Raw genomic sequence first — 72089 nt, 5'->3', positions numbered from 1 at the left:
CGGCGAGGAGAGGCCCCGGCGGTTAGGGTTGGGGAGGGGTCGGGAGAGGAGGGGATGGGGAATCTAATGATCTAATTTATCTACTCGTACATTGTTCCTGAAAATAGGGAGAATTTCACTTCCCGGCCTCTGCACCAACCAGGGATGCACACAGCCATTTGGCATGAGTACTAAGATTTTTAATTTTGGTTAAGATTAAAGCATAGTCCTCAAAATAAATTGCATGCGTACCAGGACCAACCTGGGCCTTAAGTATAAATAGGAACCTAAATCTGCATCCATGAGAATTGGACCTCAGGTGTTGGGTTCGTACATCCACTCCCCCAACCAGTTGAGCTAAGCTCACTTCCTGTGCAACCCATGCACAGCCAATTCATGTATTCTTTTTTTTCCTTAGATAATTTAGCCAATGTATCGTCCCTGTGCAACCCATGATGTGATCTTTTGTAGAAACTTGATACTTAGCGTTTAATATGGTAATAAAAATTACATGCATCAATCGATGCAAATAATGGGACTAAGAGCATCTCCAGCCGCGTCCCCCAAAGCGTTTTGGGGCGCGCCGGACAAAAAATGCGTTCCAGCCGCGTCCCCCAAAGCCCATTTTTGTCCGGCGCGGCCCGATATGGTGTCCGGCGCCCCGAGCCCATCCGCGTCCCACAGGGGACGCACCGGGGACGCCGGATACAACGAAAAGCGAGGCGGGCTCCCACATGTCGACGACTATTTGCATGAACCGTTGGTTCGCGCCTCTTTTCTCGTCGCTCCTTCGTTCCCGCGCCTCCCACCCCACCGCCGCCGCTGGATTTCCCGGACGGTTGGGCGTCTGATCTCTGCTGAGAGTCGGAACCGTTGTCGCGGCTGGGGCTCCCGTCGGTCGTGCCGCCGCCGCCGCGTCGCCAGCGCGTCCTAGAACGCGCCGTCAAATCTGCCCCACCTCCGCGCACAGAAGGTGCTCAACGACATGCCAGGTAGGCGCGATTGGCCGCTGTTTGTTGTGTCGTCTGCCTCGGCGCAACTTTAACCATTGATTTTGCTTCAGCCATGGACAGCGACGATGAGATGGTTGCCCTGCTGCTGGAGGACGAGCAAGCCTTCGACGACGACATGCGGGAGCATTTGCTGATCATCGTGTCCCTCCAGGAATTGCTCGACGCTGAGGCGGAGAAGAGGAAGAGGCCGCGCCGCGGAGGATCAAGGCCGGGAAGAAAGAAGTCGAAGCCCCGGCAGAGGATGGAGGGGCATGCCATGCTGCACAACGACTACTTCGCCGACGACGCAACACAGGCCGACAATTTTCGGCGCCGGTACAGGATGAGCAAGGGGCTGTTCATGAATATCCTCCACGGCGTTCGAGAGTTCGACCCCTACTTCAAGCTCAAGGTCGACGCTGTAGGCGTCCTCGGGTTCTCGTCGATTCAGAAGTGCACCGCCGCCATGAGGATGCTTGCATACGGAGCACCTGCCGATACACAGGACGACTACCTTCGCATGAGTGAGTCTACTGCCATTGAGTGAATGTACAAGTTTTGCCGAGCTGTGGTGGGAAAGTTTGGCAAATACTATTTGAGAGGGCCAACTGAGGAAGCGACTGCAAGGATCATGGCACAAAATGCTGCTAGAGGATTTCCTGGAATGCTTGGAAGCATCGATTGCATGCACTGGGCATGGAAGAACTGCCCGTTTGCTTGGCAAGGTATATACAAAGGCCGTCATGGATATTGCAGTGTGGTGATTGAAGCTGTGGCAGATTATGACCTGTGGATTTGGCATTCTTTTTTTGGCATGGCGGGATCACACAATGACATCAACGTGTTGCAGCAGTCTCCGGTGTTCAGCAAACTAGTGGAAGGGCATGCTCCACCATGCAACTATGAGATCAATGGCCACGAATATACCAAAGGCTATTATCTAGCCGATGGTATATATCCAAAATGGGCCACTTTTGTCAAAACAATCTCGAATCCATCAGGTCTGAAGAATTCTCACTTTGCTACGCGACAGGAGGCTTGCAGGAAGGATATCGAGCGGGCATTTGGTGTGCTTCAAGCACAATTTGCCATTGTCCGGTACCCTGCTCTAAGCTGGTCTCACGACCAAATGTGGGAGGTGATGCAGGCTTGTGTGATCATGCACAACATGATCATCGAGGATGACCGCAAGAATCATGCTAGGTCACATGTTGGTCCCTATGAGTGTCAAGGCCCTCTTGCGGAGGTTGATCATGAGTTGCCTGCAGATTTTGCTGATTTTCTCGCCATGCACGAAGAGATCCGTGACAGCAATGTGCATGAGCAACTTCAAGCTGATCTCGTTGAGCATTTGTGGAGGATCAAAGGAAATACCGTGGCACCTTGATGTAGCATCTACCCCTATTTATTATATTTGTTTACTTGTTTTATTATTTATTGTAATTTAATTTGAAAACAATCCTCGCAAACATTTTTATTCATATGCTATATTTGATGAATAGTTCTGTGTTAAAAAAAAGTAATTTAAATATTTGGGGGCGGCGTTTGGGGGACGCGGCTGGGGAGCGACGTCCCCCAAAGGCGGCACGAACAAAACATGTCTCCCAAACGCTCAATCCGGCGCGGTTTGGGGGACGCTTTGGGGGACGCGGCTGGAGATGCTCTAAGCCTCTTTATTTCTTATAAAAATATTCTATGAATACTTCTGTATTAGAACATAGCACGATTTAAAATCCTTTGAGGTATTTAGCTTTAGAAAGAATTGCGGTCTTACATACTTTGTTTTTTCACAAAATTGCCCTAATTTTCGGAAGCGGCATTTTGGCTGCCACGTTCATATACTTCCTTTATTTGAAATACATTTCAAACCTATTTCCAAATATTTTAAAAGTACAAAACAAAATGTCGAGTGCATATATTTACATCCTACGTGGTCATAAAGGTTTTTCATCGAAATGCAGTGTAAACAAGAAAATACTTTGGTGCTAAAATAAGACATATCTCGAGATATTTCTTGTGCCGTGCGTGTGCACATAGAATTTGGAGATATTCATGTGATTTTTTCCTGGATCTGTTGGAATTTTAAAATTTTCTTTTTAGATAAAGAGAGCATATGCGCATTAGATCAAAAGTGCATTTGTACTCCACTACTTCATGAAACGTGCTTTCGTCCCGCTGTATGAATATAGCAACACATCGTACAACCAACGCCAGAAAATGTTGGACCAATAACAAAACATGCCAAAAAGCAAAGAGAAGAAGCAAAATGGAGACTAAGACAGATTAACTAGGCGACTATGACACGCAATCACCGCGCCCTCCTAAGATATTCCACCATGCCCCAAGCAACGGATCGTCAAGTACCAAGAAGTACCTTCAAGAAGGGATACGATGCCGACGGCGTTAATTAATACACGGATCATAGATTAGTCTTAGGGTTTCCCAGGGAACACCGAAGGAAGTATACCAAGGGTAGTCACGATGCCCACCAGGAAGGAAAGGTCTTACCCGTAGGCTGCACCGCGTTGGTGTCGGACGAGCCGACAAGGATTTCTCCCAAAAAACTCCATGCACTACCATAGGATGGTTTGCATTGCATAGGAGCCCTGCAATAACGAAGCCTCACCACCACTAAACTTGCCTCCCACCAGCACACGCCACCTTGGTCGAGATGACACCATCGTTATCTCCCTGATGCAACCTTCCCAAGGCTTGCGAGATATAGGGGGAAAAGGCACAACTTGAAACCGGTACAACAACCCCGTAGTCGCACGGGAGGGAACAACCTCCATTACCGAAGGTGGTAGCCAACTGGACGCGACAGCACGCATACCAGTATCAGATGAGTCCGGTCGGGGGCAGTGAACCCGTAAAGCCTCTGCGGAGGCACACTAGTCCCAAGAGGGTCCGGATGGGCCTCGTGCGGGCATGTAAAGCCCATTGTCGTCCTGCCGCAGGCCAACCATTGGCGTCGGAATCCGCAGCGTCAACCTCGCCAGGGCCACCATCTCGCAAGGGAGCACCTCGTAGACGAGGATGTGAGGCACGCCCCCCCTCCACCCCTGTAGGGCCTAGATATGGGGCGAGCGGGCGCTGCCCCACCACTCACGCACTGCCCTGCCGCTGCTGGATCCACAACATCCCACGATGATGCCGCAACTAGGCCGCCGTCAAACCCAAACCTTCTGATGAGCACCACCACTAGACCGAGAGCCACCGCTATCAGTTCCTCCTACATGGGTGAGGTCCTTTGATGGCACCGCGCGGGCTTTGCCCGTCATCGGGTGAGGAGGGGCTCGAGGCACCCAGTCTCCCGCGGGGAGGCAACAGGAGCGAGAGCTTATCAGTAGGTACTGCTCCCGCTCTTTCATCACTCACAAGTCTTGTACTCGCTTCGATCACTAGTGGAAAATCGCTCATCAATACCGGTTCCTAAGGGCCATTCATACCGGTTTTGAAACCGGTATAAAAAATCCGGTACAAAAGCCCCCCCTTTCATACCGGTTGCTTACGAACCGGTATTGAATAGCCTCCATGTGGGCACGCAGGAGAGCTCAGGGCCAGAGAGCTTTGGTACCGGTTTGTAATACGAACCGGTACAAAGGTTGTCTGCCGCGGCAGAGAAAATGCAGAAATCTCTGCCGCGGCAGAGAATTCAGGGTTTAGGGTTTTAGGAGGGGTTTAGGGGTATCGGACCGTTTCATATCGCGTCGATGCGCCTGCGACGCGTTTGGGTTTAGGTAGTACATGAAGATAAAGGTGATGCATAGAAACTTGGTGCATATAATATAACACATGTAATTGCATAAGATCGCAAACTAAGTAGTATGCATGAAGATCGATCTTCATGCATATATAGTGGTACTCTCCGAGGCATACTATCTATTACATGTAGCATAGTGGTACTCTCCGAGTCAAACTAGATGTTACATGTACATCTTCATTCATAGTGGAACTCTCCGAATGGCGGTATGACGTCCCGAAGGAAAAATCCCGCCAATTCATCTCCAATTGCTTTGAAGCGTTCCTCGATTGAGATCCTGTCCCGCTTTCTTGCCAACTGTAAATGAATGAGATACAAATGAACAGATGAGCTATGTGTGTGTATATATATATCAAATCACAAACAAACAATTATTACCGAAACTAAGCACAACTTATGGTAATAAAATAAATTTGTGAATATTTTTTCGTACCTCTTTATTTATTTCATTATTCGTTCTCTCGCTGACAATTCTGTGGATGAACTCACAAACGTAGTATCCACATAGATTAGTCCCCTCTGGTTGTTGCGGACATTTCTGTACAAGAATATAATTCAATGAAACAATAATCAAGTATGATAAAAGGTGTGTGGACCTAGGTAGTACAACTTACTTTGGCCGCACGCCATGTCAGCTTCGGTTTCCATTCATGGGACCGATCTTCCTTGATGAACCTTTCCCATACACTGTCCGATAAAAGAAAATGCATAAAAGTTTTATCATTTAGTTGATATGAGGAAATTACCGAAAAGATCGATAAGAATTAAAATTACTTTTTGAGCATAAAAAACACGTCTTGTATAGTATGACCTCTTTGGTTTGTGAGTCAAAGACTTCAACCTCTCCTTCATACATTGTAATGAAGATAAGAATAAAGTGGAACATGCACACGTTTAAATATCCAGTGTCATATATATTAGCCATCACTTAAAATTTGAACTTCTCGTGAGCAAAATAGAATGTGTTATAAGAAAGTAACACTCACTTGAAGTTGTAAGGCCAAAGTATTATCCTTTTTTCACGTTGTCGCTTCAAAAACCTTAGCAAAGTCCCCGGTGTACCCCTGTTATAGATGGGATCCTCTATGGATATTTCATGCATTGTATCCGGGTCAATGAACCCAATGTGCTTGATTTCATCTCTTTTGCATTCGAGCATCTTCGATCTGCATAATATAGCGCACAAAAGATTATAATTTGTAGACAATATAATGAACGAGCTGAGCTAAAGACTTCTCAAATTACATAAATAAATCACTTACAGACAATAGCAACTGATGATTAATTTGTCGAGAGCCCAGAGATTGTATAACTGAAAGAGTTCGGCGAAGTCAACGCTCATAGAGTATTCTTGGAAGTAGTGCTCTCCCTTAACTCGCACCATGATAGACTCGATCCCTTTCTTTGTTGCATCACTATACCACGAATGCAAATTACGCATACTTGTTGGTAGCTTCCTGAGATTCTTTACCAAATGTTTCCCTTGAACAAATTTATATTGTACTTTAGCTAAGGGGTAATCAGTGTATTGTCAAGAACTTTGAACGGCCTTCTCATCAAACACCATGAGATGGGGGGCCGATTGAACGGGTTGTAGTCCGAGCTGGTAGACTTGGTGTATCCCTTTTATCTCCTTGACACCCGATTGATTGCGTTGTTTCGCCTCCACCATCGCGTCATACGATCTTTCAATAGAACGCCTATAGTCAGATGGCGGCGATGGTACAGGGTCATACAGATTCTCAACAGTACGCACAACTTTCACTGGATCTAGTGTCTTCTCAAAAGGTATCTCTGGCGCTTTCTTAGCAAAAAAGGCTTTCAGCTAGGACTGACATCTTTCCTCATTTTCCTCGACACTCATTTCCCAAGGTAACTTCTCCATAGGCGGCAGTGGTTTCTCCATTCTAGATCTCTTCCTAGGCGGAGTACCGTTCCGCTTAAAAGGATGATGTCTTACGCGGAGGATCTCGAGATGGTGGACTAACGCTGGGGTCTCTCTCAGGTAGGTGTGGAATTTGCTGCTCCTGTGGACTGCTACCAGGAGGATTCGATGGCCTTTGCTGCTCATGCGGACCGCTACCAAGAGGAGTCGGTGGCCTTTCCTGCTCATGTGGACCGCTACTAGGAGTCGGTGGCCTTTGCGAAAGGATGATGTATTTCTTCGGCCATATGGTGAAACCGTGCTTGACATCGGCGATTTTCCTCTCATCGTCACCTCTAGGAAAATCAAGCTCCACTGTTTCAAAACCCGGAACAACTTCATCCACCCCGACACGAACACAGCCAGGTGGAATGGGCATATGATGGTGCGTTGCTCCATCTTCATTCGGGTAAACATAGCCGACCGCCACCTTAACAGACGCGGTCCTGAATAACATATATAGCTCGCAATCTGTCTTCTCCGTGAAATAATCCACGGGGTAGCTTCCTCCACATCCGTCAAGATGCGTGGAACCCACACTGCTTCTTCGCTGAGATGGGGCGGCATCGGCTTGACGTTCCCGTAGAAACATTCGCTGATCAGGTGCCCTCTGATTTTTCTCAAGAGCATCCACCCTATTTAACAATTCCGTTACAATGTCCGCCTCTTTCTTCTTCTTTCGCGAACGGCTTCTATAAGTGTCAGCGCTGTCCGGCCACGCTTCCTTCATGGTGAGACCTGGGCGAGCTCGTACCCGTCCAACGTGTTCAGGATTCCCCAGAGCGAGTGTCAGCTCGTCATTCTCTCTATAGGGAATGTACTCTCCCATTCTGACATTTTCATTTGCATCTACAAGTTTCGGTACGATTGCCTCAATTTTTTCCTTCCATTTTCCCTTCGCAACAATCAGCCATGTCTTTGGGTCCAAACCTGCCCCATGTGCGAACAACCAGAACTTGGACCGTTCGGACCAGTCCCATGTCTGTGGAGTGATTCCTATATCCATCAGTTTATTTTCAAACGCTGTCCACTTCGGAATGGCAGTCTTGTAGCCACCTGACCCCAAATGATGCCAAAGTTTCTTCTTTGAAGCATTTTTCGTATTTGTGACCGATCGGGACACAAAAGTAGACGATTGCTTTTACATCTTAAATGTGGGCTAGTGATCTTTTATCTTCACTAGATTATCATCGAATACTGGATCTTCATTCTTATATTTGTCCCATAAATTTTTCTTCCAGGTCTGGAATTGTATGGCCATCTTCTTCTATGTCCATTCCCTGACTTTATTCTTCTGGCCTTCCGTCATGTCTTCCGGTAGGCTGAATCGTGTCAGTAGACTGTCCCAAAGAAAAAATTTCATCATGTCGTTGACATAACTAGCTTCAGTCCCCGCTTTCTTCGGCTTATTCCACTCATGAATGTTGATCGGTACATGGTCCCTAACAAGAACTCCGGCTTGATTTGTAAATTTGCGGCAGTACTCTTTGGGATGCTCCGGTTCACCATTAGCCTTAAATGCCGCGAGGGCTAACCTGCCCTCGCCCTTTAACACTCTCGTCGGGCCTCGTTTTGTTTTAACAGACTTGCTCGATGATGCAGAAGGCTAAAAGAAAACATTAGTCGTTAATAAGTGCAATACAAATAAATGAATGCATCTAGGGATGAACATAGACTAATTGATACATAAATATACACCTCGCCCGAGTTTGTTATGGACACTTCGTTGTCTGTTCGAACTTGTTCAGACTCAAGTCCCTCGCCGAAATGATTCAGAAAGTCTTCGAACTCGTTCTCATCTCCATCGGGTTCCGTACGACGGGCACTCTCATAGATCAATTTCCCCCTCCTCGTCTCGGACGAAGGTGCCGTCCGCCATACCTCAATGTCACTACAAAATTAAGAAAGCAATTATTTCATTCATCCAATGAGTCATTTAGCTAGCAATTCATTATTTGAAATAAATAAGTTGTGACAAGTTAATAACATAATCCTGTGAAATACAAACACATAACACTCGGTGTTCCCCCTCCTCCTCTCGCTATTCTCTCTTTTTCTCGACCCTAACCCTAACACTCGGCGCTCCTCCTCTCGCTCTTCTCTCTATGTCGCAGCGGCACCGCCATAGACTCAGCGCTAAGGACTCGGCCACGGCCACGGACTCGGTGCCGCCATAGACTCGGCTGCAGCCATGGTCTCAGCGTGACCCCTCCTCCTCTCGCGCTCTCTCTCTTCTACTTTTCTTCATCCCGCACCTGTGTTTTGATCACAAGATTTAATATCGTGCGCTTTCGTGCGCTACAGCTCGCGTTTGATGCGTGTTTGCATCCGGATGGTGCAAGAATATCGTGGGTATATAATGGGACGCCTTGCCGCGCAAACTAGATTGTATTCGATCGGGAGCTAGGAACATTAGCTTGATCGTAAGCATGAAGCAAGCGTTGGTAGCGCTAGCCTTGCCGCTGCTCCTCGCGGAGTCGCTCTACGCTTCCGCGCCGCCGGACAGTACCGCGGCCTTCGCCGGAGACGTCTGCGTCGACCTCACGCACGTGGACGCCGGGAAGCAGATGTCGAGGCACGAGCTGATCAGGCGCGCCATGCGGCGCAGCAAGGCGAGGGCAGCGGCGCTCTCCGTGGCGAGGAGCGGAAAAAACGGGCGCCACGCCGGCAAGAGCGCGGACGAGCAGCAGCAGCCTGGCGTGGCCGTGCGCCCGTCGGGCGACCTCGAGTACCTCGTCGACCTCGCCTTGCTGGTGGAAAAAGGGCCTTTGGTCGCGGTTCGCAACTGCCATTAGTCGCGGTTGAGCAACCGCGACCAAATGAGCACGACTAAAGGCCCCCCCTTTAGTCGCGGTTGCTTACGAACCGCGACTAAAGGCCCGTCCACGTGGGCGCCAGGCGACCGTCGGGGCGGAGGACCTTTAGTCGCGGTTCTTCTGGCCAACCGCGACTAAAGGCCGCCGCAGGTTTAGGGTTTTAGGCCCCCCCTAAACCTGCCCCCCTAAACCTGTTTTCTGTTTAATTTGTATTGTTTTATTTCTTTTGTGCTTTATTGTAATTTTGAAGGAGTTTCACATATTCTACGGTACTACATACATGCATATGAATGTACAATTTCAAACAAATTTGAAATTAGAACCAAAAAGAATTCAAGAGAAATATACAATATATATTCAATATCATCGGATGACCATATACAAGTTTGAACAAGTTTCCATACATAATTTAATGCATGTATAGTTCTACGTCCTCGCAATGGTGTTCTCCTTTAGGATCGAGGACTTCCCTCCTGAACCATCCAGCTAGTTCCTCTTGAAGTGGTCGGAAACGAGCTTCTGGACAAAGCATCATCCGGAGGTTATTCCTCTGAGCATTGAGATCACTCGGAACGCGCTCAGAGGTGTATCTCCGGATCACCTCACAGACATAGTATCCACACAGATTGGTTCCCGGTGGCTGAATATCGCCACCATTCTTAGCCTTTGACCGCATGAAATTTAGCTCTTTTTTGAATTCACCGACCTTTGTATCTGAGAACCGTCTCCAAACCCTACGAGGCAAAGAAAATTAAATGAACAAGAGAGTTATTAGTTAATTACTTGAAGCTTAATTAGGAAATGAACGAAATAGGCCGATCGATATAGAGCGCAAATGAATGAAAACAATTACTTTTGAATCATTTGTCTCATGTCGGCCCACTCCGCCTTATCCATATTCAGAGAGTCGTGGACGAGACATTCTGATTTGTCAACTTTAATTACTAGCAGAATCCAGTGGAACCTGCGGACACGATACATGCACAGTACGTCATGCATAACTCATCGATTAGCCGGCCACATACCATGCATGGAGTAAACAAAAGAGAATATGCTCAAGACATAAACACTCACCCAAAATGGTAAGGAAATAGAATATCACTTTTGAGTTCCTGCTTTTCAAGAAACCGCCACAGGTCTTCCTCCACGTCGGCGGGGTGATGCTGTAACGTATATCCATTAACGATGTGTGGGTCAATGAACCCAACATCATGGATGTTCCTTACTCTGCATTCTTTAATCTTCAATCTGCATGTATAATAGCGGACACAACAATATAGTTAGGACATATATATATAGTGCAGGCAATATGAACGAGATGGGGTAGAAATAAATCACTTACAGAACGTAGCAACTGATGATAGATTTGTCGAGCTCGCGCAGATTGAAAAGCTGGAACAATTCACTCAGATGAATTTGTAGAGAGTATTGTTTGAAGTGATGCTCATATCCAACTTCCACATAAATATAATCTTTGGCGTTTTTATGTTTTATGTAACCCTTGTACCAGTTCAGCAGACCTTTCATTTGTGGAGGTAGATCCTCTTCCTGCGTAGGCTCGACGAGAGGCCCATTCTTCACATATGAAAGTACTACCTCCTTCACTGGCGCCTCATCAAGGCCTAACAGTTCACGAAGAGTAATACCTAAGTTGGCCGCTTGTTCTCTGGCACTCGTTACAGTCAATCCTTGTGCTGCCGCAGCTTCTATGATTTCGGGGGCATCCGGACCGGCGGATGTCACTATAAGCGGGGCAATCGATTGTTTACTTTGTTCCCCGAGCTGGGCAACAACTCGTTTCCCGCTTTGTGCACTTTGTAATTCCGCTTTCTCGGCCTCCTCTTTCTTCTTCTTGAACATGCGTGCCTGATTCTTTAGTTCACGTGCATAGTCGTCAGGCAGATTCTTCGCGGCTTGGGACGGTGTGTTCAAAAATGACTTAGCCCACTTCTTTTGCTCATCGTAAAATGCGCTTGGGCTCGGGCTCTCTTTTCTTCTTGCAGCCCGCCTTCCATTTCTCTAATTCAGCAGTCGCGGCCGCCTCGACTTCCTCGGCACTACGTTCCCAAGGCCTCGTGGGGAGAGGCTTCAGTGATGGCTCCGGTACCTTTGTTTTCTTAGGTACATAAGGGTCCGGGTTAATAATCCAGGACTGCTGCTTCTGCTTCTTCGCCGGAGGTGGATTGGGGGGCGGCGTCTGCTTACCTGCCCGAGGCGGACTAGGGGGCGGCGGCTGCTTACCCGCCGGAGGTGAATTGGGGGGCGGCGTCGGCTGACGTGAAGGAGGTGTAGGTGAAGCACCACCACCACCACCGCCACCGCCGCCATCACCACCACCGTAGGGGGGTGGACTTGTTGGCGCCTCGCCTGGAAACTTGATAAACTTCTTCTGCCATAGAATGAACTGGCGCTTGACATCTCCAAGTCTTGTCGCCCCTTCAGGTGTAGCAATGTCAATGTCCAGGTCCTCAAACCCTTGGACTATGTCCTCCACCGTGACACGAGCATAGCCATCTTGAATGGGGTTGTTGTGGTGGAGTGCTCCAGGTGGTAAAGCACTGCCGATGGCTACCTTCATGGAAATGTTCCCGATAGGATAATACAAATGACATGCTTTCATCTCCTTTATATCGTCCACGGGGTAGCGAGGAGGCTCCGGTGCAGTAATTTCGACCACCAGAGGCTCCGGTGCAGTAATTTCGATCGTCGGTGCACCAGCCGGTGGGGCCTCCGTGGAAGCCACGCTGCTTCTCCGCTGCTGGCTTCCGAGATCCAATGGATGATCTTCATGCTGCGCCCGAGCTGCATCTCTTTTCGCTACTAGTACACTCACGGTTTTCTTCAGCACATCCATTTCCGATGCCAACCGCGCCACAACATCTGCTTCCCGATCCATCTTTCTCTTACGGCTTCTGTAACCGTACGGGTCATCGTTCTGGGGGAACCCTACTTTCCACGGAATGTGCCCCATGCCTCGTACACGTCCTCCGTGTTCAGGATTCCCGAGGGCTTTTGTCAGGGCGCCGTTCTCTCTGTTGAACTTGATCCTCCCCTCTTGAGCATCCCTCATTGCCTCAATAAGCTTTTGGGTGGGTTTAATTATTTTGCCCTGGTAAACACACTCCCCTGTCTCCGGGTTCAGCGATCCCCCATGCCCGTACCACCAGCTTTTGGCCCTTGGGTCCCATCCCTCTGTACCTGGATGGATTCCTCGCGCCCTCAGCTCGTTCTCCATCTTCTCCCACCTAGGCACCCAAAGGCGATACCCTCCTGGCCCCATAATATGATTGTACTCCTTCTTAGCCGCATTTTCCTTATTTTTTTCAATATTTGAAGGAACTGCTCCGATTTCTTTTGCTTCACAAATTCTGGCCAATCATGTTGCAGTTTCTCATATTGTCCTTTGAAATCCGGAGTCTTGCCCTGCTTGACAAAGTCATGGGCTAGATTTTGCTTGTATTTCCGGAATGCGTCGGACATCTTATGAAGAGCGAACTGTTTGACTAGCCTCCTCCTCTCCTTGTTTTCCTCAATCTTGTTACCCTCCTCATCGTATTTGTGGTATTCCGGAGGTAGAACGAAATGTTCCATAAGCTTGTTGAAGCAATCTTTTTTTGTTCTCTTATCGACAAAAGTGAAACTAAGACGTGCCTTCTTTGGCTGATTCCACTCCTGGATGGTGATCGAGACGTTGTCTCTAACAACGGCTCCGCATTGGCTGATAAACTTGGTGGCGTTCTTGCGGGGCTCCAGCGGCCTGCCGGTTGCTTCCTCGACAACCTCGATGGTGCATGTTTCTCCTGGTTTCATCGTCTTGGTTGCACCATGCTTTGACGACGTACTCGATTGTTTCGACGATCCGGCCGAGGGCTAAAATAAGAAAGAGAGTCGCGCGCGTTAGTACACACATATTTATTCAAATCAGTTAGTTTGTATCACCAGATCTCAATGTATATATATACCTCGGCGCCGGAGGTGGTTTCTACTTCCAATTGAAGAGCGTCGTTTATCGACGTTTCTTCGGCATCATCTTGCTGACGGCGCCCTTCATCTTCACCCTCAAGGTTCAGATAAGAAGAGATATCATCTTCTTCTTGTCCGGTCGGCACATATACAATATCGCCGTTTATGATGCCGAACATATGGTCTTCAGCGTCCGGATTATAGTTGTCCATAATCGGGTCAGCTCTATCGTCCGCCATATGTCAGTCCTGAAAACATGTAGTAAAAACAAATTAATTGTGTATATGCATTATCACATCTCTTCTACATATAAACAGAGAGGGCGACGAGGGAGGCGAGAGGGGGACGCAGTGACCGCGTGACCGAGAGACCGGTGGCGGTGGCGAAAGGGGGGACGCAGTGACCGCGCGCGTGACCGAGAGACCGGTGGCGGTGACCGAGAGGGCGGTGGCGGTGCCGAGGACACATAACCCTCGCCGCCCCCTCTCGATCCCAAAATAAAATAATTCTTGTTAATTAAGTTAAAAAATTTGTTAAGTTAAAATTTTGTTAAGTCTAAATTTTGTTAAGTAAAATTTTTCTTAAGTCAAAATTTTGTTAAGTAAAATTTTTGTTAAGTTAAATTTTTGTTATGTCAAAATTTTGTTAAGTCAAGATTTTGTTAAGTATACAAAATTTTGTTAGTATACAAAATTTTAGTTACAAAATTTTGTTAAGTCTAGATTTTGTTAAGTATACAAAATTTTGGTAGTATACAAAATTTTAGTTACAAATTTTTGTTAAGTATACAAAATTTTAGTTACAAATTTTTGTTAAGTATACAAAATTTTAGTTACAAATTATCAAGTTTTACTTTTTTTTGTTAATTTACCGTTTTTGTTAAACTAATTAACTAGTTAAAATTAAAAAGAACAAAAAACACAAAAAAAGAAAAAAATCCTGCCTGGCCTCTCTCCTTTCTGGCGCGCGGGCGGCGTCCTGGCGGCGTCTGGCGGGCGGCGTCTGGCGCGTGCGTGCGGGCGGCGGCGGCGGCGGCGTCTGGCGGCACGGCGGCGCGTGCGGAGGCGCGTGCGGGAGGCGCGTATGGCGGCGTCTGGCGGCGGTGGGGAAGAACACGGCGCCGGCGGCCGCGCGCGCGACAAGACGGTAGGGGCGAAGCGGCGACATACGGGAGATGGCGTGACGAGAGGGCGGCAGCGACGGCGAGAGTGCGGCGACGACGGCGTCTGCGGCGACGGCGAGGCGCGGAGAAGACGGAGGCGACGGGAGAGAGACGGAGGCGACGGGGTTCGCGCGGAGAAGACGATGCGGAGAAGACGATGTGGAGGCGACGGTTCGCGCGGAGTATTTATAGCCCCCCCCTTTAGTCGCGGTTGGGGAGGCGACCCGCGACTAAAGGGTACCCTTTAGTCGCGGTTGGCCAGACCAACCGCGACTAAAGGCTTTTTTCGCCGGGTTTTTCTTTCCCGCGCGCACAGACCTTTAGTCGCGGTTGGCGAGGACAACCGCGACTAAAGGTATTTTTCAAATTACTTTTTGTTTTTCAAAATGTTAAAAATACAGAAAAATAAAACTAATTCATTTCAAAATCATAAAATACAAATAATATATCAAAAAATTCAGAAAAATAAAACTAATTCAATTCAAAATGTTTAAAATACATATAATATATCAATAAATTCAGAAAAATAAAACTAATTCATTTCAAAATCATAAAATACAAATAATATATCAAAAAATTCAGAAAAATAAAACTAATTAAATTCAAAATGTTAAAAATACAAATAATATATCAATAAATTCCAAAAAATAAAACTAATTCATTTCAAAATCATAAAATACAAATAATATATCCAAAAATTCAGAAAAATAAAACTAATTCAATTCAAAATGTTAAAAATACAAATAATATATCAAAAAAAATTAGAAAAATAAAACTTATTCAATTAAAAATGTTAAAAATACAAATAGTATATCAAAAAATTAAGAAAAGTAAAACCAATTCAATTAAAAATGTTAAAAATACAAATAGTATATCAAAAAATTAAGAAAAGTAAAACTAATTCAATTCAAAATGTTAAAAATACAAATAACATATCAAAAAAACAGAAAAATAAAACTAATTCAATTCAAAATGTTAAAAATACAAATAGTATAACAAAAAAATCAGAAAAACTGCCCCCCCGCTTCCCACCAGTTCTTCTCGGCCACCTTTGTCTTCCCATAAGTTCTCCCCGGCCTGTCTTCCCGCCAGTTCTTTCCCGCCTCTTTCTTCCCGCCTCTTTCTTCCCGCCACTTTCTTCCCGCCACTTTCTTCCCGCCACTTTCTTCCCGCCTCCTGTCTTCCCGCTCCCATTTTTCCCGCCATTTGTCACTCCATATATGTAGCCCGGCTTGGCCAGCATTATCACATCTCTACAATCTCTCATCACTCTCTCATGGCTTCCACCGCACCCACTCTAACCTACCAGCAGGTGGAGGAGCTTTGCGCCTCGAACTACCCTTGCCCACCGGGCTACCGCGTTCCCGCCGGCTGGAGCCTAAGCGCCGGCGGCGTGCCGGTCTCTCCCGTCCCTCAGGGTACTGCGCGCCGGGCGGCCATCACGAACCACTACTACCTCGATCTCACGTCGGAGCAGCGGATGAATCCCCGCTGGCATCCCGATAACCAGCATACTTGGGACGCATTCTTCATCAATCGGCGTGAGAGGGCGCTCGCCAGGTATGAGGAGGATGGTCTGCCTCCTGGGAACTTCCACGAGGCCGGCCGTCGGCTATGGTGGTACGGCCGGACTCTGCAGAGCGTCATGGACTACATCACGGCCGGCGATATCCCCCGCCTGCGCTACCCTCAGTTCGAGCCACGAGCGCCGCCCGACGACAGCGACGACAGCAGCGACGACGACGGCGGCAACTTAGAAGGCGACGACTACCAGTACAACGGCGGCGACTATGAAGACTATGAGTATGCATATTATACGCCTAGGCAGGAGTATGACTGAATCACTCCAAATTTCATGTATCATCAGTGCTATCTCGAGTCAATTGAATCATTCGAAAATGGACACCAAACACATCACGGGTAATATAATTCACATGATCCATTCAACAAAGTTTGGTACAATAAATTATTACACATCATTTCTTTCCTTGTGTCCCTGCTTGCTTACGATTGTGCCGTATCCATGGAGCATCCTCATCATTTAACTTAATGCTTGGGTCGGTGTTCACTTTGAAGGGCGGAATTTCAGCAAACATATTATAATCTTCTGACATGTCTGTCTTGTCCTCCACTCCCACGATGTTTCTTTTCCCTGAAAGAACAATGTGGCGCTTTGGATCATCGCATGATGTACTGATCGTTTTCTTATCTTTCCGTTTCCTCGGTTTGCTACTCATGTCCTTCACATAGAAAACCTGAGCGACATCTTTCGCTAGGACGAATGGTTCGTCAAGGTAACCAAGATTGTTGAAATCCACCATTGTCATTCCGTATTGCTGGTCCACCTTTACCCCACCTCCTGTTAGCTTGAACCATTTGCACCGGAACAAAGGGACCCTAAAGGAGGGTCCATAGTCAAGTTCCCATATCTCCTCTATGTAACCACAATATGTGACCTTTTGCCCATTCTCGGTTGCTGCATCAAAGCGGACACCACTATTTTGGTTGGTGCTCTTTTTATCTTGGGCGATCGTGTAAAATGTATTCCCATTTATCTCGTACCCTTGCAAAGTCGTTATAGTCGAAGATGGTGTCTTGGCCAACATGTACAGCTGATCTACAACATGATCGTCATTCATTAAATGTTTTCTCAACCAACTGCCGAAAGTCTCCATGTGGGCCTTCCTAATCCAGGATTCAGGCTTCCCAGGGTTGTCCGAGCGTAAAATATTCTTGTGTTTCTCAAAGTACGGAGCCACCAAGCTGGAATTGGTCAGAACTGTGTGGTGTGCTTCAGTCAGAGAATGGCCGTCCATACATATCGTTGATTTCCTTCCGATCGTGCCTTTTCCACTTAGTCTCCCCTCGTGCCGCGATCGAGGAAGACCAACCGGCTTAAGGTCAGGAACAAAGTCAACACAAAACTCAATTACCTCCTCATTTCCATAGCTCTTGGCGATGCTTCCTTCTCGCCTAGCACGGTTATGAACATATTTCTTTAATATTCCCATGAACCTCTCGAAGGGGAACATATTGTGTAGAAATACAGGACCGAGAATGGAAATCTCATCGACTAGGTGAACCAGGAGGTGCGTCATAATATTGAAGAACGATGGCGGGAACACCAACTCGAAACTGACAAGACATTGGATCACATCGTTCTGTAACCGTGGTAGAACTTCTGGATTGATTACCTTCTGAGAGATTGCATTGAGGAATGCACATAGCTTCACAATGGCTACTCGAACATTTTCTGGCAGGAGCCCCCTCAAAGCAATCGGAAGCAATTGCATCATAATCACGTGGCAGTCGTGAGACTTCAGGTTTTGGAACTTTTTCTCCGCCATGTTTATTATTCCCTTTATATTGGACGAGAATCCAGACGGGACCTTCATACTGCTCAGGCATTCAAAAAAGATGACCTTCTCTTCTTTGGTCAGAGCGTAGCTGGCATGACCTTGAAACCGTTCCGGATGCCGGTCATCAGGGTCTTTCAAATGTTGCTGGTCCTGCCGTGCTTCCTTTGTATCATTTGTCTTCCCATACACGCCCAAGAAGCTTAGGAGGCTCACGCAAATATTCTTCGTAACGTGCATCATGTCGATTGCAGAGTGGACTTCTAGGACTTTCCAATATTCTAGCTCCCAGAATATAGATTTCTTCTTCCACATGGCTGCGTGCCCGTCAGCTCCCTTCGGAACTGATTGTCCGCCAGGACCCTTTCCAAAGATGACTTTCAAATCCTTGACCATATCAAATACCTCAGCACCAGTGTGTTCCGCAGGCTTCGGCCGGTGATCTGCCTTGCCGTTGTAATGCTTGCCTTTCTTTCTTACTGGATGAATTTTCGGAAGAAATCGACGATGCCCAAGGTACACGTTCTTCTTACAATTTGGCAAATGTACACTTTCAGTCTCATGTAAGCAGTGCGTGCATGCATTGTATCCCTTATTTGACAGTCCCGAAAGGTTACTAAGAGCAGGCCAATCGTTGATGGTTACGAAAAGCAACGCTCGTAGGTCAAATTCCTCTTCTTTGTGCTCATCCCACACACGGACACCAGGTCTGCCCCACAGCTGTAAAAGTTCATCAACTAATGGCCTTAGGTACACATCGATGTCGTTGCCGGGTTGCTTCGGACCTTGGATGAGCACTGGCATCATAATGAACTTCCGCTTCATGCACAACCAAGGAGGAAGGTTGTAGATGCATAGAGTCACGGGCCAGGTGCTATGGCTGGAGCTCTGCTCGCCAAAAGGATTCATGCCATCCGTACTTAGACCAAATCTTATGTTCCTTGCGTCAGCTGCAAAATCTTTGAACTCTCTGTCGATCTTTCTCCATTGCATTCCATCTGCGGGGTGTCTCAACTCCCCGTCCGACTTACGGTCCTCTTTGTGCCATCGCAACAACTTGGCATGCTCTTTGTTCCTGAACAGACGTTTCAACCGTGGTATTATAGGAGCATACCAAATCACCTTGGCGGGAACCCTCTTCCTGGGTTTCTGGCCCTCAACATCGTCACCAGGGTCATCGCCTCTGATCTTATAACGCAATGCAGTGCATACCGGGCATTCATTCAAATTCTCGTATTCACCGCGGTAGAGGATGCAGTCGTTGATGCATGCATGTATCTTCAGAACCTCTAAACCTAGAGGGCAGACAACCTTCTTTGCTTCGTACGTACTGGCGGGCAACTCGTTATTCTTTGGAAACATATTCTTCAACATTTTCAGCAAGTTTTCAAATGCCGAGTCAGCTACACCTGCCTGTGCCTTCCATTTAAGCAAATCCAGTGTGCAGCCCAGATTTTTCAGACCATCATCGCATCCGGGGTACAACGCCTTTCTGTGATGCTCTAACATGCGATCCAAATTCTCCCTCTCCTTTTCAGTTTCGCAGCGTCTCCGTGCATCAGCAATGGTCCGACCAAGATCATCAACGGGATCATCACGTGCCTCTTCTTCACCTTCCCCTTCACCTTCCCCTTCACCTTCAGCATCCTCCATGAAAGTATCACCGAAATGAGCAAGATAGCTTTCATCGATGAAATCATCCCCTTCTTCATCTTCTTCCATTATAACCCCTCTTTCTCCATGCTTGGTCCAACAATTATAGCTTGGCATGAAACCGTGCCGAAGCAGGTGCATGTGAACATCTCTTGAGGAAGAGTAACCCTTCTGATTCTTACAGTTAACACATGGACAGATAACAAAACCCCCATGCTTGTTCGCATTATCCACTACGAGGAAATCTTTCAAACCCGTAGTGAACTCGCCGGAGAGTCGGTTACCGTACATCCATTGCCGAACAACCCAAGTTGAATATTTAGAACAAACTCCCCCATAATATATGCATGTGTGAATGAACTTGAATTTCATTGCATATACCGGCAATTAAAGCCTAGTGGAGTGTCCTCTAAATATTCAACCATGCAAAGCAACACATGCAAGGAATCGAAACCCTCCAAACTTCTCCCCCATTGGCATAGGTTGCCAAAATGGACGAAAGGTTTGAAAGGCCAATATAGTGAGCGTTCCTCCATAAGTTGTGCATTTCTCATAATTGTGAGTGAAATCAAATGCACATATTCAATGACGAATATTCGGAGTAAATCAAACTATATTGAGGATCAAAGATTGCAAGAGGATATGAAGGTGAGACACTATGAAGCAAGCAATCAATGAACCAACACTATGCTCTAAGTAATTATGTGAAAGCTCGCCAAAGTTTGTGCACAAGATAAACAATTTGCATTGAAGAATAAGGTGCACAAGCATGGCATCATTACTCCCACAAGACCACTCAAAGCATGTGCCAAAATCAACTATGAGTGCTTGAAGATGCAAATGATATAAAATGAGCACTCATAGCCAAGTTCTTTGTGAAGTCATTAAAGAGTGAAATAAGAATGAAGGAATAGACTCCAACAAAGAGGGATATCAAAAGATATGCACCATCTCTTATGTGTATAAGTTTCTCTAAGTGGACAACATCACGGAGACGTTTATTCACAAAGAAACATGCACACACAAGATAGGTACAAGAGAGAGAGAGCAAGATATCCAAACAAGTATGCTCAAGGACTTATCTCATGTTAAGAATCTAAACCAAATATAAGAAATGAGATAACCCACTCCCAAAGAAAGCAAGGTTCGAATAAACCAAACCCTCAACACTTTTCATGATGGCACAAAAGTACCGAAAAGGAAAGGTTTGTCTTCCAAGGTCAAAATCTTGAAACAAGGAAGTGTTCTAGCAAACATAGGAGAGCTCCCCCAAAATTAGTGCACCATTTAGAATTTTGCATTTGAATACAAAATGAACAAATGTGGGATTTGCTCAATCATGTTTGTCAAAACACCAACAAGGTTCAAGTGAAATAAGGAGATCCAAAAGACGCGAGGAAGACAAATGGGAGTCTAACCCACAAGGACAAATTCTTGGCAAGAAATGAAGCAATTGAGCACAAGAGCCAAGTGTGAGGATGATCCGGAACAATACTACACAATTTATTACCAATTGTCAAAGGACAAGAGGTGTACAGGAAATATTCATATGGTAGTTTGTGAGTATGTCCAAGACCATATTTACAACTAAGAAAGCAAATGGCAAAGTGGGATTTGTTTGAGCACACATGTCACATAGGAACAAGATAATCTCTAATATCAACTCTATGTGACACAACCTCAAATGTTCACATTTTCTAGGCTTGTAAAATGCACATGGCACAATACTCCCCCATAATGTGATAAAGACATTTTCCATGCAAGAGGCAAATAAGAACCAAGTGAGATAATTAATGGAAATTATAGGATTTTAATTCATCATGTCACACATTTTAGGATGGTGAAATGCACGGAGCATATCACTCCCCCAAAATGGGATAGTCCATTAATTTCTCACATTAGCCAACAACTAAGATATGAACAAGATGCAATAGGCTCAACAAAGAACAATTGTACATGGTGTGCCACCCAACATAAAAAAGAAACAAGATAAGCAAGTAGGAAGCACAACATACACAATCACATGCAAGGCACAAAACCAACACATGTAAAAGGGGAGCGAGTAACTTTCAATGTAAAGGAGTTGAGGACTCGTTACCGCAAGGAGGAGCATGGGTAAAGAATGAACGGAATAGTACTTGACTTGAGGAAGTGAAAATGATGAAGATCCCCTAAGTCTTCATGAGCTAGTCAAACCTCCATGCCCTCCACTTGTACCTATTGATCAAGTTTTGGCTTGTTGGTCCCCAACTAAGTTGGGTCCTAAGAAGTTAGTCACAATAGGCTTGGCAACCCAAATGGTTCTTTGTGCGAAACCACTTTGAGTGCCAACATATTTGGCAAACACATCGCCAACCTTATCCTTATGTAGAGAGTAAGCACCATGGATCAAGATAGGGTTGGATGAGTTACCACTAGTGCAAAAAGAGGAGATGTGGCCCTTCTCACGGCATATGTAGCATCTTCTTTTCCTCCCCTTCTTCTCACTTGATTTCTCCGCAACGGGAGCCTTGGCTTGATCCTTCTCGGGTAGCGGCCCTTCTTCAAGTTGAGGTAGACCTTGAGCTTGGCCTTGAGGTAGACCATGAGCTCCATCTTGAGGCCGCTTCCCTTGTTTCTTCATGCCAAGTGGCTTCTTCTTCAAGGGGCACAATCTAACATGATGCCCTTCAATCTTGCACTTGAAGCACACAATCTTGGCGGGGTCCTTCACATGCCCTTGGCCCTTCTTCCGCTTGTGTGAGGTGGGCTTGTTCTTGTTGTTGGAGTTGAATCCAAGTCCACTCTTGTCATTGGGGAATTGCTTCCCTTCATGACCCTTTACCAAGTCCTTCTTTAAAGAAGAGACTTGGGCCTCGAGCTCTTTGATTTCCCCTACATGGTTAGTAACAACACAAGTACTAGAGGAAGTGGAAGCTTTATTGTTAGAGCAACAAGGCAAGGTGTGTAATTCACCACAAGATATAGCAATAGCATGGGTGGGTGAATTATTAGCACTAGCACATGGCAAAATAGCATTTTGAGAGGTAGTGCTAGTACTCACATGAGGCACACAAGATTTTACCTTTGACATGATAGCCTCATGAGCTAACTTTAGCAAATCATGAGAGACTAGAAGATCATCATTGGACCTAGAAAGCTTTCCATGACTTTCTTCAAATTTCTCATAATTGCTTGTTAGCAAAGCAAGTTGAGCCCTTAGCTCAAAATTCTCCTTCAAGATGGAAGCTTCACAAGAGGTAGAGTTAGTAGCACAAGCATTATCAATTATAGCACAACGAGAAGGCAACTTAGCAAGCTCTATTTGGTTGAGAGCCTTAAATTGCTCAAGTGACTCGGTGAGTTTGATGAGCTCACTCTCCATGGTCCTTGAACCATTTTTGAGAGGCTCAAAATCCTCAAGGAGTTTACCATGAACAATTACTAGCTCATCATTTTTAATTTGAAAATCATGTGCCACCTCTAAAGCTCTATCACGAGATTCCTTTACCCTATGTATCTTTAGAGCAAAGTTCTCTTCAAGAGTTTCATTGGTGGTTTGTTGTTCTTTAAAAACTTCTTTAAGAGTTGCAATCTCAATTGCATCCTCACACTCATACTCTTCTTTTTTCTCAATAAGTTTTGTGCTCTTAATGGCAAAATTGAAGATTTTCATGAAGCTAGAGTGAGCAAGTTTCTTCTTAGGAAGAGCATGATAAACCGACTCTCCCAACTTGTTTAAGGAAGCAACATTAAGTCTTTCCATATCATCATCCTCATCATCACTAGATAGATAGGGTTCCAAGGAAGGATCTACCTTAGAAGCCTTAGCCATAAGGCAAGTGTAGGAACCGTGCGATGATGAAGAAGATGAACTCCTTGAAGCTCCATCCAAGATCTTGTCTTGGCCCATAGTATCTTCGGTTTCCTCTACATTGTTAGTCACACAAGTACTAGAGGAAAGCAAAGTATCTTCATTATGGCAACAAGACAAGAGAAGCATATCATCATGGGATGAAGATATGCAAGGACTATCAACACTAGCATGTAAATCATTTATCGTGCTACGAGTGTTAAAGTCCAAAGATGAGACATTGCAATGGGATAGAGATGAAGAATCATCAAGAGAGCGCTCACCATCAACAATGCAATGTTCATCACCACTCACCATACCATTACCTTGTGTCTTACCACACGTTGGTGAAGTGGAAGGAGCGTGATCATCCTCAATGGTCTTGGATCCACCATATGTATCTCGAAGCTTTGTCCAAACCTCATGAGCACTCCGGAAAGGCGCAATGGAGGAAATCACTACATGACTCACAACACGGCAAAGGACTTTAGTAGCTTGAGCATCTAGATAAGAGTTTTTCTTCTCGTAAAAAATTGGATTTTGTGGATCCTTAGGAGGAGGAAAACCCATATCAAGAATTTGCTCCACATGTGGGTGCATGTCCCTAAAATAATCAAGCATGTAGAATTTCCAAGCATCATAATTAGTGCCATCAAATGTATAGGAAGAAATGTGCACTAATCCTCTAGCCGACGTCATACTCTCTAGGCGGTGAAGCCCAAAAAGATAAGAGAGCCCTAGCTCTGATACCAATTGAATGTTCTAGGACGTCGCCTAGAGGGGGGGTGAATAGGCGGTGTGGCAAGTTTTAGCCTTTTCCAATTTTAGCGCAACGGAAGGTAAATGTGATAGCTTTAGCAAAGGTGATGATCCTACAATGATAATAGGACAAGTGCAACAAGTAAAGGAATCAACAAGATAGTAAGAGTAAGGTGCGAGATAACCGGAGGACGCGGAGGCGAGGCGAGGTGAGGTTTGTTTACCGCAGTTCCTTCCACAACAGGAAGTACGTCTGCGTTGAGGAGGTGCTAGTCTCACACAAGAGACTAGACGGCCACACCACGAAGGAAGGCCTCACCTTCTTCCTTGAGAGAGCTCCACGGAGGTGCTCTCCCTCTTCCACTAAGGCACCGGTCGAGGCGGTGATTCCTTAACAAGGTTGGGGAGAGCTCCACACACACAAGGATGCTCCCAACACCCTATGGAGCTAGTACATCACCAAGCTAGCATCCATAGGTGCACATCTCCAATGTCCCACTATAGGAACTCATCCAATGCTCCACAAAAGGAACCCTTCCAATGCTCCACCAAAGGAACGCTACCAATGCCCCACGAAGGAACCCGTCCAATGCCCCACGAAGGAACCCTTCCAATGCCCCACCAAGGAACCCTTCCAATGCCCCACAAGAGGAACTCTATCACCAAGATCCACTAAGGAAGAATACACACACCCTACGAGATCAAAACCCCGGAGAGAGCACAACCGATGCACCTAATGCAATGGCTAAGAACACCACTAGGATGTCCAAGTTCTTCTCTCCCAAATTCCAACAAAGCTAGAAGAAGCTATTGGGGGAATAAGGGAGGAAGAACAAAGTGAGGAGAAACACCAAGAAACTCCAAGATCTAGATCTAGCAAGATCCTCTCACTTAGAGAAGGATTCAATTGGTGAAGCTCTAGATCTAGATCTCCTCTCTCCTCTCCCCCAAAAATATGCAACAAATAGTGGGGGATCAAGAGGAGGAAGAAAGAACCCAAGGTCAACAATGGAGGAGAGAGAGTGGAGGTGCAGGGTTGGTTTGGGCGGAGGTGGAAGAGAGGTATATATAGGGGACCCAGAAATATAGCTGTTGGGGCTGAAAAACGGTCAGATCCGCGCCCAAAGCGGTACTACCGCTTGTCGGAGCGGTACTACCGCTCGCGCGCGATCTGCGCAGAAAACAACTGGAAAACGCCCCAAACCGGTAGTACCGCTGGGCGGAGCGGTACTACCGCTTGTGTTTAGATCTGAGCAAAACTGAAATCACAGAGAGAGAGAGAGAGAGAGAGAGAGAGAGCTGGCGGCGCGGTGGGCAGAGCAGCAGTGCAGCAGCATACGGTAGGAGTGGCAGCATGCGGCATGAGCGGGAGAGCGAGGCATGCGCGCGTGGATCGAGGGCGAGCAGCGAGCGAGCGGCAGCGTGGGTGTTGAGGCGCGTGCGGGTCAACGCGCTTGCGTCTTCGCGCGAGAGCGTGCGAGCGAGGCCTGGCTGCAGCGAGCGGGCAGCGGCAGCAGTGCGGTGGTGGGCCAATGAGCTGCGGCGGCCCACGCGGGGATGGAGGCGCGGCCAGCTGGGCAGGAGATGGGGCCGACCGGATGGAGCTGGGCCGGTACTGCCGGCCACGGTACCGGGCCGGTACCGTAACAAATACGGTAGTACCGGGCTGGTACCGGCCTGGTACCGCACCGGGTCCAGTAAGCAAATACCGCTCGGGCGGTACTTGGGCCGGTATCGCCAGCGGTAGTACCGCCCGGCCCAAAACGCTTTTTCTTTTTCTTTTTCAAATATGATGCAGTCTAAAAATCATATCTTGAGCTAGGAAACTCGGAATGACATGAAACCAATTTTATTGGAAAGAGGGCGACAAGAGCTACACCTTTACAAGGTGAAATCATGCAAATGAGTGAGTGATGATTTTCTCATGGTCATAGAGGTGTAACCTCTCAATACGGTATATCGGGAAAATCATCACTCTCGCATATGCAACATGCGATGCAACCGAAATCCGTTTCATGCATAAGAACCAAGAAGAACCAAGAACGCAATGCAATGCATGCAAGGATTGAGCTCTCTCCGATGATACGACCCACTATCCTATCGAGCACAAACCTAGTCCTTGTGCGTTCTTCTCGAGTCGGCAAGCTCCGTCTTCACCCTCTTCATCTTTTCCATGCCACCGTCTTCTTCCATCTTCAGCGCCGTCTTTTCTTTTCATCTTCTACGCCATCTTCTCTCTTCATCTTCTACGCCGTCTTTGTCTCTCTTCAACACCATCTTCATCATTGTACTCCGTCTTCTCCATCTTACAACCTTGAGTCCAACATGACTATGGACTTGACCTAAGATTGATTCTCAATGCAACCGTTAGTCCATAGGGATTGTCATCAATTACCAAAACCACACATGGGGTAAAGGACATGTTATTACAGCAACCAACCGCCGAAATTCTTCATGTGTTCTCCATTAATCCAATCTTCATGTTGCTCCGGGTATTTAGAGCGTAAGATATCCTTGTGTTCCTCTTTGTACGGAGCCACCAAGATGGAATTATGTAGAACTGTGTAGTGTGCTTGAGTGAAAGAATATCTGTCCATACACGGTGTTGCTTTCTTTCCTAGCGTGCCTTTTCCACGCAGTCTCCCCTCATAGCGCGATTCAGGAACACCGATCGGCTTAAGGTCAGGAATAAAGTCAACACAAAACTTAATGACCTCCTCTGTTCCATAGCCCTTGGAGATGCTTCCTTCTGGCCTAGCACGGTTATGAACGTACTTCTTTAAGACTCCCATGAATCTCTCAAAGGGGAACATGTTGTGTAGAAATACAGGACCGAGAACGCCAATCTCTTCGACCAGGTGATACGTCTCCGACGTATCGATAATTTCTTATGTTCCATGCCACATTATTGATGATATCTACATGTTTTATGCATACTTTATGTCATATTTATGCATTTTCTGGAACTAACCTATTAACGAGATGCCGAAGAGCCGATTCTTTGTTTTCTGCTGTTTTTGGTTTCAGAAATCCTAGTAAGGAAATATTCTCGGAATTGGACGAAATCAACGCCCAGGGGCCTATTTTCACACGAAGCTTCCAGAAGACCGGAGAGTCAATGAAGTGGGGCCACGAGGTGGCGACGCCATAGGGCGGCGCGGCCCAAGCCCTGGTCGCGCCGAACTATGGTGTGGGCCCCTCGTGATGCCCCTTGACCTGCCCTTCCGCCTACAAATAGCCTTCATCGTGAAACCCCCAGTACCGAGAGCCACGATACGGAAAACCTTCCAGAGACGCCGCCGCCAATCCCATCTTGGGGGATTCAGGAGATCGCCTCTGGCACCCTGCCGGAGAGGGGAATCATCTCCCGGAGGACTCTACACCGCCATGGTTGCCTCCGGAGTGATGAGTGAGTAGTCTACCCCTGGACTATGGGTCCATAGCAGTAGCTAGATGGTTGTCTTCTCCTCATTATGCTTCATTGTCGGATCTTGTGAGCTGCTTAACATGATCAAGATCATCTATCTGTAATGCCATATATTGTGTTTGTTGGGATCCGATGAATAGTGACTACTATGTTATGTTGATTATCAATCTATCTATGTGTTGTTTATGATCTTGCATGCTCTCCGTTATTAGTAGAGGCTCTGGCCAAGTTTTTACTCTTAACTCCAAGAGGGAGTATTTATGCTCGATAGTGGGTTCATGTCTCCGTGAATCTGGGGGAGTGAGAGAAACCTCTAAGATTATGGATGTGCTGTTGCCACTAGGGATAAAACATTGATACTATGTCCGAGGATGTAGTTATTGATTATATTACGCACCATACTTAATGCAATTGTCTGTTGTTAGCAACTTAATACTGGAAGGGGTTCGGATGATAACCTGAAGGTGGACTTTTTAGGCATAGATGCATGCTGGATAGCGGTCTATGTACTTTGTCGTAATGCCCAATTAAATCTCACAATACTCATCATATCATGTATGTGCATGGTCATGCCCTCTCTATTTGTCAATTGCCCAACTGTAATTTGTTCACCCAACATGCTATTTATCTTATGGGAGAGACACCTCTAGTGAACTGTGGACCCCGGTCCATTCTTTACATCTGAAATACAATCTACTGCAATTGTTCTACTGTTCTCTGCAAACAATCATCATCCACACTATACATCTAATCCTTTGTTACAGCAAGCCAGTGAGATTGACAACCTCACTGTTTCGTTGGGGCAAAGTACTTTGGTTATGTTGTGCAGGTTCCACGTTGGCGCCGGAATCCCTGGTGTTGCGCCGCACTACATCTCGCCGCCATCAACCTTCAACGTGCTTCTTGGCTCCTACTGGTTCGATTAAACCTTGGTTTCATACTGAGGGAAAACTTGCCGCTGTACGCATCACACCTTCCTCTTGGGGTTCCCAACGGACGCGTGCTGTACGCGTATCAAGCTCTTTTTCTGGCGCCGTTGCCGGGGAGATCAAGACACGCTGCAAGGGGAGTCTCCACAATCCAATCTCTTTACTTTGTTTTTGTCTTGCTTTATTTTATTTACTACTTTGTTTGCTGCATTATATCAAAACACAAAAAAAATTAGTTGCTAGTTTTACTTTATTTGCTATCTTGTTTGCTATATGAAAAACACAAAAAAATTTAGTTACTTATATTTGCTTTACTTATTTCAACATGTTTCCTTTTAATTTTACCGTAAAAGACATACCGGTAGGACGTGGGTCTATAATTGGGAGAAATAATATAGAAGAATTTTTCAATCATGTTAGTACCGTTGAAGATTTTGAAGATAGACACTTGGCAGAACTTGCTCCTACTTATGAAATTGCTGCTGCTTCTTTAGTTCGCATGTTGGAAACTAAATTTGTTAATCTCAATCCTATAATCCAACACATGTTTCTTACACTCGGTGATATGGAAGAAGGAGAAAAGAAAGATTTTGTATTAGAAACCCTTCTTAAAGAATTTGGGGGAATAGCAAGAGAAGCTAGAAAAGTCTTCACTAAATATAATATGCTAGGCTCTTATACCAACTTTGCCAGTACCCTTGAGAAGATGGAAAAAGATAGACAAAAGTACACTAATGAAGTTAATTATGAGGGGGATATTAAAACATCAATACCTTGCAAGCTCTTGGGAATGTGCGAGGAACTAGAAAAGAATTTTGATTGGATTGTTCCTGAAGATTTGTTTGATGAGAGTAGCAAGCCTAAGGGTAATGAAAAGGGAGCCTCTGAAACTTACATAGATAAGATACAATGCATAGTTGAGAAAACTCCACACCCCGCTGTAGATGCTCCATCGTTTGATAACACTTGATATACACTTTCTGCGCCTAGCTGAAAGGCGTTAAAGAAAAGCGCTTATGGGAGACAACCCATGTTTTTACTACAGTAATTTTATTTTATATTTGTGTCTTGGAAGTTGTTTACTACTGTAGCAACCTCTCCTTATCTTAGTTTTGTGCATTGTTGTGCCAAATAAAGTCGTTGATAGTAAGGTTCATACTAGATTTGGATTACTGCGCAGAAACAGATTTCTTTGCTGTCACGAATCTGGGCAAAATTCTCTGTAGGTAACTCAGAAAATTATGCCAATTTACGTGAGTGATCCTCAGATATGTACGCAACTTTCATTAAATTTGAGCATTTTCATTTGAGCAATTCTGGTGCCTCAATAAAATTCGTCTTTACGAACTGTTCTGTTTTGACAGATTCTGCCTTTTATTTCGCATTGCCTGTTTTGATATGCTTGATGGATTTTTCGATTCCATTGACTTTCAGTAGCTTTGTGCAATGTCCAGAAGTGTTAAGAATGATTATGTCACCTCTAAACATGTATATTTTGATTGTGCACTAACCCTCTAATGAGTTGTTTTGAGTTTGGTGTGGAGGAAGTTTTCAAGGATCAAGAGAGGGAGATGATACAACATGATCAAGGAGAGTGAAAGCTCTAGGCTTGGGGATGCCCCGGTGGTTCAGCCCTGCATATATCAAGAAGACTCAAGCGTCTAAGCTTGGGGATGCCCAAGGCATCCCCTTCTTCATCGACAACATTATCAGGTTCCTCCCCTGAATAAATATTTTTATTCCGTCACATCTTATGTGCTTTGCTTGGAGCGTCGGTTTGTTTTTGTTTTTGTTTTTGTTTGAATAAAATGGATCCTAGCATTCATTGTGTGGGAGAGAGACACGCTCCGCTGTTGCATATGGACAAATATGTCCTTAGGCTTTACTCATAGTATTCATGGCGAAGTTTCTTCTTCGTTAAATTGTTGTATGGTTGGAAACGGGAAATGTTGCATGTGGTAGTGTATAATAAAATACTTGTAGAACATTGAGCTTTGATAACTTAATTCATTGCAAATGTTTTGAGGTATTTAGATGGTAAGGCTTGCTGGATAAGTAAGTTAAAATTAGTAGTGGATTGTTGTCTTTAAGTGTGGTGACCCGGCATACCACTGCATGGTGTAGTATGCAAGTCTGATACAACACCAATGAAACACCGTTCCACTAGTATTATATCGCTCAGAGTGGTACAACAGAAACATATGCGGGTCCAAGGCATGTCTATAGAATTACAACATCGACTCTTTACAAAAGATCCACACAGCCTCCTACTTTACAATGAGGTAAAACTGCAAATAAACTCCAGAAGAACGACTCGTGGTCTAATCCTACTACGAACTCTATTTGTAGAGTATTTAACTAGCTATAGAGGCTAAGAATAGATTCTAGCTAAGTAGGAGCCAAGTTTAGGAAACTAGTTCCCTTCTATGGCTAAACTAGGTTTTCTCCTTGATGTATGTGGTATCTAACTCCTCTGACAGGGTCCTGTCTCTTGAAGTAGTTGTTGACTCCTCGGCCTTCGAGTTGCACTGTAGATCCTCCTTCGATGCCTTCATATCTAAGCAGGGGATTTAAGAGTGGGATGAGTACGAGCGTACTCAACAAGTTCATTATAGGAAAGAGGTGTTTAATGCACTAGCTACGGCATTAGACCAGAAAGTCTAATACCAATGCAAGTTTTCATAACCATTTCTTCAAAAGGTTGCTTTTATTCAGAAGAACTATGTCCGTCAGCCTTCACCGGTTTACTAGAACTTCATGGAGCTCCTTTCCGGCAGCGTTCGCAGTTCCATATCCCGGAACAGGGAGTGACAGGTCACGGTTCTTTACACTCTGCAGAGGTGTGTTGCTTTACCCATAAGAGATCTTAACCTTGGTGCCAACCAAGCTGCAGGCTTGTCCACACTTCCTATGGTGTGAGGCCCGGTATAAGGTCTAGCCAATCATGTTCCTCCGCTACCTCGAACACCCACCCTTTGTTGCATGCCCCGACCCTGGGTCCTCGCCGGTCCCATTATTCCCACTCACGGGTGGACCCCGACCACGATGACAGTTTGGGATCGAACCAAACTCCTTCGCCGGTAGCTGCACCCCATCATAGACCGCAATACCGTGGGGACTTAAGGCTTCCCCAGCCAACCGCTTGCACTTCGAGCGACAAGTGTCTACGGACTATGCCGTGGGGACTTAAGGCTTCCCCAGCCAACCGCTTGCCCTGACAGATACAAGTGTCTACGGTAAAGCGCATCCGTTGATGAACGAGAGGTGGAAACACTTTTGACTACTCCGTCCCACTCCGGATCTTATGGTTAACACGGGTATTACGGCACAAGAATCACTGGCGACATTTGTTGTTTAATCCTAGATGAATATAAGCCCGTGCAATGGAACCTCCACCATATCAACACAATCCATGGTTCCATTGCCCACCACATAGTCATATTCATAGTTATGAAAGTAGTGGTTTTGATTTTTATGCAATAGTGGTAACCATAATACTTTGCAAGTAATTTGATAGAAATACACAAATGACATGAGCAAGTGATGAACTTGCCTTTCTTGACTGCAAGATTATGCAGACAAGGTCTTCGATACGCAATAACTCCAAATTCTGAAATAGCATCATCGTCCGGTAAGGACGATGTTTAAAAGATTGGCAAGGATGCAATAATGCATAAGTATGAGATGCAATCGCTCTAAGCGTGATCTAACCCCGATGATTTAGGATTAGTGAGTGGTAATAATTGGTTTAGGGTGTGTTGCACTTTTAAGAGTGATTCACATACAAGGTTCTTATTCAGGTGTGATTACTTGGTATTATAAATAGGTAGGTAATAAAGCATAGTAATCAATTGAGCACACAAAGAATGATCATTGGCATAATGTTAACAAGTAAAGAACAGTGGTTAGTTTTAGTACTATATGGCATGGTTAATGATTGATTATCTTATACTTCAAAAGAATAACTTTTGAAGAACATGTTCTTTGATAAAGAACAAGTATAATAATTAGGTTTGTGGGGTTCTATGGTTTTCTATGATTCTAATTGGTTTCTGGAGTAAGTAGTAGATGGATCACAACAATGTTGGATTCATCAATACCTAGGGCTGGTAAGTCTGAGTTAAGCCTAGGCATCCTAAGCAAGTATTTATACATGGTTGCTATCAAGGTTGATTCATCTGGTTGGTGATTGTTAGCTAGGGTTTATAGGTTCTTATAAGCAGGGTTGGCGATGATTTCTTATTTTTTTCAAAAGAATAACTTTCGAAGAACATACTTCTTAATTAATAAGAAGTATAACAATTAGGGTTGAGGTTGTCTAGGTTTTGCTACTGGATCCACTAAGTAAGGAATGATTGGCTCCTGAATAGGATGGTTCATAATCATGAAGTATTTGTAGGGTTCAGTGGACTATGGTTATGTAATGATAAATATTGGACCTAGATGCTATTTGAGTTCATCACAATGGTGTGATGCTAAGCATGGATGAATAAGGATGATGATTTTGACAGTAGAAGCTAGGGTTTAAACTTGGTTGATCCTACCTGATCAACTAGGTTTAGTGATATGCATACATAGAATACTAAATTGCTAGTGATATGGTTCTACATTTTATGTGGGCATAGATATGTCTTTTAGTTGCTAATGGTGGCTCTATGATTTGAATTAAAGTACCATGATCACCTATTCTAACCTTGGGTTTAGGTTAGAAGCAAATTAGGGTTCACATGTAATAATAGAACTAGGGTTCCTAATTAATTTAGGGTTTTAGGAGTCATATGAAATGATAGGGTTATAATATCATTCCATGTGGAATTTAAGGTTTGCTATTTACAATTTAATTCTATGATTAATAACTTCATGTTAAAGTTGAAGTTATTAATAACTTTGAAATAAAATTAATATTCAATTTGGCTTTTTATTATTTTTAAATAATTTACTAATTAGGGTAATTATTATTCAGGGTTTAATTCTCTCTAATAATGATTTACCAAATTAATAAAATAAAGAAAATTAGTTTTAATGTTTTCTTTATTTATTTACTGGTTTTTATTTAATTTGGAAAGTTTTCCTAATTATAGAATTTTAATTGAATTTAGAATTAATGAACAAGGCTTAAATAACAAGTATTAAATAATTAAATTTTTATTAAAAATAAAAATTTGATTTTATATTTTTATTGGATAGATTTTTCTTTTCTAAGAATTTTGATATCTTATTTGTATTTTTCCGAGTTAATATGAATTTTACATAAATTCTCAAAGTTGCAGCAAATTATGAATTTGAAATTAAACAATCGAAATACTAAACCTACCCGGTTTTCTACCCACAGAGACACTGACCCGTGGGCCAGAGGTCCACGTGGACTGCCACGTGAGCAGCGACCGGTCAAAATTGACCAGGGCGTTTGACCCACCGGCGGTTAAACGCCGGCGTCTCTGCGCGCGGCGGCGCCGTCGATTTTTGGCTCCCCCGGACGCGCGGCTAGCACTAATCGACTCCCCCCGACGTGGTGAGTACGATGGTGGTGGTGGTTTTCGCAGGGGATCACCGGAATGTCGCCGGCGGTCACCATCTGCGGCGGCGGGTTCCGGCCAACTACGAAAATTGAGCTACGGGATGCATACAGATGCAACAGTTTGCTCAGGAGGTGCGCAAGACTACTAGGATGCTAACCGGATGCTCGTCGAGGTCGTAGTTGGTCGGAGATGATGGCACGGTCGAGGTTTCCGGCGAACTGCTGCGGATGAAATCGACGGAATTCGCCGAGCTGAGCTCACCCCGGGCCAATTGGCGTAACTTGTCGATGACGGCGGTCACGATGGTAAGCTTCGCTTGGCTCGGGAAGGCCTCTCTCACCGGCGGTAATGGAGACTGGGGCGGCCAGGGTTTCGGTTTGGAGCGGAGTTGGAGCAGAGGGGGAAAAATCTGCAGCTGATGTTCGTCGTGGGGTTTTTATACCGCGCCAATTCGTGCCTCGTCATGAATTCGGAGCAAGGGGAGGTCGACAGCACGAAGGGGAAGAGGAGCATGGCGTCGCCGTGGCCTCCAGTGCTCGGAGGGGATGAGGACGAGTTCCTCCCATTTTTTTTAACGAACGGTTATTCAGACTGCTCATGGGCTGGTGCTTGGGCCGCGTGGGTGGGCTTGTCTTTGGGCTGCTTAGGAGGTGAATTTTGTGGCGGCCAGGTGAGTCTCTTCTCCCTTTTCTTTTCTGTTTTATTTTCTGTTTTCAATTTCATTTATTGAATTCATATTTTGAATTCAATTTGGTTTCCAGATATTTCAATTATGTTGTTTAAATCAAGATTTAGTTTCCTAACTACTATTTCCTCAATTCTATTTGGGACAATTCATTTTAGATGAGATTCTATTACATATCTATGAATTTATTCAAAATAACAATTGATCATGAATTTTATATGTTCCCTTTAATTCTCTTTTTAATATGCAATCAATTCTGTTTAGAATTATGAGAGTGGGTACTTTCATTTCAAAGTTTTTTAGAGATTGTTATTATGTCTTGGTTTCTATTTGAGTAAGTAATCACTGGCATATTATTTCATGTGAGCAACATTTTTCTTTAAAGGTTTTATAGGTTTGATGATAATCCATATTAAAACTAACATTAGTATTATGGTCTCTTAATCCTTTGAAACACCTAGAGTAATTATTACTCTCCTTAAGGTGGGGTCTTAACTATCTAGGTAAGTGGTTGATAATCACACTTATGGTCTTATTTATAGGATTTAGTATTGGGTGGCTCTTTGTTTTATAATTGAAACATTGTATTTAATTAATGAACCATTAGGGTTCCAATGATATTTACCTAATGGCATTTGGTTTGAATCTCAATTATAGCATGGGTTTATATCATGATCACCATGGTGATACATAAACTAGAGTTGAGATATAATTCTAGTTTATAGAGTTGAGATGACACCATATTGCATTTGCTAGGTTTTAATCTCCCCTAACCAAGGTAATATGGTTAGTTGTTTAATTGTTTCTGTTCTCCCTTTAATTACTAAGGACTTGAGAATTGGTTTTATCTTATACCAATAGTTTGCTATCATATCCTTGCTCTATTGTTAAAGTAACTAAAGTTATTATAGTTCTTTTTATAGTTAACTTTGGTCATATGAATGGATGATTTCTCACCATATTCAGTATGGAGTTTTACACTAAGGTTTTCTTATGTTTCTTAGGTGAAGAATAAGTGGAATGCAGATGTGGTAGAATACTACTTATGATCACCAAGTGATTCACAAGTAAAGGTTGGGATATAACCTAGGGTTGCTTACTAATGATCTCCTTATAATTTCATGTGGTGAATAATATCTTCTAATCATATAAGTGTTAGCACTTGGATTATTCTCCTATTTCTCCAAAGCATGGTCATGGATTAGGCATGATCCACTTGTTCTTAATATCCTTACCTCAAGTTCTTAGGGTTTATGATCATTACTCAATTTATGATGGTCAAGGTTTGGCTTGCTAAGGTATCTCTGATGAATTTGGTTTCTCACTCCCAAGATCAAGTGTTGTCTTGATCAACTAAACATAGACTTTCTTTTATAGTTTCTTGAATGGGCATGGTTATGGTTGTCTCAATTATCTTGAGTATAACACCATAGGTTGAGCTCTCTCATTTAAGAACAGTTATTCTAGGTTATGGTGTACTCCTAATACTCTAGTTCAATTGTTGTCCTTGATTCTTAAGTAGGTAAAGCTAAGATTAGTATAAATGGTCTCTCTCATTTGGGAAGGAATTCAATGATAACCTAAGGTTAGGCTCCCTAGAAGTTGATGTGATCATCAATATCTAGGTTTAACATAATTAGGTTCTCTCTCTAGGAATTGTCTTGAATAATATCCTGATGTTCCTCTTAAAGATGATGATCTGATTACTTGGATATTTATCCAAGGTTTTAGCTTAAGGTTTTCCATTGCTTCTCTTATAAATACTATAGAACTCTCTCATCTCTCTAGGTTTGATGTGTATTAACTTGGAACGTAGAAGAATATATACTTCTTGAGTGGATCTCCTTGTTATAGTTCCAATGTTGCAGTGGAATGAATACCATGAGGTTCATGATAGGATTAAGGATTAGTTTAAAACATGGAGAATATAAGTGAAGAATGGTTTCTCCATTTTATTCTTACTTGGTTTGTAATTGAATTGGTGTTCATATGTTATGACAAGGATTGCCATATTATAATATTTTATAAGATCAAGTAATTGATCATTGAGTAAAGTGTTATTGTGTTGATTATTAGTTCCATTTGATCTAACCCTTTAGATCAAATTATCTCTACCCAAAACAAGGTTTGAACAAAGTCACATTGAGGTTTATAGCGCTTGACTTGATGAGCTACTTCAATTCCACCAAGGTCAAGTGAAACTTCAGTTACTGTGACTGTTTTACTTTAAAGCGCGAAAATTCCCCAGATTTTCTATGCATGAATGCAATGCACACATCTATTTCCTCTATATTTGTAACCCCATTACCTGGGATATTACAGTCTCTACCCCTTAAACTAAACTTCGTCCTCGAAGTTTGATATCTCTCACGTTTCGGAGTGTGGATCTGTCTTGTGCAGACTACATCTTTTCTCAAACTCCTTGGTGATCTCACTGGATATAATTGAATATATCCCTTGTCTAGATTCTTCCTGGAATCCATTAAGGTTTGTCTCTGAACCATGGTTCTTACTTTGATTCATTGATTTCTTCCAATTCTATAAGCTTGTTTCCTTTCTCATTGAAGAATCAATGATGGGACTTTTTCTGGTGCTGCTAGTCTTAACTGAGGACTAATTTAATAATAAACTCCTAATTGATAAATAGGTCTTTGTTTTCCCTTACTACCAAAACTGCAATAATGGTACTTGGTAAGGTACTGACCATGGCAATGGTCGTGATGGTGTATTTCCTTAAGAATGGATTAGACTCATTTAGTCCATCCAACCATGGTTTATAGTTGATACCTATAACTATTTTGTGTTCTTTAGGTTCCATGAAAGGAATCATTCTATTAGTCCTTGATATTAGTATGTTCAATCTTCTTCATTCTTTGACCATCTTGGGCTTTATTGGTCTACGGTATTTCCTTCGTCCAACTTCATTATCCTTAGCTTACTTGAGCTTCTATACTTCTGAGTAAATTTTACTCACTTTCTCAAGTTATAGTCCACTTCTTACTTCCTCGAGGTATAAATCTCGGCTTCTGGTCTGACATCCTCCTGAAAGTAGTGTTCAACAATCTTATGAAAATAAGATCGAACTTCCTCTCAGTTCAGACCTTCTGCTTCTATCTAGCTTAAAGTATTGAGTAATTGTATATCTAACTCAATCTTTACTCTACCCCTTAGAGTTTTCTTATGGTCTTCACTCCTTTTTCTTCCAGCCATTGGATTTATGGTTAGAATATTGGTCTGGTTCTAGCTTATGGTTGTACTTCTTCTAAGGTCTCACGAAGAATGTTTGTGGTGTATCCACTCAATTGTGGACATCCAATGTGAATCCTTTGACTAAATGATTATAAGTCATTGTTATTTGGCTAGCAAAATTTTATTTGTTCACAACTTCTTGGTATAAATAATCCAATGGTGGACTACTTGATACCCATTGTGGCTATTAGTTATCTAAAAATGGATTCTATTATAGGTTCTGATTAACTGGACGAGACATCCTCTACTTTATCTCGCAGTATTGATACTATACCAATTGTGGTCTTCTGATATCAACTATGGTCTTCTTATATCTACTATGGTTTCATAGGTCATCTTCCTTTTTCGAGGGTTTATTGTTGCAAGAAAACCACTAGCTGACACTATGATTATAGTATCCTAAGTGATTTTCCATGCATTCCCTCTTCTATAATGACTATGGATCTGCTTGAGCTTCACCATAATCACCAGATTTCTCACCTTCATGCTTCTTATGTACTAAAGTACTCCTCTGTTGAGGCAAAGCATAAGTTTTGATTGGTACTATCTTCAGAGTATTGTGGTTACTTCCCACAACTTTGCTTCCTTTCTTTGATGATCCTTCATCTTGTATTCAGAATCTTCCGAATTCGTCACTTCCTCACACGAATACCGTTACCCTCTAGATCTATAGCATCAAGTAAGAACTTGATATTGCAACATGCATTTGCATATCAAAGTCAAACTTCATGTATGGTTCTAGTCAAACAATGAAAATCCAATAAAATCCAAGAAGATTCAGCTTTGTGCTTATAATACACATCATCATAAGCCTGAATATATTAGTTGAGTATGACATCTCTAAACATCAGACTGAGATGTGTAGTATATAACACCACATAAGATAGGTTTATATCGTGATACTTAGCACGAATATATGGAATTCTACTATTTGTCTCAACATTTACCTTAATTGCACAATTGCAATGAGATAAACTTGATACAAATGGGTCTGGAATAGTTGAGGTTAACCTAATTTTCTTTGGAAGTACTAACTTATCTTCCATTTTGTTGAGGACTACTTTACATGCTATCTCTAGATTCTAATATAGCTACTCTAAATTACTCCTAACTATTAGAGCATAGTTCCTATACTTCCAAGTGTTTCTATCCTAAGACTATGGTCATGATGTGCTTAGCACACTTCCCATATTTTTGGAACACAGTTCTTGCACTATTGTCTGGCTTCTCATTGTTCTCCTCCTAAATGTTTATGATGTTCTATTCCATCACATAATGATTCTCAGGTGAATCATATATGATTAACAACTCTACCATGTAAGTAGACAAATTTCATTTCTATCACTCTTCCTTTCCTCCCATGATTGACTCATCATGGTCTTTACTTCATCATATGACTCATAGTTGTCACTTACTATCAATTGTTTCACCTGTCTAGATAATTTTACTAACTCATTACTTAACTTGGCCTACATCTTCTATTAGGATATTTTAATTATCTTTGTCACTTAATATTACTCCTATTACAGTTCTGGATAACTCTTACTTAACCATAACATGTGTTGGTACACATCTTCCAATAGGATAGCTTCCTTATGGTTGTATCCTCTCTTTGGACTACCATGTATTGTATACCAACTGGGGTCTACTCATCTATTGTTTAAGGACTTCATGGTGTACTACATGTTTGGGATTAGCTAACTAACTTTATTGTATTTTTGGTAAGCTAGATAAGAAACGTTGACTCAAGTGTGTCAGGATTATTCTCAAGTGAATATCCATCTCAAGTCATAAAAAGTATTTGGTTTAACTAAGACAACTCCCTATAGACACTACCAATCCTATAGGTCTCATTTAAAGAGTTTTAATCCTAGGGTCAAAGCATTTGCTCTGATACCAACTGTGGTGACCCGGCATACCACTGCATGGTGTAGTATGCAAGTCTGATACAACACCAATGAAACACCGTTCCACTAGTATTATATCGCTCAGAGTGGTACAACAGAAACATATGCGGGTCCAAGGCATGTCTATAGAATTACAACATCGACTCTTTACAAAAGATCCACACAGCCTCCTACTTTACAATGAGGTAAAACTGCAAATAAACTCCAGAAGAACGACTCGTGGTCTAATCCTACTACGAACTCTATTTGTAGAGTATTTAACTAGCTATAGAGGCTAAGAATAGATTCTAGCTAAGTAGGAGCTAAGTTTAGGAAACTAGTTCCCTTCTATGGCTAAACTAGGTTTTCTCCTTGATGTATGTGGTATCTAACTCCTCTGACAGGGTCCTGTCTCTTGAAGTAGTTGTTGACTCCTCGGCCTTCGAGTTGCACTGTAGATCCTCCTTCGATGCCTTCATATCTAAGCAGGGGATTTAAGAGTGGGATGAGTACGAGCGTACTCAACAAGTTCATTATAGGAAAGAGGTGTTTAATGCACTAGCTATGGCATTAGACCAGAAAGTCTAATACCAATGCAAGTTTTCATAACCATTTCTTCAAAAGGTTGCTTTTATTCAGAAGAACTATGCCCGTCAGCCTTCACCGGTTTACTAGAACTTCATGGAGCTCCTTTCCGGCAGCGTTCGCAGTTCCATACCCCGAAACAGGGAGTGACAGGTCACGGTTCTTTACACTCTGCAGAGGTGTGTTGCTTTACCCATAAGAGATCTTAACCTTGGTGCCAACCAAGCTGCAGGCTTGTCCACACTTCCTATGGTGTGAGGCCCGGTATAAGGTCTAGCCAATCATGTTCCTCCGCTACCTCGAACACCCACCCTTTGTTGCATGCCCCGACCCTGGGTCCTCGCCGGTCCCATTATTCCCACTCACGGGTGGACCCCGACCACGACGACAGTTTGGGATCGAACCAAACTCCTTCGCCGGTAGCTGCAACCCATCATAGACCGCAATACCGTGGGGACTTAAGGCTTCCCCAGCCAACCGCTTGCCCTGACAGATACAAGTGTCTACGGTAAAGCGCATCCGTTGATGAACGAGAGGTGGAAACACTTTTGACTACTCCGTCCCACTCTGGATCTTATGGTTAACACGGGTATTACGGCACAAGAATCACTGGCGACATTTGTTGTTTAATCCTAGATGGATATAAGCCCGTGCAATGGAACCTCCACCATATCAACACAATCCATGGTTCCATTGCCCACCACATAGTCATATTCATAGTTATGAAAGTAGTGGTTTTGATTTTTATGCAATAGTGGTAACCATAATACTTTGCAAGTAATTTGATAGAAATACACAAATGACATGAGCAAGTGATGAACTTGCCTTTCTTGACTGCAAGATTATGCAGACAAGGTCTTCGATACGCAATAACTCCAAATTCTGAAATAGCATCATCGTCCGATAAGGACGATGTTTAAAAGATTGGCAAGGATGCAATAATGCATAAGTATGAGATGCAATCGCTCTAAGCGTGATCTAACCCCGATGATTTAGGATTAGTGAGTGGTAATAATTGGTTTAGGGTGTGTTGCACTTTTAAGAGTGATTCACATACAAGGTTCTTATTCAGGTGTGATTACTTGGTATTATAAATAGGTAGGTAATAAAGCATAGTAATCAATTGAGCACACAAAGAATGATCATTGGCATAATGTTAACAAGTAAAGAACAGTGGTTAGTTTTAGTACTATATGGCATGGTTAATGATTGATTATCTTATACTTCAAAAGAATAACTTTTGAAGAACATGTTCTTTGATAAAGAACAAGTATAATAATTAGGTTTGTGGGGTTCTATGGTTTTCTATGATTCTAATTGGTTTCTGGAGTAAGTAGTAGATGGATCACAACAATGTTGGATTCATCAATACCTAGGGCTGGTAAGTCTGAGTTAAGCCTAGGCATCCTAAGCAAGTATTTATACATGGTTGCTATCAAGGTTGATTCATCTGGTTGGTGATTGTTAGCTAGGGTTTATAGGTTCTTATAAGCAGGGTTGGTGATGATTTCTTATTTTTTTCAAAAGAATAACTTTCGAAGAACATACTTCTTAATTAATAAGAAGTATAACAATTAGGGTTGAGGTTGTCTATGTTTTGCTACTAGATCCACTAAGTAAGGAATGATTGGCTCCTGAATAGGATGGTTCATAATCATGAAGTATTTGTAGGGTTCAGTGGACTATGGTTATGTAATGATAAATATTGGACCTAGATGCTATTTGAGTTCATCACAATGGTGTGATGCTAAGCATGGATGAATAAGGATGATGATTTTGACAGTAGAAGCTAGGGTTTAAACTTGGTTGATCCTACCTGATCAACTAGGTTTAGTGATATGCATACATAGAATACTAAATTGCTAGTGATATGGTTCTACATTTTATGTGGGCATAGATATGTCTTTTAGTTGCTAATGGTGGCTCTATGATTTGAATTAAAGTACCATGATCACCTGTTCTAACCTTGGGTTTAGGTTAGAAGCAAATTAGGGTTCACATGTAATAATAGAACTAGGGTTCCTAATTAATTTAGGGTTTTAGGAGTCATATGAAATGATAGGGTTATAATATCATTCCATGTGGAATTTAAGGTTTGCTATTTACAATTTAATTCTATGATTAATAACTTCATGTTAAAGTTGAAGTTATTAATAACTTTAAAATAAAATTAATATTCAATTTGGCTTTTTATTATTTTTAAATAATTTACTAATTAGGGTAATTATTATTCAGGGTTTAATTCTCTCTAATAATGATTTACCAAATTAATAAAATAAAGAAAATTAGTTTTAATGTTTTCTTTATTTATTTACTGGTTTTTATTTAATTTGGAAAGTTTTCCTAATTATAGAATTTTAATTGAATTTAGAATTAATGAACAAGGCTTAAATAACAAGTATTAAATAATTAAATTTTTATTAAAAATAAAAATTTGATTTTATATTTTTATTGGATAGATTTTTCTTTTCTAAGAATTTTGATATCTTATTTGTATTTTTCCGAGTTAATATGAATTTTATATAAATTCTCAAAGTTGCAGCAAATTATGAATTTGAAATTAAACAATCGAAATACTAAACCTACCCGGTTTTCTACCCACAGAGACACTGACCCGTGGGCCAGAGGTCCACGTGGACTGCCACGTGAGCAGCGACCGGTCAAAATTGACCAGGGCGTTTGACCCACCGGCGGTTAAACGCCGGCGTCTCTGCGCGCGGCGGCGCCGTCGATTTTTGGCTCCCCCGGACGCGCGGCTAGCACTAATCGACTCCCCCCGACGTGGTGAGTACGATGGTGGTGGTGGTTTTCGCAGGGGATCACCGGAATGTCGCCGGCGGTCACCATCTGCGGCGGCGGGTTCCGGCCAACTCCGAAAATTGAGCTACGGGATGCATACAGATGCAATAGTTTGCTCAGGAGGTGCGCAAGACTACTAGGATGCTAACCGGATGCTCATCGAGGTCGTAGTTGGTCGGAGATGATGGCACGGTCGAGGTTTCCGGCGAACTGCTGCGGATGAAATCGACGGAATTCGCCGAGCTGAGCTCACCCCGGGCCAATTCCTTTCGTGGGCGTAACTTGTCGATGACGGCGGTCACGATGGTAAGCTTCGCTTGGCTCGGGAAGGCCTCTCTCACCGGCGGTAATGGAGACTGGGGCGGCCAGGGTTTCGGTTTGGAGCGGAGTTGGAGTAGAGGGGGAAAAATCTGCAGCTGATGTTCGTCGTGGGGTTTTTATACCGCGCCAATTCGTGCCTCGTCATGAATTCGGAGCAAGGGGAGGTCGACAGCACGAAGGGGAAGAGGAGCACGGCGTCGCCGTGGCCTCCAGTGCTCGGAGGGGATGAGGACGAGTTCCTCCCATTTTTTTTAACGAACGGTTATTCAGACTGCTCATGGGCTGGTGCTTGGGCCGCGTGGGTGGGCTTGTGCTGGGCTGCCGAGGTGGGCTGTGGCGGCCAGGTGAGTCTCTTCTCCCTTTTCTTTTCTGTTTTTATTTTCTGTTTTCAATTTCATTTATTGAATTCATATTTTGAATTCAATTTGGTTTCCAGATATTTCAATTATGTTGTTTAAATCAAGATTTAGTTTCCTAACTACTATTTCCTCAATTCTATTTGGGACAATTCATTTTAGATGAGATTCTATTACATATCTATGAATTTATTCAAAATAACAATTGATCATGAATTTTATATGTTCCCTTTAATTCTCTTTTTAATATGCAATCAATTCTGTTTAGAATTATGAGAGTGGGTACTTTCATTTCAAAGTTTTTCAGAGATTGTTATTATGTCTTGGTTTCTATTTGAGGAAGTAATCACTGGCATATTATTTCATGTGAGCAACATTTTTCTTTAAAGGTTTTATAGGTTTGATGATAATCCATATTAAAACTAACATTAGTATTATGGTCTCTTAATCCTTTGAAACACCTAGAGTAATTATTATTCTCCTTAAGGTGGGGTCTTAACTATCTAGGTAAGTGGTTGATAATCACACTTATGGTCTTATTTATAGGATTTAGTAATTGGTGGCTCTTTGTTTTATAATTGAAACATTGTATTTAATTAATGAACCATTAGGGTTCCAATGATATTTACCTAATGGCATTTGGTTTGAATCTCAATTATAGCATGGGTTTATATCATGATCACCATGGTGATACATAAACTAGAGTTGAGATATAATTCTAGTTTATAGAGTTGAGATGACACCATATTGCATTTGCTAGGTTTTAATCTCCCCTAACCAAGGTAATATGGTTAGTTGTTTAATTGTTTCTGTTCTCCCTTTAATTACTAAGGACTTGAGAATTGGTTTTATCTTATACCAATAGTTTGCTATCATATCCTTGCTCTATTGTTAAAGTAACTAAAGTTATTATAGTTCTTTTTATAGTTAACTTTGGTCATATGAATGGATGATTTCTCACCATATTCAGTATGGAGTTTTACACTAAGGTTTTCTTATGTTTCTTAGGTGAAGAATAAGTGGAATGCAGATGTGGTAGAATACTACTTATGATCACCAAGTGATTCACAAGTAAAGGTTGGGATATAACCTAGGGTTGCTTACTAATGATCTCCTTATAATTTCATGTGGTGAATAATATCTTCTAATCATATAAGTGTTAGCACTTGGATTATTCTCCTATTTCTCCAAAGCATGGTCATGGATTAGGCATGATCCACTTGTTCTTAATATCCTTACCTCAAGTTCTTAGGGTTTATGATCATTACTCAATTTATGATGGTCAAGGTTTGGCTTGCTAAGGTATCTCTGATGAATTTGGTTTCTCACTCCCAAGATCAAGTGTTGTCTTGATCAACTAAACATAGACTTTCTTTTATAGTTTCTTGAATGGGCATGGTTATGGTTGTCTCAATTATCTTGAGTATAACACCATAGGTTGAGCTCTCTCATTTAAGAACAGTTATTCTAGGTTATGGTGTACTCCTAATACTCTAGTTCAATTGTTGTCCTTGATTCTTAAGTAGGTAAAGCTAAGGTTAGTATAAATGGTCTCTCTCATTTGGGAAGGAATTGTTATCACCATATTTTGGACAAATCCAGAGGTGGGCCGTAAGAGAGATGGGCTTAGAGGACTACACTTGGAAGATCTCTGAAGCGGCCTTGCGCGGAGAGTTTGGGCTAGTTTGCCCGTGTATCTTTAATTATAGTAGGTCATATCTTAGTTAAAAGTTAGAGTTTTACTCGTGCACGGTTAGGTGCACGTCCGAATTAGAAAGTCCGCCGGACTATAAATATGTATCTAGGGTTTATGGAATAAACAACAACACAACGTTCACCCCAAAACAAACCAATCTCGGCGCATCGCCAACTCCTTCGTCTCGAGGGTTTCAATCAGGTAAGCGACATGCTGCCTAGATCGCATCTTGCGATCTAGGCAGCACAAGCCCCACGTTGTTCATGCGTTGCCCGTACTGAAGCGTCTTTGATGGCGGGCAACGTAGTTATCATAGATGTGTTAGGGTTAGCATAGCTCTTCGTATAAACATGTTTACGTAGTGCAACCCTCGCATGTCTAGCCGCCCTCACGCCTATCTCAGGCGTGGGGGCGGCACCCTGCTTGTTCATCATCTAGTAGATCTGATCCGTTACGATTGCTCCTTGCTCTGCAAGGATTAGTTTAATATCTGCAATAGTTAGGCCTTACGAAGGGGGGGAGGATCCAGCGGCACGTAGGGTGGCGTTCGCAAGTCCTAAACAGGATGTTCCGATGATCAACGTCACGTTGGTTGTGTGGCCTTGTTTAGGATCGGCTTACGAGCACCGTGCGTGGCCGCGAGGCCCAACCTGGAGTAGGATGATCCGATTATGCGGTGAAAACCCTAAATCGTCGTAGATCTCATTAGCTTTATCTTGATCAAGCAGGATCACCAAGTATTCGTGCACCCCGTACGGATCATGGGTGGATCGGCTCTTTGAGCCGATTCACGAGATAACTGAGAGCCGATCGAGGCTCTGATTTAATGTTTACGTGTATGCCATGCGAGGGAACTAAGCGAGGCATCCCCATCACCTTCCCGACCAGGTATAGGTCAGGTGGCACGCCCTTGCACTTCGCATCGCCGCGTGTGACCAGAAGAGCATTGCGGGCCGTCGCTCGGAGGGGTCTCAGCCAGCCGCAGCTCTAGGCTCTTCCCGGCTCTACCGTGTTGACAGGCCGCTGCCCGCCGGTGGGTTTTGGCGATCAACACATTCTGGCACGCCGGTGGGACCATCATCTACATCAACCACATCGCCATCTACATCTGAGATGGCGGCGGACGCACGCCGTCACCTACGAGGAGCTGCACTGCTGAGCTCAAGAAGAAACATGACGAGATCAAGGCCACCCTCGAAGCCGACCTCATCGGCTCTTTTCGGAGAACCCGTACCCATGGCATCGGATGGAAGGGGTTCTCACCACAAGGTGCACTCGATGGGATAGATCTCTCTGCCCCGTCGGAGGAACGCACCGGGGCCCTTCGGCGGAGATCAACTACTTGGTGGCTCACTCGCTACACCGCCACTCGAAAACTTGGTCAACGTGTTGGAGCGTCTCGCTCTGCGCGTGATCCAGGAGATCATGAGCCACCGGTACTCGCCGTCGGGACCAGCTCTCGGGACGCACCAAGGAGAGTTGCCACTCCGGTCCGTCCACCGCTGCCATACGCGTTGGCAGCACCAGCTGAAGTGCCGGCTACACCGGCATTCGTCGTTTACAAGATCGGTGGTGACCCTAGTGACTACCGGTTCTTGGCTGAGGCGCCCAAGGAGATCCCTCAAGGATACGCGTGCACGTACGTGCCGGATTGTGGCAATCGGCCACTCTCAAACCAGGCCACAAAGTCGGGGACTCCGCGCAAACAGGAGGAACGTCGACAACAGAGCTTGAGAAGCGAGACGTGGCTAAATAAGTACGCCACCCCGACGAAACTCCCGAGCCCAGCTCCTGCGGTTGGCTCGAGCTGGAAAAGCAAACATGGCTGGCTAAGTACGCCACCCGGCGAATCTTCGTAATACATCTCCTGCAGCCCGGCACGGTGGATCAGATCAGTACCATACCGAGAGACCAGTTCGGCATTATGCCGAAAGGAGGGCAATCGGCTATTCCAAGCCGTACCCGACGAGTACGAGATGATCCCGCTGCCACCTAAATATCGGCTCCCCGACTTCTCCAAATTCGGTGGATCGGATGGCTCCAGCTCCATCGAGCACATCGGCCGATATTTGGCGCAACTAGGACCGGCCGATGTCGGATCAGCTACGCGTGAGGCTCTTTTCACAGTCCCTCACAGATCGGCTTTTGGATGGTATACCTCTTTGCCGACAAATTCCATCAAGTCTTGGAAGCAATTGGAAGAAAAGTACCATAAGAAATACCATTCAGAAGCTTCCGAGTCTAGCATTGCCGATCTAGCACAACTACGTCGAAGCGCGGAGAAACGGTGACGAGTACATCCGGCGCTTCGGGAATCTTAGGAACCGATGTTATTCGGTTCGTATAACTGAAAAGGAAGCGATCGAATTGGCGTAGCTGGCCTTGCAACACAGCTCAAGGACATGGCCTCCCAAGCAGATTATCCCTGTTGGCGCACATGGTTCAGAAACTATCGGCATATGAACAGCGCCACCCGGACCTGTACCAAGACAAGTTCAAGCGTGCAAGAGTCATGGTCGATACGAGAGGAAGGTGAAGTGCTGCGGGAGACCAAGAAATAGCGATGGCTGAGTGGACTCGGGAGGAACCCCGTATCCTGCAAATGGGTAAAGCCACCGGGGCCGCCAGGGATTTGATTTTGACGTGACCAAGACTGAACAAATCTTCGACCTCCTGCAAGGAGAAACAGTTGACGATTCCTGAAGGTCTCAAGTTCCCTACGGCGCAAGAGCTAAACGGAAAGCCGTCTTGCAAATTCCACAACTCGCTTTCCCATGCCACCAACGACTGCAGGGTGTGGCGTCAGCACATCCAAGCGGCGATAGAGAAGGGGCGTTTAATTTTCAACCAATACGCCATGAAGGTAGACACCCAGCCCTTCCCCGCCGTTAATATGGTAGAAGTCATCTACCCCGAGGGCTGTCAGCCAGGTCCCACGTTCAGCATCAACATGGTGGGGCCTGGGAACCACTCTGGCAAAGATGGAGATGAGGGCAGCTGCTCTCATAGCAAGGACACAGAAGAGGCCGCTCCACGCGATCGGCTCCATCATGATGGCAAGCGCTACGTCACGTAGGGAGAAGTGAAGAACATAAGATATCAGCGACCTCTCTCGATCACCTCCTCAACAAATATGTGAGTCGGTATGACCAACGCCGACGGTCCAACTATGATGATGAAGGAGATCGTCGGCTAGAGAAGCCGGAAGACATCGTCGGCGGGATCGCGATGTGGAGGAGCACGAGCGCCGTGCCGCGGACAGGCCAAGGGAGCAAGATGACAACGCCGGACATCGGGATTGCCCTTTCTTCAGACACTGCTGGGATTCAGGAATGAGCCGATTGCCCACAATCGGCAATTGCCCAGAATGCAACAAGAAGAAGAAGGAGGCAGCCAACGTGTCTGTGTTTGAGCGCTTAGGGCCTTTCCCACCACCAAGCAAACGCGCTGAGTCACCTCGTTGGGCAGATCTTGAGGATTCAGAAGACGAGGGACTAGAAGAAGAAGAAGACAGGTACCACCGTCCAAGGTGGTGCCCTGACGGACTCAGCCGTTCACAGAAACGCAGGGTTCAGCGGTTGCGCGGCCTGGAGGAAGCCGAAAGGTTATACTTGCATACGCTAAGGAAGGCACGGCCTGATCTGGCTGCAAAGGTTCAGCGAGCCCTGAATGAAGAGGGTCGCCCACGGAGGATGGAGTGGCGTCCCAAGCAAAAGAAAGCCGATGATGAAACATCGGCTGGCACAAACATGGTGCTCGTCTTGCCGACAGAGCTTAGTGCTCCACGATTATACGATGCACTCAAGGTGGATGACAGCAGGCGCATCAAGTCAGAGGTTGGGTTGGTTTTATCCAGCCTAACCGAGTAGCAAGATTAAACCAATGAGCAAACCGTGCGAGGCTGATCCTTGTGATCGGCCCCAAAAATTTTATGGAGGAACATTACAAAACCTTCATCGAGCAAGCAATGTGGAGGCCGATTCCCGCAATCGGCCAAAATTATCTTCTGCACATATTCTGTTTATGGTCAGCAACGATCTACTGGGCAGCGGCCACGTCGGCAGATGGAAGTCAGCATGAATCTTTGCAAAGACGACGTGCAAGTGCGGTGCCACAGCTTACCAAGAAAGCCGATATCTGCAATCATTTGGCAGATTCGGCTCGGGGGGCATATAATCAGATAAACATGTGCAGACTTGTGTGCAGTAGAACATTGGGGGCCGATTAAGGAGAAAAATCGGCCAAATAAAAAAAAATTTCGCACGAAGCAAAGCCGATGCGCGGCCATCGACTCTAGTTTTCGCACGAAGCAAAGCCGATGCGCGGCCATCGACTCTAGTACAGTTGCACGGGACCAAGACCTACTGGCTATGTGTTCAAGGATTTACAGCGACGTCGATGTTCAGTAGAAGAAAGCTGATCAACGACTTATGCATCCTCGCCGGTATTCTTGCCTTGATGAAGGCTCGGGGGGCAGCTCGCCCTAGAGGTTCTTTAGAGAGCCGATTTTGATGGAATCGGCTGGCATTACGATTCGGAGGCTGATGGTGACACATGTGGTTAGCTCACGACTGTCCTCGCCTTGATAAAGACTCGGGGGGCAACGGACTACATCGAGATTGCATCGATTGATCCTGCGTTGTGATCCTCTCTGGAAGCAGTTCTGTTCGCAAAAGAAGATTGCTGAAGCTATGGAGAGGAATCAGGAAGGGAGGCCGTCGGCTTGTACAGGTTTTGGACTGTCCTGTCGCTGCACAGGGATTGGATTCTCAAAATAGCCGATGAATAGTCATCGGCTAAGGGATTGGGATTGCGAAAAAATATGGTCAGATACCAAATCGCAGCCTGAAATTGAGAAGTTCTTGGCCTTCGAGCTAATCGACATAAGAATCCAGCTTCATGGGCGGCCAAAAGGAGGGAAAAAATCGATACGTTGCTATCGGTCTTGACATGGCAGGAGGAAGGAATGAAATTGGGGCAGTTGAAAGATGAATCAAAAGAACAATTTCATTAAGTCAGAGGAGGGGCTTTACAAGAAAGAGCCGATAGCTCTCAAAAGAGGGATCTAGTGCCTAGCGCACTGCTACTGCTAGTCCTATTTCTACTAATCGTCGCTGTCCTCGTCGTCACCGCCGTCGATGTCGTCGGCGCTGCTCCCGGGGAACTCTTCGTCGCTGCTACCCCAGCCTGTGGCCGGGGCCTCTTCCTCCTCGTCATCATCATCGTCCTCGCTGTCCGCCCAGGAGCGGAAGCGCTTGGTTGGCGGGTACCCGGCGGAAGAGGAAGATTCATCTTCTTCCTCCTCTTCTTCTTCGTCGTCGTCATCCTCGCTGTCCGCCCACATGCGGGAGCGCTTCTTCGGCGGAAGCTTGATGGAGGGGAAGGCCTTGGCCTTCGCTGCTTCTCCTTCTTTCTTCTCATCATCGGAGGGGAGGGGGTTCACTTCGGAAGAAGGTTTGTCCTCATTTTTCTTCGGCGAGAATGGGGGGAAAAGGTTTGAAAAAGAGGAGGAGGAGGAAGACATTGCTGAGGGAGAAGAGGGTTTTTTGGGTGCCGATGGCTGGAACAGAGGAAGGAGATGAAGAAAGCTAATCGATCGGCACAGTTAAATAATGAGGAGCCTGGTGGAAATTTACTGTCATTACAGTTTCCAAGGAGATGACGCCAGAGCTATCGAATTTTGCAGAGAAGCTGAGAAGACAGGGCATAATGATAACGGATACTGCAGCAGCTCTGCTCTGCCACGACATGACCCTTCGAAAGGAAAGCTTAATGATTTTGGAAAAATTATTTCCAAAACCAGGGGGGCATGTGTTATCACCATATTTTGGACAAATCCAGAGGTGGGCCGTAAGAGAGATGGGCTTAGAGGACTACACTTGGAAGATCTCTGAAGCGGCCTTGCGCGGAGAGTTTGGGCTAGTTTGCCCGTGTATCTTTAATTATAGTAGGTCATATCTTAGTTAAAAGTTAGAGTTTTACTCGTGCACGGTTAGGTGCACGTCCGAATTAGAAAGTCCGCCGGACTATAAATATGTATCTAGGGTTTATGGAATAAACAACAACACAACGTTCACCCCAAAACAAACCAATCTCGGCGCATCGCCAACTCCTTCGTCTCGAGGGTTTCAATCGTAGCGACATGCTGCCTAGATCGCATCTTGCGATCTAGGCAGACAAGCCCCACGTTGTTCATGCGTTGCCCGTACTGAAGCGTCTTTGATGGCGGGCAACGTAGTTATCATAGATGTGTTAGGGTTAGCATAGCTCTTCGTATAAACATGTTTACGTAGTGCAACCCTCGCATGTCTAGCCGCCCTCACGCCTATCTCAGGCGTGGGGGCGGCACCCTGCTTGTTCATCATCTAGTAGATCTGATCCATTACGATTGCTCCTTGCTCTGCAAGGATTAGTTTAATATCTGCAATAGTTAGGCCTTACGAAGGGGGGGAGGATCCAGCGGCACGTAGGGTGGCGTTCGCAAGTCCTAAACAGGATGTTCCGATGATCAACGTCACGTTGGTTGTGTGGCCTTGTTTAGGATCGGCTTACGAGCACCGTGCGTGGCCGCGAGGCCCAACCTGGAGTAGGATGAACCGATTATGCGGTGAAAACCCTAAATCGTCGTAGATCTCATTAGCTTTATCTTGATCAAGCAGGATCACCAAGTATTCGTGCACCCCGTACGGATCATGGGTGGATCGGCTCTTTGAGCCGATTCACAGGATAGCCTGGGAGCCGATCGAGGCTCTGATTTAATGTTTACGTGTATGCCATGCAGGAACTAAGCGAGGCATCCCCATCACCTTCCTGACCAGGTATAGGTCAGGTGGCACGCCCTTGCACTTCGCATCGCCGCGTGTGACCAGAAGAGCATTGCGGGCCGTCGCTCGGAGGGGTCTCAGCCAGCCGCAGCTCTAGGCTCTTCCCGGCTCTACCGTGTTGACAGGCCGCTGCCCGCCGGTGGGTTTTGGCGATCAACAGGAATTCAATGATAACCTAAGGTTAGGCTCCCTAGAAGTTGATGTGATCATCAATATCTAGGTTTAACATAATTAGGTTCTCTCTCTAGGAATTGTCTTGAATAATATCCTGATGTTCCTCTTAAAGATGATGATCTGATTACTTGGATATTTATCCAAGGTTTTAGCTTAAGGTTTTCCATTGCTTCTCTTATAAATACTATAGAACTCTCTCATCTCTCTAGGTTTGATGTGTATTAACTTGGAACGTAGAAGAATATATACTTCTTGAGTGGATCTCCTTGTTATAGTTCCAATGTTGCAGTGGAATGAATACCATGAGGTTCATGATAGGATTAAGGATTAGTTTAAAACATGGAGAAGATAAGTGAAGAATGGTTTCTCCATTTTATTCTTACTTGGTTTGTAATTGAATTGGTGTTCATATGTTATGACAAGGATTGCCATATTATAATATTTTATAAGATCAAGTAATTGATCATTGAGTAAAGTGTTATTGTGTTGATTATTAGTTCCATTTGATCTAACCCCTTAGATCAAATTATCTCTACCCAAAACAAGGTTTGAACAAAGTCACATTGAGGTTTATAGCGCTTGACTTGATGAGCTACTTCAATTCCACCAAGGTCAAGTGAAACTTCAGTTACTGTGACTGTTTTACTTTAAAGCGCGAAAATTCCCCAGATTTTCTATGCATGAATGCAATGCACACATCTGTTTCCTCTATATTTGTAACCCCATTACCTGGGATATTACATTAAGCTTGTGCCGTACTACAAACTCTATTTAAATAGTTGAAGGCGTAGTTGGACTTGATAGCTTTCCATGTCTGAGAGTTCATCGTAATAACTAAGTTGTGCTGAAGGTCGAGGGAGCTAGCGGGGTACTTGTGCCACCGTGAACGGCCCTCCTTGGAGTAAATTTTAATCATGCTCTTAATGATGAACCTGCTAGTTGTTTGCAATAAGCTTATGAGTTCTTTTTGACTAATGTTAAGCTACGGTTTTTGGCACTTCCACCATCCAAATTTGCTAGCCTCTTCGGTACTGTGCATTGCATTTTGCTCACATTGAGAATTGTGCATACTTCGCCAGTACATCCAAACCCGTGGGAGGACTTTCTCTTGTTCTCCTACACATAAGCCCATACATCTCCTCAAAACAGCCACCATACCTACCTACCACAGCATTTCCATAGCTGTTCCGAGATATATTGCCATGCAACATCCATTTTACATTACATGCCATGTTGTCATTTATTATTTATATATTGCTTTGCATGATCATATACAGCTGATGTGTGGTTTACCCATGTTACGCTAGATCATTGCACATCCTGCTACATTGGCAGAGGCATACAGTTTCATACATCATGTTTCATTCATTATGAGTTATTTGTACCAGAAAGTGTGTTGTCATATTAGGATGTGGCCCCTAAAAATGAAAAGAGCCATGGAGGCCATCAAAAAGAAAAAAAAAGAGAAAAGAAAGAAAAAAAAGGAAAAAAAAAGAAAAAAAAGAGAGAAGAAAAAAAAAGAGAATAAAGAAAAAGGGGGCAGCATTACTATCTTTTATCCACACTTGTGCTCATGTTTTAGCACCCGCATTATTCATAGTCATCATTTGTGCTCATGTTTAGCACCTACATTCATATGAGAGAGTTTTCATGTTTTACTAGTATAACTATGTGGGGAATTTACACTATAGAACTTGGGTTGTATATTCCAATGATGAGCCTCCTCAAAAGTGCTCTAGGTCTTCGTGAGCAACCTCCATTGGAGAGCTTTCATACACATATAGCTCTATGTGCATCCGTTGCATGGCAATCACTACTCCTTGCATAGCTTCGATCATAAGGCTTCCTCTTGTCTAATGGTCATTTACAGCTTTGCAAGCCTTTCTTCCATTTGGCCTTCCAAACCCCCATTAACGTTCTTTATGCCATAACATCCTGGTGCTAATACCAAATTCTTGCGCTCACCGGTTGAGTAGACTTCGAAACAGTTGATTCATGACGTTCATGTTTATGTTTACTTGACTGAATCCTTCTTATGTTGTGAAAATATACTTGATGCTTGGAATGAAGGATAGAACTTCTATGCTGAATACTTAATACATCCTTAATGAACTTTGTACGGTTGCATGTCTTTAAAGCAATAGTTCATGAAAGCTTCTAGCTTGTCTAACTCTTGCATTATCATCTCTTATATCAATATAGATACTTGCTTTGAATGATTTGATCTCATCTCATATGCTTTACAATAGTATGATCAAGGTTATGATGGCATGTCACTCCAGAAATTATCTTTGTTATCGTTTACCTGCTCGGGACGAGCAGAAACTAAGCTTGGAGATGCTGATACGTCTCCGACATATCGATAATTTCTTATGTTCCATGCCACATTATTGATGATATCTACATGTTTTATGCATACTTTATGTCATATTTATGCATTTTCTGGAACTAACCTATTAACGAGATGCCGAAGAGCTAGTTGCTGTTTTCTGCTGTTTTTGGTTTCAGAAATCCTAGTAAGGAAATATTCTCGGAATTGGACGAAATCAACGCCCAGGGGCCTATTTTCACACGAAGCTTCCAGAAGACCGGAGAGTCAACGAAGTGGGGCCACAAGGTGGCGACGCCATAGGGCGGCGCGGCCCAAGCCCTGGCCGCGCTGCCCTATGGTGTGGGCCCCTCGTGACGCCCCTTGACCTGCCCTTCCGCCTACAAATAACCTTCGTCGCGAAACCCCCAGTACCGAGAGCCACGATGCGGAAAACCTTCCAGAGACGCCGCCGCCGCCAATCCCATCTCGGGGGATTCAGGAGATCGCCTCCGGCACCCTGCTGGAGAGGGGAATCATCTCCCGGAGGACTCTACACCGCCATGGTCGCCTCCGGAGTGATGAGTGAGTAGTCTACCCCTGGACTATGGGTCCATAGCAGTAGCTAGATGGTTGTCTTCTCCTCATTATGCTTCATTGTCGGATCTCGTGAGCTGCCTAACATGATCAAGATCATCTATCTGTAATGCCATATGTTGTGTTTGTTGGGATCCGATGAATAGTGAATACTATGTTATGTTGATTATCAATCTATCTATGTGTTGTTTATGATCTTGCATGCTCTCCGTTATTAGTAGAGGCTCTGGCCAAGTTTTTACTCTTAACTCCAAGAGGGAGTATTTATGCTCGATAGTGGGTTCATGTCTCCGTGAATCTGGGGGAGTGAGAGAAACCTCTAATATTATGGATGTGCTGTTGCCACTAGGGATAAAACATTGATACTATGTCCGAGGATGTAGTTATTGATTACATTACGCACCATACTTAATGCAATTGTCTGTTGTTAGCAACTTAATACTGGAAGGGGTTCGGATGATAACCTGAAGGTGGACTTTTTAGGCATAGATGCATGCTGGATAGCGGTCTATGTACTTTGTCGTAATGCCCAATTAAATCTCACAATACTCATCATATCATGTATGTGCATGGTCATGCCCTCTCTATTTGTCAATTGCCCAACTGTAATTTGTTCAGCCAACATGCTATTTATCTTATGGGAGAGACACCTCTAGTGAACTGTGGACCCCGGTCCATTCTTTACATCTGAAATACAATCTACTGCAATTGTTCTACTGTTCTCTGCAAACAATCATCATCCACACTATACATCTAATCCTTTGTTACAGCAAGCCGGTGAGATTGACAACCTCACTGTTTCGTTGGGGCAAAGTACTTTGGTTGTGTTGTGCAGGTTCCACGTTGGCGCCGGAATCCCTGGTGTTGCGCCGCACTACATCTCGCCGCCATCAACCATCAACGTGCTTCTTGGCTCCTACTGGTTCGATTAAACCTTGGTTTCATACTGAGGGAAAACTTGCCGCTGTACGCATCACACCTTCCTCTTGGGGTTCCCAACGGACGAGTGATGTACGCGTATCACCAGGTGAACTAGGAGATGTGTCATAATATTGAAGAAGGATGGTGGGAACACCAACTCGAAGCTGACTAGACATTGGACCGCATCCTTCTGTAAATTTTGTAGAGTAAGTGGATTGATCACCTTCTGAGAAATTGCATTGAGGAATGCACATAGCTTCACAATGGGTACTCGAACATTTTCCGGCAGAAGCCCCCTCAATGCAACCGGAAGTAATTGTGTCATAATCACGTGGCAGTCATGAGACTTTAGGTTTTGAAACTTTTTCTCTGACATGTTTATTATTCCCTTTATATTCGACGAGAAGCCAGACGGGACCTTGATGCTACTCAGGACTTCAAAAAAGATCTCCTTCTCTTCTTAGGTAAGAGCGTAGCTGGCAGGACATTGATACTTCTCTGGATTCAGGTTGTTTCCTTCGTGGATACTTTGCTGGTCCTGCCGTGCATCCGGTGTATCTTTTGTCTTCCCATACACGCCCAAGAAGTTTAGCAGGTTCACGCAAAGATTTTTCGTCACGTGAATCACGTCGATTGCAGAGTGAACCTCTAAGAATTTCCAGTAGGGTAGCTCCCAAAATATCGACTTCTTCTTCCACATGGGTACGTGTCCGTCAACATCATGCGGAACAGGTTGTCCGACGGGACCCTTTCCAAAGATCACATTTAAATCCTTGACCATATCATATATAACTTCCCCAGTAGGGTGGGTAGGCTTCGTTCGGTTATCTGCCTCACCTCCGAAATGATTTCCTCTCTTTCTTACGTGATGTTGTTTTGGAAGAAATCGATGATGCCCCAGGTACACATTCTTGTTTCCCAAATATTTACTGTCAGTCTCACCTAAACAGTGTGTGCATGCATTGTATCCCTTGTTTGACTGTCCTGAAATGTTACCAAGAGCAGGCCAATCATTGATGGTTACAAATAACAACGCTCGTATGTTAAATTCCTTTTGTTCGTGCTCATCCCACACAGGTACACCTTCTTCACGCCACAACTCTAAAATTTCTTCAACCAATGGCCTCAGGTACACATCAATGTCGTTCCCGGGTTGCTTCGGGCCCTGGATGAGCACTGGCATCATAATGAACTTCCGCTTCATGCACAACCAAGGAGGAAGGTTATAGATACATAGAGTCACTGGCCAGGTGCTATGACTGGAGCTCTGCTCCCCGAAAGGATTAAAGCCATCTGTATTTAGACCAAATCTTAAGTTCCTTGCGTCATCTGAAAATGACTTGAACTCTCTGTCGATTTTTCTCCACTGCGACCCGTCAGCGGGGTGTCTTAGCATCACATCTTTCTTACGGTCCTCTTTGTGCCATCGCAACAACTTGGCATGCTCTTTGTTCTGGTACAAACGTTTCAACCGTGGTATTATAGGAGCATACCACATCACCTTCGCAGGAACCCTCTTCCTGGGGTTGGACTCGCCCTCAACATTGCCAGGGGCATCTCGCCTGATCTTATACCTCAATGCACTACATACCGGGCATGCATTCAAATTCTCGTACTCCTTGCGGTAGAGGATGTAGTCATTGATGCATGCATGTATCTTCTACACCTCTAATCCTAGAGGGCAGACAACCTTCTTTGCTTCGTACTTACTAGAGGGCAATACGTTCTCCCCTGGAAGCATCGTCTTTATTATTTTCAGCAACTTTTCAAATCCCTTGTCAGAAGTACCATTCTATGCCTTCCATTGCAGCAATTCAAGCGTGCTACCCAGCTTTTTCTGGCCATTTTCGCAATTTGGGTACAACAATTTGTTGTGATCCTCTAACATTTTCTCCAATTTCAACCTCTCCTTTGTACTTCCGCAGTTCATCTTCGCATCAAGAATGGCCCGACCCAAATCGTCATCCGGGACATCAAAAATCGGCTCATCAAAAATGGGCTCTTCTTCAGCTTTGTCTTCCCCGATTCTACTATCACCGTCTTCAGTGAATATAGGATAGTTGTCACTATCCTCTTCTTCTTCGTTGTCTTCCAATATAACCCCTCTTTCTCCGTGCTTGGTCCAGCAATTATAGCTGGACATGAAACCGTTCTCCAACAGGTGGACGTGAATGGTCTTTGAGGTAGAGTAATCCTTCATATTCTTACAGGAATTACATGGACAATAGATGAAACCATTCGACTGCCTGTTTGTCTCAGCCACGTTGAGAAAATAATGCATGCGATTAATGAAGTAGGGATGGCACCGGTCACCGTACATCCATTGTTGACTCATCTGCATTATGTATGTATATCAAAAATCATTAATTACACAACATCATGGATATATGAGTGACCAACTTCATCACATAAAACTAATTTTTTTTAATAAAAAAGAAGAGGCTCACCGAGGTGGTACGGTGCCGGCTAGGGGACGACGCTGGCGATCGACGGCGGTGAGGACGGGGATAATACTAATTAAAACCTACAAAACATGCCATAATTTCAGCTCAAATTGCATATAAAAAAATAAATCCCTAATTTACGCATTTCATCGAACACCTTCCTAGCACTAAAAAAATAGTACGAGTTCAAACTACCAAAGAAATGAGCTAAATTAGGAACGCCGGAAGGAAGGATGATATTGCTAACCCTTGGATAGATGTATGCCCTTAATCTTGTTAAAATGGTGGAGAAAAAATAGAGATTTGTTGGAGTGTGAGAGGTGTAAAAAAATTTAAAGTGTGAGAGAGAAAGAAGAGAAAAATGAGATGAAGGAGCCAGGGACGGGCTCGCGGTGTGATTATATGGTGGCACCCTTTGGTACCGGTTCGTGTTACGAACCGGTACGAAAGTTCCAGCCCTAGCCTCACACGAGCCTGTACCTCTGGCCGAAGACCTTTTCGTACCGGTTCGTAACACGAACCGGTACGAAAGCCCCTCACCAACCGGTGCCAAAGCTCCTCGCCCGCCAGAGGTCCCAAACCGATGCAAATGACCCCTTAACCAAAAGCTTAGATGGATGCTCCATTTTCTACTAGTGGATGTATAATAAGTGTTCTGATTTTAATTTATATTTAATTAAAGTCAAAATAAAACCGTGACACTTATTATGACTCGGAAGAAGTACCTCCCTTTTCCAAAGTACGTGTTGCCTCAAAAAGAATACTAAAATTTTACTCTCTCCCTTCCATGAAGGATGTCTGAGATTTATCAAAAATTGAATTTATCTAGACCCTATTTAATGTCTAGATAAATCTAAATTTTGATAAATCTCGGACAACCTTTTCGTAGGATGGAGGAAGTACCACAATACTTAGTTTTAGAAGAACTTGGATGCCAAACAGAACATGGGTCTCGAAGGACTTTTTTTCCCGTCACGCAGTCGATCAAGAACAACTATATATACATTTTTTATTTTTGAACAGAGAACAACTATACATTAGTCCGCGCGCAGTCGGAGACGGGCCAGAAATGCTAAAGCTTGAATCGTAAGCTTCCTATATAACAACCTGCGATAATTGGAAGCGCAGTCGGACATAGCTGCTTGGGTCGTATATGTACAAAGCAATATATAAGGCTTTCATAACCTAGCTTCCACCACGAAACTTTAGATCACGATTGATTTCTAGGGCAGATTGTACGTCGATCAAGACAGATTTCTAGGGCAGGTCGCCGATCAAGATCTAGGCGTAAGAAAAGCATGGCTGCGGTTCCAGGTCTCACGGGGGGCTTCAAATTTACACCAGACGACGACGAGGTGATCGAGTTGTACCTCGTCCCAAGCTTGCGCCGCCAGCCCACCGCGTTAGCCGGCATCCTCATCGACGCCGACCCTCTGAGCGCGCCGCCATGGAAGCTCTTCTCCAACAACGGCCTGGACGATGATGTGAAAGAAGCCTACTTCTTGGCGCCGGGCGACGCCACCAAGAACCGTAAGGTCCGCGTCTGCGCCAATGCGGGGACATGGGTCACGCAGAAGCTCGAAAAGTCGGGGGAGCTGCGCATCGACGGTGAGACCTTTGCATGGCAGAAGCATAGGCTGAACTTCCACTCTGGCAAGGCCAAGAGCGGCAGCATGGGTTGGGTCATGCACGAGTACTCCGTGGTCGCCGCCCCCCAGGACTGCGCCTCTCTCAAGATCTGCCACATCTCCTTCACCGGACACGGCCAGAAGCGCAAGCGAACCCCCGACGGCTCCGACTGCGACGGCGCCGCCACTCATCATCAACTCGCCCGAGCGCCGCCTTCTTCCACGACAAGCGCTACGCATGATTGTCATCAAGTGTACAACGATGCGACGCCTCCCTGGACTAATGAAGAGCCCATGTCGACGGCGGCACACCAGTTTGCTGATCCAGTAATGCTACCGATGGTTGATCTTGGCAGCTTCGCCTACTCGGTATTCTCTTCCATTACTTCCGCTGCACCGGCCATGGAGCACGGCATGATGCCGCTACAGATCGACCAAGACTGCTATCAAGCACCCCTGGCGACGACGACGGTTGATCAATCGCTACCGATGGTTGATCTTGCGAGCTTCGATTTTCCGGGATTCTCTTCGACTTCAAGTACTTCAGTCATGGCACACGACACGATGCCGCTGCAGATCTACCAAGAAATCTGCGTGCTGGAACAATCCGCTGAGTACGGCACCGAGCCGATGGAGAAGTTCTGCGACGTCGATGATCCGGAGCTGCGACAGATCCTCGAGTCAGTGGCTGACTATGCTACTGCAGCACAGACCGATGCGGGCTTTGGAGATCAATGGGCGACTGCTGGTCGACATTATGATCATCATCACCTTGTCATGCCGGGGCAGAGCTTCAGTACTCAGCACCAAGTTTTCTACTAGATATCATAGGCATTATTTCATTATGTAATTAATTCTCAATATGAGATGTAAGCAGCAACACATGCTTGTGTATGCCTCTAGATAGTAGTAGCGGAACATTCCGCTTCGCTGCAACTATTTGCATCGTGTAGCTACGTTGTATTGTTACTGTGATCAATGAAAAAATCGTACAGTAGTTCTTTTGTCAGATCTCGAGGGAACAGAACAAGGAATTACTACGCTATTCGTAGTATATGGTACGCGCTAGTTGTAAGTTGTAACCGATAACCCTAACTCCAAAGCTTTTACTTCATTACACTAAGATTCGAATAAGAAATAAACTAAGGGTAGATCTCAACTTACAAACAAAAATGATAGTTGTACTCCCAGTTAACTCCATTAGTTTTTTTTTTCCTTTTGAAAATGAGGTTAAGAACCCTAGCCTCTACATCGAAAAGATGCATTTATTTAACTTCACTCCACTATTCCAATTAAGTCTGTTCCAAACACGTAAAACTACAAAAGTGCAGCTGGGTTTGCTGAAAAAAACAAACATATAGTACAACATATCTGTGGCAAAAAAGACTATCACGGCCTAATTGCAAAATTTAGTATAATCCTATATCTGGAAGGTAGACCACCAAAAATGGCTTTGGTGACGTCTCCTGCAATCTCTCATGTATAGCAAACATTATCAAAACCAGACAAAGCAACAGCCAGGTTCTATCTGAAACCGATGCTTCCCGCATGCTCCAATAGCGTAGAATCCTTGCATGATTAACTTTTTCCTAGTTCTTGCCCTTCTTCGAAATTTTTGGTTTCTTGGACATGTTTTTTTTTTTTGAAATGAGGGTATTCCCCGGCCTCTGCATCAGTCGATGCACACAGCCTTTTATTAAACGAGTAGCAAAATAGTAATATTTACAAATTACATATCAGAGAGGGTTGATACAAAAAAGAACCATATAAATAGAAGGCAGTTTCTTAAAAATATAAACATCTTGTATCCGATTAATATGCCGCCAGGTAGCCTGGTTCAAAATATCCTGCGCAACCATCAGTAGACGTTTGCATCCAATGACCATACATTTCCGCTGATCCTCCAGAAAAACGAAACGTTATAGCTGGATCCAATGTGCAGCCATATGGATAACGTGCAAATAATTAGATGAACCCTTCCTGTTAAACACAATATCATTTCTACAATTCCATATTGATCAACATACGGCAGAAATGCCAAGGCGAATTTTATCTTTTTGTTTTGATGTCAATACCATTTAGCCAATTTCCAAACATATTTGTGATATTGGTTGGTGGTGGAATATCATACTTAGCAAAAATGATTCTCCAAACTAATCTAGCAAAAGGACAAGAAATAAAAAGATGGTTCACAGTCTCTTCGGATTCACAGAAACAACACTTTTTACTCCCATTTCAATTCCTTTTAGCTAAATTATTTCTAGTTAGCAGCACTTTTTTTGTTTACGAACCACATAAGTATCTTTATCTTTAGTGGGATTTTCAATTTTCATAGGTATTTTGTAGTACATCGAGCATCATTATTCATTAGGTCTGTATGCATTGATTTGACAGTAAAAATGCCTGAAGTAGATAATTTTGATACAATAGAATCAGGTTCATTGACTAACATAACCCCCATCAGTCGACGGCATAAGTGTATCCATGAGTTCCACCTAGTACCGACTAATCGTCGCGATAAACTCATATTTATTGGTGTCGTTGACAAGACATTTGCCACAGTCGCCTGTTTCCGTTGCGATATCTCACGGTATGATTGCTGCACCCCCATGGAGCTCTCACAGCGCTTTGGATTTTCGGCCGTCCGATCGAGCTGATGTGGAGCGATCTCGGCCGGCCGTTCCGTCCAGGGCGTGAGGCCCTCCCGTGAACCCGCATTTTATCCATGGGTCGCTAAAAAGCCCGCTCGGCCCGATGTCGCGCTCCACCAATCCCTCGCTTCCGGTAGGAAACCTACCCAATCCCTGGCCGCCTCGCTCGTTCTCCTCCTCTCTCCTTGCGCCCGCATCCCCGCCGCCGCACACCTCTCTTCCCTCTCCTTCTCTCCCTGCACCGCCGGTTGAGAGCGGGAGCGGCGCCGCCGCAGGTGGAGCACGTCGCGAGCGCCGAGGAGCGTCGTTGCCGGTGGAGCCGCCGCTGGTGGAGCGCGTCGCGAGCGCGCGATTTGGTGGTGGTGTTGTTTGCTGGGAGGGTGGCGGCGGCCTCCACTACCTAGGCCCCCAGCGCGAGGACGGCGACCAGCAGCGGCGGCGCTCACCCGCGGGTAAGCCTTCTTGCCTCTCCTCTCGCTCAAACTCGTCATCCCAGACCACGAGCTCTCTTCCCTTCTTCCTCTCCTCTCTCTCCCTCCCTCACAGGTTGGTTTGGTACGCAGGTTTGCCGGCCGGCCGGCGGCCATCTCTATTTCCATTCTTCCTCTCACAGATTGGTCAGAGATTGGTTTGTATGCAGGTTTGCTGGCCGCCCAGCCATCTCTCTCTCCATTCTTCCTCTCCTCTCTCTCAAAGATTTGTTTGTACACAGGTTTACCGGCCAGCCATGATGCAGTTGAAGCCCATCCCATTAGTTGGAACCACCACTTCTCCTTTCCCATTTTTCCTCAAATCCGGTAGCCAGGGATCAATCAGATCTGCAGGTTGATGCTTCTAAATGCTAAATTGTCTAGATCTTCCCCCTAAATATGCTTAAATTATAAACTGTGATGCATGCCTTTCTAATGTATTACACTATTTCGTACAGAAAAAAAACTTGAAATGTGATCTACTATGTGCTTTGCAAGACCGGATTTTAGTTAAGCACTGATGCTTATTTATTACGGCATGGAAGAATGGTTCTGGAAAAGGGAGGTGAATTTCTTCTGGTTCACCATTTTGTAGTTCTTGTTGTCTGAATTTTGTGTGAAACCTTCACTGCAATATCTTCACATTAGGTTTCTTTCCCCTCTCAGACCCTTGCTGGGAACATCTTATTATGTTTATCTTGATCAAGTTGACCCAAGTTGTTTGATTTGATGTTCATTATGCCACTTGAAAATGTCAGCAATGAATCATAAAGGTGCCACTTGTCTTCCTGGAAGGTTGGTGTTTAGTCGGAATTACTTTTCTTTATTCTTACATGGTTACTGAATTTTGAATTGTTCAACATTTATTTTTGTAGATCAAATGATTAAATGTTTCCGACATCCCCTCCAGAGAAGAATCAGAGGGAAATCTTGAAGGAGCTTTAGGTTATATGGATGGTGATTCATATCGTTAGGTTATATGGATGGTGATTCATATCTTTGGGTGCTTCTTTTCTCTTATTTGATAGATCACTTCAGTTTCACAATTTCTCTTGTTATTTCAATAATTACCCTACTACTATTTCCAGGTTGTTGCACTCTATATGCATAGTGAGTTGATTTTTTCACATTTGTGCCTGCAATATCTGGTCTAAATCATTCAAACTGAGATTTGGCGAGGATAGGCTTCCCATGCTATTTTAGATACAACATTTATAGTCGGTGCTACATGAACTGAGCACCTACTGTAAATATATTTAAAATCAAAATACAATTTTGGAAACAGGGCACTAAAGCTAGCTCTGTTTTAGATCTAATCTTTTGCGATCAAACCTAACCAAGAAACAACACAACAAGATTATGTCCAGCTGGGTGTACATCGGCTGATGATGCCCACTTCATTTCTAAATGCGTTAACTCTGAAACACAAATAGCTTGAATCATATGGGATTGCCGCGCTTGGTTGCCGCGGCTGCTTCGGTTCGAATGCTCTTCGGTTGCTGCTGTGGTAAGCGTGACTTGTCTTGCTCTTCCTTCCAATCTTGCAGCCTGGGTTCTTGGCTACTTGGTTTAGGTTATGTCGTAGATGATGGCTCAAACTGGGCTTAGCCTATAGACACGTCAGTGACATAGGTCAGGCTCCATTTCCTGCCAAAGATTTAAAAAAATCTCAGAAACTGAGTACCTGAGTGCTATGGTCTAAACAGCAAGGGAAGGAACATAATTGTTCAGGATCTCTCGGTATTGTTATTGAGCTAAAAATAAGATCTGACTGATTTAGCTACAGCTGACTTTACACTGAATCAAAATGCAAAATAATGATTTACTTCATGTGTTTTCTCTCCTTTCATTGTTCTTCCATTGGTATTGTCCGTCTTCTGGATTAGTGTGTTCTAATCTAACTACCATGGTTCCCCAACATCTCTGATGTTTATTTGCGTTCTGGGTTGTTGGCTCTTTAGTTTAGGTTATGTTATAGGTGATAACTCAAAATGGGGTTAGCTTATAGGTACATCAGGAAAGTGCACAGGAGGTTTTCTTCTTCAGTTATACAGGTCACATTAAAGAATCACACCTGTGTTTGAACCTTCCTTAAGATTAGAGAATCACACCTAATTAATCCATTGACCAAATATATATTTGTCAATGAGGCACCTGTAGAAGGAGAGGGATCACCAGCGGTTGTATTTTTTATTGTTGCAGATTATCCTAGCTTATCATGGCTAGCTCTATTTGAACTCTGAATAGATTAACAGATTAAAGAATTGCACCTAATTAATCCGGCGACCAAATATATATTTGCCAATGAGACACTTGTGGAAGGAGAGGGATACCAATGCAGACTGTCTAGAGGTGATTTGTTGTTAGTTTTGTTACGTCATTACGGTACAGACAATACCACTTGGTTGATGATTGATGATGGTTTGCTTCTGCCTCATAGTCATGTCTAAATATAGTCTCCAAACGCTGCATCCAACCAATATTTTTTTTGGGTCTTGGATTTGAACCTACTCTTTTTTTTGGTCAGTTTACCTTCTGCATTTTCACTGTTAGAGTCATCTACTGTCCATGTGTATCTCAGCTGTCATATTTTGCTTGTCGTTGTTGTGTGCTCCAGGTTACTTGCTAATGTGACCTGCTGCTGGACTTGCCCGTGTTGTCTTCCTAGGATTTCTTCTTTCTCAGGTACTTATCTCTGTACATTTGCTATGGCCCTCAGTTCATGTACTATGTTTATGTGTATTTAACTTTTGTTACCAGATGATGTTGCTATGTTATTGATAAAAGCGTGCCTTCTGGGTTTTTCACTGTTTCGGCGTGTGTCTTTTCCTTGCATTCATTTAATTTGTGTCACAGGATGTTCGTCGTCTCCTATTCTCCTCTACATTTGTTGGACCTGGTCGCTTCTCACTGTCGGTTGTCGTACCATGGCTACCTGCGTGAGGTGGGCGGCGATGGTTCCGTCCTTGGAGGCGTGGAGCTTGAGATCGCTGTTGTCCAAGAGGGGCCCGCGCCCACCCGTTTTTTTCCTGGTCGTCCGTGTTGTCTGGTTCGTAGTCTCCGTTCGAGGAATCGGCCTGGACCTGAGAGATCCCTGGACGCCTGCGCCTGATCGTCTTGCCGCCTTCTGTTCCCACCTCGACCGACCACAGGCCTCTATCTTAGCCTCTCGTCCAACAGCAACTTGACCGCTGAATCTCGGTGAGCTCTGTACTTTTCAACCTTGCATTCGTATTGAAGATGGTGGTATTGTGCCATTTTTGAATTTTCAACGATTAGAGCAGATTTATTTTATTTTAGGCACCCACGCTTTTGTTGGGAACTAGAAGACTACATTTTGGGGAGATTTTTTGACTCCCGAATTTTGGATTTAATCAGCCATGATCCAATCCAGGTTTTGGCCGTCCTAATGTTAGTGGACTCATTTGAGTACAAATAGTACATAAAAGCTGCGACTGATATCATAGTAAAGGTGTGAATTGCATTTAGCTCTGTATAGCGAATTACTCAATACAAAATTGTAGCTGTCCAACTTGCAAAATATTTGAAAGGAGACACATAAGTACCAGTGCAAATGAATATACAATATAGTAGGCTGCAGCTGAGAAGAAACAACCAGATATATTGATCTCCTCATAAATATCTTTGGTCAAGCTGAAATATTATTTTTGATACCTTATTACACTAAATATCACCACAGCAATTACCATTGCATCAGGACAAGAATATGATTGATCAGGGATCCAAACGCTCACCTGAACCAGAATCATTAAACTGTACTGCTGTAGAGCATAAGAATCCACCTTAGGTACTGTGAAAATAACCCCAAATTGGAATATGACTCACTTTGTCCTTTGTCACTTGAGGGAGAGATATCAACACCCAAGTGCCATATAATGGCATCTTTTCACCACAGCTGAGCCTCATGGAGACAAAAGTGCTACCGCAGTTTAGTAAATAGTTCTCAAGTCGTACCGCACTTATCAAGCCTTAAACTATGACCTTACTATGTCAATTGGACATGCTAACATTTTCTAAAGATTAGTTAAATCAAAGTTGCAGACATTACAAACCTTAATAGCAGCATTTTGATATTAATGAAATGGCAATTAGGCAAACCTATGCCATCTCAATAGCAACATTCTGACTTGAAACAACATCAGAAAATTACCATCTCAGCCACGAGCCCTTATGAAGCAGATCATTTATAAGCTTATAATTAAATCCATGCATTTGATGTAAACTGAAGAAATATGTTTTAGTTTCTCTGGCTGACAACACCTGATATCGTTAGTGCTTTCACTTTGCTTTCAGGTACTGTATTCAGATACTGGAGTTCAGCAAAGGTTTTCAGTTTGGTTTTGTTACTTACCTCCTATGTTAAAAACAACAGGCCTTAACTAAGAAGAGTAAAGACATATCCTGTCATATGAGTTAAAGCTGCCTTTGTTTGAATCAGGTTACGTGCATCCTGTATATCGTGTGTTCAATTATGACAAGGGTAGCAAAAAAAATACCATGTATCGATTGTTCTTGCGTTAGTTAGTTTGTAAGTTTTTTGTAGCCTCTTCTGCCTCTTTTGTTGGTACTGGCAGAAGTTCAGTCTTCGCATCTTCCAATTCTTTGAGAAACAGAGGGATAGATTGTTATATAATTTGTTATGGCCAACAATTCTTAATTTACCTTGATTTCCTAACCTTGTGTCGGGTTATTCAATTCATCTTATATTTAGTGTATTTGGTGCCAGCAGCTTTATGGAACGTGTTGAGATATCGCCTGTTGCTGTTCTGGAAGCTATGATGAAGGAGCTGCGACTTCCAGGCCCTGAGTACATCCACGACGTTGCCGCATGGGACAGCTTCACGACTAAAGTGGTGTTCTTCCCATCCATCCAGTTATGCACGCTTCAGAGGAACCTTACTCACTGTACGGTTACCCGGCAATGACTCTGGAAGCTGCAAAACGTGATGCTGCTCGACAGGCTATCACGTATATGGAGCAATCTGAGAAGAAAGTGCCTTCGGGTTTCGCAGATGCTGCTTTCGAGGAAGAGAAGAAAAGAGCGGAGTTTCTCCGTCATGAATTGGAGAAGAATAAAGAAAAGTTGATCCGAAAGTCCAACCAGCTGATACAAACCGCGGCAGCATGTGATGAGTACATTGACATTGTAACTGAATCAAACCGTCGTATCAAGGATATTATCCTGAAGATGTTGACTCCAGGTTGTACCACTCCAGCTCACCAATGTCAGAGTAGCCTCCTTGAAATCCAGAATATCGCTATTAGTCTTAGTCAACATACACCTAAGACAATTGCCATGGTCAGAGCTGCAGGACCATCTCCATTTGGTGAGGACACTTTTCATAATGACCGGCTCTCTTCATCCGGTAACTCAGATTTGTCGTCAACGAGATTTGCCCCTCCTGAGTTTGACTCTGATGGACGTCCTACAGACTATTCCGTGTAATCGTTCTTATCCAGATTAGGAATATTGCTTCCCATATCTGATCATGGGCAATAGTCCTTCAATCTACTATCCAATGTTAAACTAGCTGCCATACTTGGTTTGGAGGACAGACTTTGTACTGAAATGGATTATCACATTGGCAGCTTTTTTCATCACACTTACGCGTCTATTTCATCTAATTTTGTACCACATTTGATCTTTATAATCAGTCCATTTAGTACACAGTCATGATCTTTGTGTATTTGGTCTTCTGTTTTGTCTTTTTAGTTGTACAACATATTCTACGGGGAGAACAGAACTAAAGTACATTTGAGGAGAGTATGCTATGTTTTCTAATGATATAATTTATTATATTCGTTAAATTGACGATTTTAAATTTTCACACGAGATCTACGGGGTCGTGCGCTAAGGCGCACATCTAAATCTAGTATTGTATAATGAAGGGTATTGTTCGGCCAACGGTGAAAGATCTAGCCAAGTATCCTCCCAAAACCTAACTGGTGAACCATTACCAATTTTGAAAATACTCCTGCTAAAGAACTCATCTTTAACATTCATAAGACCTTTTCAAAATAAAGAATCAGTTGGTTTGCTTTGTACGTGGGCCAAAGTCTTCTGGGACAGATATTTATTGTGTAACAACTCATGCCACACATCCTCTCCGGTAAGTAACTTAAACATCCATTTGTTGAGTAAACATTTGTTCTCAACGTGAAGCACCTCAATACCTAATCTCCCGCCCCCCCCGATTTTTTGTCTACAAATAATGTTCCATTTAGTTAACCGATATTTTCATTTAGTACCTTCACTTTGCCAAAAAAAAACCTAGATCTGTAAAAGTTAAGACGCTTTCTTACCCCTTTAGGTAATTGTAAAAAAGATAACATAAACATCGGTAAACTAGTAAGAACTAAGTTAATTAGGACCAGTCTATCTCCGTATGATAACATATTGCTCGCCTAGCAGCCAAGCTTACCTCCGAAGCGACTTTCGACTTAATACCATTCAGATAGTTTAAGTTTTCTATAATGGATTGGTATTCCCAAATATCTGGAGGGGAGAGACCCAGACTCACAACCAAATAATTGTTTGTACTGTTCCTCCTCTTCTTTGGCTTTCCCAAAACAAAATATCTCACTTTTGTGGTAATTAATCTTTAGTCCAGATAATTGTTCAAAGAAATATAAAATTACCTTCATGTTGACCGCTTTGTCTAGATCATGTTCCATGAACAGAATCGGATCATCCGCATATGGCAGAACTGACCCCCCCCCAGTCAACAAGCTGAGATATAAGTCCACCAACCTGGCCTTCTTCTTTAGCTCTTGCTATTAAAACCACTAACATATCAGCAACAATGTTAAACATAATTGGAGACAAAGGATCACCTCGTCTCAATCCTTTCCGGGTCTGAAAATAATGACCTATGTCATCATTAACCTTTATTCCCACGCTCCCTCCTTTAACAAATTGCTCAACCAATTTATACCATAGTGGTGCAAATCCTTTCATGCGCAATGCTTATTGCAGGAATAGCCATTTTACCATATCGTATGCCTTTTCGAAATCTATTTTAAAAAGAACACCATCGATTTTCTTCCTATGAAGCTCCTGGATAGTTTCATGCAACACCACAACTCCTTATAAAATATGTCTACCAGGCATGAATGCCGACTGAGTGGGTCTTATCACCTTATCTGCAATCTCAGTAATTCGATTTTTAGCTACCTTTGTGCAGATCTTAAAGCTGACATTCAGAAGACAAATAGATCTATATTGTTCTATCTGTACCGCATTTTCTTTTTTTTGGGTAAGAGGGTAATGACACCAATGTTCAACTTAAACAAACTGCAAGTCATAACTATGCAGTTGAGAGAACATTGCCATCAAATCTCTCTTAATAACTTCCCAATTTTTTTGATAAAATTCAGCTTGGAACCCTGGTCCCGGTGCCTTATTTAACTTCATTTGGCAAATGGCCTCATGAACTTCCTTCTCCGTGAAGGCAGCCGTGAGACTGCTATTTTCTTCATCATTTAATTGCGATATATCATGAGTAATATGTTCTAACAAAGTGACGTTCGAATGTGATGGTTCCCCAAACAACTTCTTGTAGTATTCAGTAATATATATTTTTCAATTCTTGGACATGTGGACGCTCAGTGGTGTAACCTCAACTAACTCACCTTCTTGAATATACTCTATGCAATCATCTAGACTGTAGCTTAAAGGTTCACCAAGAACCATTGAAAAAAAAAGGAGACGACTTAACCACACTTGGATTAAAAACAAGTTCTCTCTTATTTTGAACCAAAGTAAATGGGGGGTATTGGACCAGTTATTACTTTTTTTTTTAACTGACCAGTTATTACTTTCTGAGCATAATCAATCGAAAATTCTTCACTAATTTTGCACTAATCATTTTTTACCACTAAAGATGACACCAGTTCTACAAATGCTGACGCCATCCGATTATTTTTCTAGCTTTCGTCGGTGTGTGGTCGCTGATGGATACTACTATTTGGCCTTTGTAAACATCCTGAGTACGGCACCGAGCCACCGCGGATGAACCAAGTCTCCAGCATGCCGACGCAGAAGTTCTGCGACATCGACGATCCGCAGCTCTACGCTACTGCAGCACAGACCGATGCGGGAGCAGAGCTTCAGTACTGCGCGTCTGCGCACCAAGTTTTCTACTACATATCATAGCCATTTTTTTCATTATCTAATTAATTCTCAATATTAGATGTAAGCAGCAACGCATGCTTGTTTTTTTTTCGAAAAGGGAGAAAAATCGCCCGAACTCTGCATCCAAAGGATGCACACGTTTTTATTAGATTATTCGCAAACCTTACAAGAAGCAATACAAAAAATCAACCTCGAAGCCACCTCACTAGACCTACGGTGGGATGAAGGGGGTGATAATACACCAACTGACATCATCCAAAAACCAA

At 43.9% G+C, this 72089-nt stretch overlaps 1 protein-coding gene across 6 annotated transcripts; it reads left to right on the top strand.

The window, feature by feature from the left end:
- The first annotated feature begins 63285 nt into the window (after positions 1–63285).
- On the top strand, positions 63286–69558 carry LOC127307465 (uncharacterized). Of its 6 annotated transcripts, none has more exons than XM_071822054.1 (9): positions 63287–63650; positions 63762–63838; positions 63911–64022; positions 64127–64233; positions 64335–64463; positions 64544–66353; positions 66525–66869; positions 67983–68127; positions 68419–69558. In XM_071822054.1, exons 1-4 carry the CDS (start codon positions 63302–63304, stop codon positions 64144–64146), a joined length of 558 nt encoding a protein of 185 aa, XP_071678155.1. In that variant the 5' UTR covers positions 63287–63301; the 3' UTR covers positions 64147–64233; positions 64335–64463; positions 64544–66353; positions 66525–66869; positions 67983–68127; positions 68419–69558. The 6 variants fall into 6 exon arrangements, 2 of the variants coding, with proteins under 2 accessions (XP_071678155.1, XP_071678154.1); XR_007855599.2 differs by having other exon boundaries at positions 63291–63650; positions 64127–64463; positions 64544–64642; positions 66286–66353; XR_011747164.1 differs by having other exon boundaries at positions 63291–63650; positions 64127–64463; positions 64544–64671; positions 66286–66353.
- Positions 69559–72089: the final 2531 nt, after the last annotated feature.

The sequence above is a fragment of the Lolium perenne genome, chromosome 6 (genome assembly GCF_019359855.2).
Source record: "Lolium perenne isolate Kyuss_39 chromosome 6, Kyuss_2.0, whole genome shotgun sequence".
NCBI classification, from domain to species: domain Eukaryota; kingdom Viridiplantae; phylum Streptophyta; class Magnoliopsida; order Poales; family Poaceae; genus Lolium; species Lolium perenne.
The sequence above is the reverse complement of the archived record's forward strand: the minus strand, read 5'-3'. Positions and strand labels throughout refer to the sequence as shown.

Coding starts and splice junctions, on each gene's coding strand:
- LOC127307465 (XM_071822054.1), top strand. CDS start 63,302: ATGTCGCGCTCCACCAATCCCTCGCTTCCGGTAGGAAACCTACCCAAT. Junction 63,651..63,761: donor GCGGCGGCGCTCACCCGCGG/GTAAGCCTTCTT, acceptor TTTGGTACGCAG/GTTTGCCGGCCGGCCGGCGG. Junction 64,023..64,126: donor GGGATCAATCAGATCTGCAG/GTTGATGCTTCT, acceptor TATTTCGTACAG/AAAAAAAACTTGAAATGTGA.